The 72,089-nt window shown below is 33.4% G+C and overlaps 3 protein-coding genes and 2 pseudogenes across 3 annotated transcripts; 2 read left to right on the top strand and 3 right to left on the bottom strand.

The window, feature by feature from the left end:
* The first annotated feature begins 490 nt into the window (after positions 1–490).
* Positions 491–9,848, top strand: LOC120203411 (V-type proton ATPase subunit a3-like). Its single transcript, XM_039203712.1, has 18 exons — positions 491–759; positions 1,094–1,138; positions 1,610–1,732; positions 1,812–1,919; positions 4,283–4,393; positions 4,481–4,654; positions 5,181–5,318; positions 5,647–5,754; positions 5,917–6,021; positions 6,106–6,257; positions 6,971–7,124; positions 7,812–7,972; positions 8,065–8,271; positions 8,372–8,555; positions 8,646–8,729; positions 8,820–9,007; positions 9,181–9,240; positions 9,417–9,848. The coding sequence occupies exons 1-18, from the start codon at positions 616–618 to the stop codon at positions 9,619–9,621; spliced, it is 2,451 nt and encodes an 816-aa protein (XP_039059643.1). The 5' UTR covers positions 491–615; the 3' UTR covers positions 9,622–9,848.
* Positions 9,849–11,220: 1,372 nt separating this feature from the next.
* On the bottom strand, positions 11,221–12,715 carry LOC120203412 (annotated as a pseudogene).
* A 37,502-nt stretch (positions 12,716–50,217) lies between these two features.
* On the bottom strand, positions 50,218–56,158 carry LOC120203410 (annotated as a pseudogene).
* Positions 56,159–61,093: 4,935 nt separating this feature from the next.
* LOC120203408 (BEL1-like homeodomain protein 6) lies at positions 61,094–63,838 on the top strand. Its single transcript, XM_039203710.1, has 4 exons — positions 61,094–62,022; positions 62,154–62,533; positions 62,610–62,670; positions 62,953–63,838. The coding sequence occupies exons 1-4, from the start codon at positions 61,249–61,251 to the stop codon at positions 63,643–63,645; spliced, it is 1,908 nt and encodes a 635-aa protein (XP_039059641.1). The 5' UTR covers positions 61,094–61,248; the 3' UTR covers positions 63,646–63,838.
* Positions 63,839–64,281: 443 nt separating this feature from the next.
* LOC120203409 (protein CHROMATIN REMODELING 35-like) lies at positions 64,282–69,444 on the bottom strand. The gene is made up of 6 exons (XM_039203711.1): positions 69,282–69,444; positions 68,252–68,407; positions 67,178–67,366; positions 66,514–66,665; positions 64,656–66,421; positions 64,282–64,575 (listed from the first exon to the last, which is right to left on the bottom strand). The coding sequence occupies exons 4-6, from the start codon at positions 66,634–66,636 to the stop codon at positions 64,572–64,574; spliced, it is 1,893 nt and encodes a 630-aa protein (XP_039059642.1). The 5' UTR covers positions 66,637–66,665; positions 67,178–67,366; positions 68,252–68,407; positions 69,282–69,444; the 3' UTR covers positions 64,282–64,571.
* Positions 69,445–72,089: the final 2,645 nt, after the last annotated feature.

The raw sequence follows: 72,089 nt of genomic DNA, 5'->3' as shown, positions 1-72,089 counted from the left end.
TTTAAAATGATATTTCATCTAAATTTTAAGGATTATACAAATATTTTTATAAAGTTTAAGGGTTTATATTTTTCATTAATGTGTCACATGGTCAAACTAATAATAATTAATGATTTAATGATTAAAATATAACAATCGATAACTTGATCAGAATTTAAAAAAATCAATAATATAAATGATTAAAATGTGTTTTTTTCGAAATCAATGATATAAATAAAACTGGAACGAAAATGATTATTCTTGCAATTAATCCTATGAACTATTTAGTCATATATCTCAAAAGTAAGAAAGGTAAAAAAATACAAGACAAGGATTATTAGTATTAACTTTAAAGAAAAAAAATCTTTAAGATAACTCGAACGGTGAAAAAAGGAAAAAAAGGCTTACGTGGAGGACTGTGGTAGCGAGGGAAATCTTACACTATACAACTCTCCCCCGGTTTCCTTACTCTCTTCGCTCATGACCGTGTTTTTTGTTTTCTACTACGCTCTCAATTATCTGAACCCCACAAAACCAAATCCCAAAAAAAAAAAAAATACTCCAAGAAAGAGATCCATCTCGCTCCGCTCTCTCGTGATCGGAAAAATCAACACAGTCGAAACGGTGTAGGACTCAATGGCAGACCGTGGAGGATGCTGCCCTCCGATCGATCTGTTCCGTTCGGAGGCGATGCAATTGGTCCAGCTTATTATCCCCATGGAGTCCGCTCACCTCACCGCCTCTTATCTCGGCGACCTCGGTCTCCTTCAATTCAAAGACGTGCGTACTCTTTCTCTTTTACTTGTTAATTATATTTCTTTTATATGCTCAGGTCTATCGGAATCTTTAGTGTCTATTTTCGGTGCTTTAGTCTTTGATCGAAGTTCATAGAAACCGTAGACTTGAAATATGTGCTTGAAATTCACCAGAGTAGGTATCGGCCTATCGATTATTTGACGATTACTAATGCTAGGGTTTTTGTTTTGTCCATTGATTCTTTATTTTTGTACTGTTCTTAAATTAAAGTTCATAAACGCTATTTTTATTTTAAATTTTTTAAGATTTGACGATCAGTATTTAAGACTGATTTTCTTTTTCTGATGACATCTTACAGCTCAATTCGGAGAAGAGTCCATTTCAGCGAACTTATGCTGCTCAGGTATTTTTTTTTACTTCCTTTTAATTGGTGATTGGTGAGTGAACTGTGAACTTTGACGCATGCTGTTGCTGCTCATTCTTTCTTTTTCTTCTGCTTTGAAAAACTTCAGTGTCGAGGATTATATACTAGTAGCATTTTTCACTGGCTGAAGAATGTTGATAATAAATAATATTACCTCTCTTGAACCAAAACTACTACAACACCTGACCAAAATGTCGGTTTCTGATTTGTTGCATGCACTTTATGGCATATGCTGGTGTTTAAGGTAGTCCTACTCCTAGAAGAGTTCAACTGGTTTTATAGGATCTTAAATGATAGATGTTTGTCTGAAACAGCTAACCCTACTGCCTTTCTATTGGATTTGAAATATTATAGTTGTGATGTTAGATTTGTTCATAATTTGCTCCTTTCCTTATTTGCTTATATATTGTGTTTTCGGTCATTGTTTGCTAACATCTCTTTCTCATGAAGATTAAAAGATGTGGAGAGATGGCACGAAAGTTACGGTTTTTTAATGAGCAAATGCTAAAAGCAGGCTTCTCCACTTCAACAAAACCTACGACAGTAACTGACATCAATTTGGATGATTTAGAGGTACAACAACTATTGCCTAGAAATGTTTCTTTTTCTCTTCTTTTTTCTTTAATTCAGTTCTTTATTTGTTATATTTTAGGTGAAACTTGGAGAACTTGAGGCTGAGCTGGTTGAAATGAATGCAAATGGTGAAAAGTTGCAACGCGGTTATAATGAGCTGCTTGAGTATAAGCTTGTTTTGCAAAAGGTATGCTTTGTTTGCTGCCCTAATCAAGTGATTTTGTGATGCCTCATTTTCTAGTTCCTACTAATATTTTTATATCATGAGAAACACCAACACATGGCTGTTGAAAAGTTGCCAACTTTGGCAGCAAGGCTATATATGTTTGGATGAGTAAAACAATTCAAAGTTGAGACACTGGACTACTAATTGGATAGAGTCAACGATACTATCCTTGTTAAAAGTTGACATAATACTGTAGTTTTCCCCATAATATGTTCTTGTTTTAATGGAATCTGAAGGATTTGAATTTGAACCTTACTCTCATTTGTAATCAAGTATTTTCTAAAAATATTTTTAACGCTCTCCACAATCAAGTAAATATCTCTTCTCAAAGGTCCGTTTGCTTTCAGCTTATAATGTTTTTTTTTTTTTATAGAAGTTGGAGGTCTCATTAAAAACTCCCTTCGTATTCGTTCACATACTAAGAAGTATGTTAACGAACATTGGAAGAAAGAAAAGAGTACCTCATATTTCATTGAATAAAACACCCATTACATACGATACCACGAAATACCCTCAAACGAGGATAAATGCCCTTACAAGAAACATAATCACCTAAAACTCTCGCCTTCTCGACCACAAAAATCTAGAGGCAACCACCCTATACCTAAAAAAACCTCCATCAAAAGGAAAACATCCCAACAGTTAATGATATAACATACAAGAAAACAACACCTGAAACCATTAAACCAAAAACATCCGTCTCTGAAGGGAACTCCACAAAATACCAACATGATTCAAAATCACCAAAAAATCAGCTCGATAAGATGTCTTCAATGAACCAAAACCACACTTCCTTCCCTTCAATCAAAGTATCATTGCCACTTAATTCAAAACTCTTTTCTTTTTCTTGCGTTTCTTCACCACACATTAGTTCTAAATTTCCCAGGGATAGGGGGTACCACTGGGGTGTCTTCCATTAATTGAATTGCGTCACTAGATGAACCATGAGAAGTAAAGAGACCCATCTTAAGAACATCTTCCGAGGCCCTGAGGCTAACTCCATAAGAATCCACAACCTCCATTGTGTGTGACCCCAATTTAATACTCGAATTCTCATCGCTTTTGACACTCTTTATGAGTGGAACCTCTTCTAATTGGGTACCTTCAATTGCAACATCTTCGACGGGGCAATTTAAACCTGAGGATGACACTGACGGTCCTGACAAAGAATTCTCCGATGTATCCTAGAGAGAACAAGTCAGATCTGGAGAATCATCGACTTCCTCAGGGGTCCAAGAAGTTGGTTTGAAAGAAGGCTCAACTTCATGCACCATGATTTCATATAAATTAGAGCCGACCTTCAAACTCAACGACTCATCAATTCTCACTTTAGACTCTGTGAGGATTTGAAGTTTTGCACGATCAAAAGATAAAGGAAATTGAGAGCTTTCATCAATTGATTTTAGTTCGCCCCACCTAGCTGCAATGTTCTTGAACGTACCCCAATTCCACTCGTGAAACGGAATCCCTTCGCAAACAACCCATACTCGACGACATTGAACCGCTAGACTCTCCGACCAAGGTTCAACTCTGGAAAACCACTTTGCAAGATTCTCTGATTGTTCATTCTTAACCCTTCTCAACAAAGCAGAGTCCTCGAATATCATGAGAACTACATTCCCAGCAGCTCTAATTAACGAGAAACCATTGAGATCTTTGTCTTGCATTTGGCTAGCAAGATCACCTATTTTGGTATAGTTCTTGCACCACCCCATTAGGCAGTTATCCAAAACTTGAAGTTTAGCTTCGTCGACCACACCGATTACTGTATGGAGATTGTTACTTGTAACATCTTCCCTCTCATGCTTTTGGTGAACCACAGGCAAAGACTTTCTCCAAAAAGAATGTCTTGGGTTGTATATGGCAAAAGAGACTCCAATTTTACTACCATCAATGCGAGCGCCATTCATCTTTGAGATCGCTCTCCTGGCTTCTCCAATCTTTGCAAAGCGAATGAACCGAACCGAAACCCCTTTGAATTCCTTTTTGTTGGAATGAAGGCGTCAATAACCTGACCGTATGGGCAAAATAACGATCCAAACCGCTTCCAATGGATCTTCTCTGGTAAATTAACAATGTATAACGTAAAGCAGCCAGTTCTATACCCATTGTTGATTCTTGGATAATCTTTCTTCCACCAGTGATTAAGACCATGGGAATCCTGTGGTAGGATTTCCGCCTCAGAAATCTGCGCAATGGCCTCTTCCACGCTCCTTGCTTCAACCAACGAATCATCCCTATTCTTGTTTGTCACCAACACCATCCTCTCATATTCATCTGCTTTATAATTTTTGCATAAATTTCTAACTTCTTTTTCTGTTTAGGCTGGTGAGTTTTTTGCTTCTGCTCGACGCAGTGCTACTTCTCAGCAGAGAGAAATGGTGTCACGGCAAATGGGTGACGAATCCATAGAAACTCCTTTACTGCAAGAGCAAGTATAGAACCATCTTTCTTTGAGCGTGATGTACTGTCTAATCTATATAATGTCATGACTCTTATAAAAATCTCCCTGTTGTTTGTAGGAAGCATCCACAGATTTATCGAAGCAAGTCAAATTGGGCTTTATTACTGGCCTTGTTCCTAGGGAGAAGTCTATGGCATTTGAGAGGATTTTATTTCGTGCAACTAGGGGCAATGTGTTCCTCAAGCAGGCTCCTGCTGAGGATCCCGTCACTGATCCTGTTTCTGGAGAGAAGGTGAAAATTATTTTAATGTCAAGAATGAGATATATGAAGTATTTTCATCACAAAATGCAGACGTGTATCACATACATGCACATGAAGGAATGCTTCTTATGTTTTTATGTTAATCAGACATGCAAAGTCTTCACCATGTTGATGCTGACAATTCATCATTTATTTGAAGATCATAGGTTTTATGTTCTGAAAGAGTGTTTAACAAAGTTATTGTGCAGACAATGTGGCATTTCTTTGAAGATTAGATTTTATGTTCTGGAAGACTGTTGAACATAGATTACTTTGCATGCATTCATGACTACCCATGTACAATCTCAATGCTAAGTTAAAATTGATTTAATTTTCTAGTTTATGGGAACAGTAATGATCTTTGTGTAGGATTTATGGTGCAATCCACTCAAATCATGCTTATATGTGCTGTTCAGGCTACCTTAGTTTTCTGAATTTTGGCCTTGTGAAGAGAAGATCATTTGTCTAATCTTGTACCTTGTTTTCTGTTAACTTTGATTTGAATGTTAATCTGCAGATGGAGAAAAATGTATTTGTGGTATCTTACTCTGGAGAAAGGGCAAAAAACAAAATTCTGAAGATATGTGAAGCTTTTGGTGCTAATCGTTATCCTTTTGATGAGGACCTTGGCAAACAAGGTCTAATGATCAATGAGGTATGGATATTTTATTTAAACTGTCACTTCTTTGTACTTCCCTGGCCTGCTGCTTGCATGTTTCACATTATCTGTTTGTTCCTCCAGAACATCCCTGGCCTTCCAGTTATCTATCAAGTAAATTGTCTGAATATGCGTGTATGCTAGATCTTTCCTTGCACAAACCGCTTTCAACTTTACTCTTGATGTGGAACACCGCTCCTCTTCCTTTTCTTTCTTGTACCAATTCTTTCAATGCATCAAGGACACTTGAATTTTTATGCATTTCAATTGTGACTGCTAGGAATGTTGTTACCTGACTGATTTATGTGATCACTGTAAATTTTAGGTTTCTGGAAGAATTTCAGAGCTAAAAACCACCATAGATGCTGGATTGCTTCTCCGGGACAATCTGTTGCGGAGTATTGGGGATCAGTTTGAACAATGGATCATTAAGGTCTGTTTAAACTATAAATCATGCTACATGATGATTATCTTTTCTCAGTTTTTCATTGATTACACTTATATTTCCTGTTGCACATGAGATGATATTGCACTTTTGAAGTCAAACTGATGTTCTAACTTCTGTGAGTAAACTCTATTTTCTTTAATCCTTAAGGTGAAAAGGGAGAAATCAATTTATCACACTCTTAATATGCTCAGCCTTGATGTAACAAAGAAATGTCTTGTTGCTGAGGGATGGAGTCCTGTTTTTGCCACAAAAACAGGTACTAGTTTTCTGCTTCTTGTGCTTTACATTTATGCATATATATTGATTACTTATGCATAGGATTGAGCTTTCTTGGTGCAGATTCAGGAGGCACTGCAGCGGGCTGCATTTGACTCCAGCTCTCAAGTTGGAGCCATTTTTCAGGTCTTGCATACAAGAGAATCACCACCTACCTACTTCCGCACAAATAAATTTACTTCTGCTTTTCAGGAAATTGTTGATGCATATGGGTAAGTTCAAAGTAAGATTGTTTGAAACCGTTCCTGTGTTTCACAACAGAAAGAAAACCATATATCCATCATAAATGATGATACATAATAGTTCTGAGTTTTTGAGTGTATCTTGATTGATATACATGCACACACTTTTTAGGCATTTTGTGCATATTGATGTGGCCGTGATTATCTGCTTATATATGCATTTTTATCTGCTTATATAAACACGACTACTGATGCCGTTTAGACTAGGGCATTAGGTGCTTACAAGTTATCTGTTGTTTTCCACTTAATTCGGTGCCATGATTTTTGAAAGGGTTAAGATTCAAAATACAGCTTGTTGATATTAAGGAGATACTAGGGATGTCTTGATTAATAAAATTATTGATTTTCAATCTGCATACACCAGAAAATAGAGATCATAGTAGAAGTGCTCCTCTTAATTCATTTATGAAGATCCTGCAGAGTTGTTTAAGGTTACTATTGATCTCAAAGATGAGATTATTCAGTATCAATTTCTGTGTTATTTGACCTATATCTATTGGTGTTACATTCTTGTTGCGTATTTAGTTTTTGTTTCCCAGCAGTAAATACACCTTACTATTGAGTTCCAGCCCTGGTTTCCTGTTGGGGAGTATGTATTGTCTGTATGTTATGCATTAATGTTCATGTGCTAATTTTTTGGTAAAGAACATAAATACAATTCTTTTCGTTGCATTTTATTGCAGGGTGGCTAAGTATCAAGAAGCAAATCCTGGTGTTTACACAATTGTTACATTCCCTTTTCTTTTTGCTGTCATGTTTGGTGATTGGGGGCATGGAATATGCTTATTCCTTGCAACATTATTTTTTATTGTCCGGGAAAAGAAACTTTCTAGTCAGGTAAACCTCATGATGCTTTAATCAAGAGTTCAATTTGCACAACCCTATGGCTTATATGCTGATATGAAAAAAATATTTTGGGACATGTTTATTCCTGCATTTTATTTTTTCTTTTAAGTTATAAAAGAAAGAAATATATCTTTATTCATACCTCTCAAGGATAGTGATTACTTGGAACCCTTTGTCCCATTTAATTTGGACAAAATTATTTCCAAGTTTAATCATCTTCGAGATTTATATAATGTTTTGTTTGTGTAAGAGTTCCGTATGTTAGTTTCCTTTTCACTTGCCAGGTAATTGCTACTTCTCATCAAAATGATTAAATACTGAAGCGGTAAGATCCGGTTATGTTTTAGTTGGGCTACTAAAGTTGTTGATGTCTCCTAATTTCATATTGTTTTTGCTAACATGGTAAATAAAAACGACATGGGATAATATTGCATGGACTTTTTTGCTTTATTTTGTTAACATCAGAGATTGGTAAGGTTCATATTGATGTGTACTGTGAACATCCCATCATAGATTTTGTTTGTAACGTGACCTTGCCTTGTCTGAGATTTTGGTTTGACGAGTTACATTCCAAGATAGAAGGGACTGTCAGTTTTACTTATTTGTGATTGTTATGTTTATTGATCTATTGTGTTTATGTTTGTTACCCAAGTAAATTATAATTATTGGAAACTGCAGAAGCTTGGAGATATAACAGAGATGACTTTTGGTGGTCGTTATGTTATTTTGATGATGTCACTCTTCTCAATTTATACTGGCTTGGTCTATAATGAGTTCTTCTCAGTGCCCTTTGAATTATTTGGCCGCTCAGCCTATGCTTGCCGTGATCTCTCTTGCCGGTATTTCACTTACACATAATGATATCAATTTTATAGAATCCACCTATTATGGTACAAGTCCCTCATGACCAGTTTTTACTTTTTTTTTACAGGGATGCTACTAGTGTCGGTTTGATTAAGGTTCGTGATGCTTACCCCTTTGGGGTGGATCCAGCGTGGCATGGTAGCCGTAGTGAGCTGCCTTTCCTGAACTCACTAAAGATGAAAATGTCAATCCTTCTTGGGGTGGCTCAGATGAACCTTGGAATTATTTTGAGTTATTTCAATGCTACATTCTTCAGTAATATTCTGAACATCTGGTAAGTCTGATATGCCAATCCAGATCTTAGCTTTTGCATATTCCGGAGATGTTGAGGCCATAGCTAACTGAAAGGTTGTCTTTCCTCATATGTTGCTCAGGTTCCAATTTATTCCTCAGATAATATTTCTTAACAGTCTATTTGGCTATCTTTCTCTCCTTATCATTGTGAAATGGTGCACTGGTTCACAAGCTGATTTGTACCACATAATGATATACATGTTCCTCAGTCCTACTGATGAATTGGGTGAAAATCAGCTTTTTCCTGGCCAAAAAACAGCTCAGGTTATTTTTCGTTCTTTTTTTAATTAATTAATATCATTTGTTGGATTAATCTACGTCTATAACTGAATATTCTTGTTCATTTCTTTCCAGCTTGTGCTGTTATTTCTTGCCCTGGTTTCTGTGCCATGGATGCTATTACCAAAGCCTTTTCTTCTGAAGAAGCAACATGAAAATGTATTACACTCTCTCAATTTCTTGTTGAACCTATTTTTAAGTTTTATTTTCACCATGATTCCCCTCACTTATTATACGCACCTTTTTTAGAGGCACCAAGGCCAATCCTATGCACCACTCGAAAGCACAGATGAAACTCTCCTTTCTGAGGCAAATCATGATTCTCATGAGGAATTTGAGTTTGGTGAAGTCTTTGTGCATCAACTCATACATACCATTGAGTTTGTGCTTGGTGCAGTTTCGAATACAGCCTCATACCTTCGATTATGGGCCCTCAGGTATGTATGTCATTAGTAATTTTAGTTTGATGGTTTTGATTGATTGCACAGTGTCATGTAGAAATGTGTAAACGAAGTTGACACGTTTCCTCAAATGTTCTTTTGTATGAACATTGTCCAATTTAAGTTAAGCCTGACTGCAAACTGCACTTTGTTTCTTCCCTGTTTTGCAGTCTTGCTCACTCGGAGTTGTCAGTTGTGTTCTATGAGAAGGTTCTTCTTCTTGCTTGGGGGTACGTCTTGAATATATTCCGTGCTTATACAAATTCAACCTAAATATATAGGCACTTTATCTTATGATGTTTCTTACTCTCTCATGACTACATCCATATCTTCTTTTTATTCAATGCTTTATAGATGTAGAAGCATATGGAATGCACGATGATAACTTGCTTTTTGCTTCCTACAGGTTTAACAATGTAATCATCCTCATCATCGGCATAATCGTCTTTATTTTCGCAACCGTTGGTGTGTTGCTAGTTATGGAAACCCTTAGTGCTTTCCTACATGCTTTGAGACTTCACTGGGTAGAATTCCAGAACAAATTCTACGAGGGCGACGGTTACAAGTTCCATCCATTTTCATTTGCATTGCTCGACGACGAAGATGATTGATGCTCTTGAACCGAATAAAAAGTCATGTTGGACTTTAAAGTCGATTCAGATTTACCCTATAGAGGGAGCTGAGGAGGTGTTCTTAAGCCGCCTAAGAACGTTGCTTTTTCACCCTCCGGTTGATAATAGTTTGTTCTTGGAAGCAATAAGTGGCCTACTAGTTGGGCTGATATGTTTTTGTGGTATTGAGCTATGTCATAATACTTTATTTAATTTTTTTTCTATTTTCAGTAAATTTAAAAAAAATAGATTCTGTAATTTTGTCCATAAGGTAATTAATTTATTTCAAACTTTTATAATTACCCTGGAATAGGTGAATAAATGGAAGAATTCACGGTTGAATTGGTTCATGTAAATTGTTTGGGGTTTAAATTTTAGGTAAAGTTTTGGCTTTGGTCTTGGTCTCTTTATTATGCTCAGATTTAAGATATAATCCCTATTTAATTTTTACCTATTTTTTCATGTCTTTAGTTAGTCTAAATAACTTGGTATCGATGATTATTTTATTAAATAATACATAGATTATATATATCACCTCCTGCCTCTATCATGCTCTTAAAAACCGTAAAAATGTGTAGCATTTTAATTTTAACTGAAATAAACAACGGTTGTGAACTATTTAAATAATATATTTATAATCAGTAAGGGTTACGAATATTTTCAAAATAAATCTACGACTTAACCAACAACCAGTTGTCTAGTGGAATAAGTCTTTTGTAGTATTCGATTCGGATTAGTCGATCAATAGATCGAGTACTAGTGGTTATACTCAACAAATAAATTTACAACTTAAATTAGTAAACCATATTTGATTCAATTATTTTTTTTGAATAATTGATTCAATTATTTTTAGTTATTGAATATTGAAAAATAAAATCATTTATATTATTTAGTTAACCTACTGAAAATTGTTTAAGATACAATTTTTTTTTCAAATTGTCATTTGAACTTTTTCAAAATAAAACTAATATTTAATATTATACTAAAATTATCAATACAAAAGTTTATATTTTTTATTATACTCATATTAAATTTTATTTAACATAATATTATTATAATTAACATATTAAATAATATCTAAAAATGACATATATATATTATATACAGTTACTATATAATATAATTGTACTTGAAATAGACCTATTACTGACAATCTTACACAATATCATTATCTTTGTATTCTCAAATAATATTTTATTATTGGAAATCTTATATAATGAAACGAGGTAATATAACATTATTTGATCCAAACACATTAATTTAGTCTAAAATTTTAATATCGGTAAAGAAAACATTCTTGTAGAATGTGACTTGTTACTAAGTATTTAACTTTGAGTGTTAGTCAGAGTTTTAGACTAATTAACGGCAGCCATAGTCAACTTCTATCATCTATGAGCGTTGAAACAGTTCGAGTTCAATTTCAGGGAGAAGCAATAGCTAAAAATTTCAGGAAAAAAGATTAATTAAAACTAGCAGTAATAAACATTTCAATTGTTTTAACCCAAATTTAGAAACATGAGAGCTTTATAAAACCCGAATTAAATTGTAAAACAACATATACGGGGAAGCAAGTTTTGTAAAATGAAGAGAGGTTTGAAGCCACCCTATTGGGAGTCGGTATTAACGGCAGCAACGGTTGAAACCATGGAATCCACCCCACAGATATTGCGACCCCTGCAGATCTTGTAGAACCCATTCTCGCCCCAGTTTTGTCCCCACGAGTTCTTAATGATCCAGTATGGTTTCTCCTTCATCCGAACCGGTGCATACCCAGCTGAACCGTACCCCACCAACAACACTCCGTGATCAAGGCGTTTGGAGCATATGTAGGGACATGAAATCCCCCCAATGTAGGTCTGCATGTACACCGCATTGATTGCCACTGCATAATCAATAATTAAAAAAAAAATACTGTTAGGAATTTGTAAGCGGAAAACGAACCGATACGAGATCAACACGAAATGAGATAATATTTACCTGCAAGAGGACCATTCTTGACGAGATTAGCAGCGATTTGATCCTCATCTAAAGAAACAACACTGAAGTTAGCCACCTTGGCAGCGATCTTGGTCTTGTCGAATTTGCAGGTCCCTCGATCGGTGCCGGTGTAAGGGTAGTCCTCTTCCCGCAAAAGTCCACCAGCTTTGAGGGTATACTCAAAAGCACTGTTCATTAGCCCACCATTGCATCCAGAATCACATGAACCTTTCTCTTCGGGATCACACTGCAAACCAAACCAAAACAATTGAAATTATATTTGATTTTTTTCTTATCATGTTCATCGATTCTTTCGTTTTCGGCAGCTTAAGCAGTTATGTGACATGCATTAAAATATAAAAAATTGGGGTTGAAAATCGAACCTCATGATCGCAGTCGACTAGCTGTTGTTCGCTGAGGCTCACAAGTTTTCCGGTTGCCAAAAAGTTAGCACCTTCCAAGGCTCCTGTTGTACTAAAAGACCAGCATGATCCGCATGAACCCTAATCACAAAACCCCGTATAAATTTCATAAATAAATTATATGAAACCAGAACTTAAAATTTTGAAATTCTTTTGGGGAAAAAAAGAGAGAGAGGAAGGACCTGGTTTTTGACGGGTGAAACAGCTCCTTTTTCTCTCCAGTCGAAATCTTCAGGCAAATTATCGATAGGCAAAATCGGTGCCTCGGTCGCATCTTTAGGCAATCTCAATCTCCTTAATCCCAAATACGCCTTCCTGAACTCTCCCGGAGTCAAATCGGAGAACTGAGTCACCCCGTGAGTCGCAGATGGGTCAAGCTTCTGATGACGCGCCGCTCGTCTCAGGTTATACTGGAAAACCTTGAACCTATAACCGTGCTCCTCCTGTGACACGTACGATTTCTTGAACCGCTTCTTGAACAGTGAGAAGCGATGCTCCGCCGTCAGCAGCGGTGGCTCGGCTCCATCGTGACCGTCCGTTACTTGCTCGATCAACGGATCAACTTGGAATCCCCCCGCTGAGAAATCTCCGTACAAATCACGCCAACTGAGAAACAAGAGAAAATAACAAACATCGAAAGAACAACGCCATATTCCATTCTTTTCTTTTTTCCTCAAACCAAAAGTTTTTTTTTTCTTTTTGAAGGAAACGAGGAACGAAGGCGCGTTATTTAAAGGCAACCCAACGCACCAACAGTCGCACTATAGGAAATGATAAATTTAATATAAAATCTAAGTTCTAAGTAATTACACCGTTCTTTACTTTTTTTTTATTTTGTTCATTATACTTTTAATTTTTTTATTTTGCTCACTAAATTTTATAGATTAAATCATTTTACTTATTTTGTCGTTAACTCTCTAACGATATAATGACATGATATAAACATCAAAACGACATCGTTTTGAAAAACTCAAATATACACGTGTAATCACCATTTTTATCCTAGTAAATTATTATTACAAAAAAGGAAAGCAAAAGTTAAAAGAAATGCAAAAAGGGTACAAATTCCCTTAATATTCAGGAAATTCAATGACCCGATTGAACCGGTTGCTGCCACCATCTCCCTGCCATCTTTACTGTTTCTGTCAACGCTCAGCATCTAAACCGTTGACACCAACCCTCATCAAACATGCGCCATGCCTACAAACAGAGAATAGATGTAAAAAATAAAACTTTTTATTTTTTATTTTCATTTTTTTGTAATATGAGGAGGTTATATAAAACCCTCTTTGGAAAATGTAATGGGGACTCTTCCTATTAAAAAAGGGTAAAGTATAGTAATGGTCACTGAACATTTCTGAAGCTTGCATTTAGGTCCCCTAACATTTAAAACTTGCAATACAGTCCCCCAACATTTATTCCGTTTGCAATATAGTCCCCCAACTTAAACCACAGTTAGAAAATTAGGATAAATTATATAAATGGTCATTGAACTTTTCAGCCACTTGAATTTAGGTCCCCCAACTTTTAAAACTTGCAAAACAATCATCAATTTAATTCTAAACCCCAATTTCCAAGTAATTCAATTTTATTCTAAACCCTAAATTCCAAAATACTTAAATTAAATTCAATTATGTCAAATTTATTATTATTTAATTTCATCTTATTTCATGTGATACGTATTTTTATATAAATATAATAGTATAATTCTTATCTGTTGAAGAAATTTTTTAATAAAAAAAGTAGTTAGGATATAGAAGAGGTTGAAAATAATTCGAATTTTAAATTTATAAAATGTTATTTGAGTATAATAAAAGTGTAAACTACTCGGTTGACAACTTAACTATCTAGTTTTTACTTTTGTCATCGATCTTTTAAATTATCAATCATACCACATAATTATTTAACTGTTTCAACTAAGCCACTAGTCGTTACCAATTGATAAAAATGATGATGTGGCAGTTAAAAGGAATTGGATTATTATACATTCAGTCTTTATTATTTATATAATCAATTTGGTCCTAAATTAAATAAAAATTAATAAATTAATCATTTAATTAGGATCTGACATGTGTTAGCACATGATCATGACACGTGTCATTGGTGACACATGTTACCACCTAATTATTTATATATGCTATCAATTGGTCCTAAATTAAAAAAATTTAATAAATTAATCATTTAATTAGGATCTGACATGTGTTAACACATGATCATGATGTTATTGGTGACACATGTCACCTCCTAATTAGAAGAAAATTAAGTTACAAGAAGTAAAATTTGGGTATTGGGCAAACTCAACTGAGTCACGCAAATGAAAGATACAAGGTGGAGCCACTAAGCTAACACCATCGTTTGTGTTAAGAGATATACAATAATACATATACTAATAGTATGATCAATGCCAGAAAAAAAAGAATATATGTAAAATGGAAATAATGAGATTTGAACTTCGGCAAAAAATTTGAAAGCAATAAATGATGGGAAAATATATTTTACAATAAAAAATATATATTTGATAAATTGTTTGATAGATTTATATATTTTTTAATATTAGTTGATACAATATTTTAAAAGAATAAATTTAAGATTTATATATTTTTAAACTAAATTTAATAATTATATTTTTCATTTATAATTCTGATTATATATATAATCTTAAGTTGAGTATTTCTAATATAATTAATAATTTTAATTTCTTATTAAAAATAAAATATTCAAAAAATATAATGATTCATACATAATATATGAATATTTTTATTTATACATCTAAATATAAATATACATATATAAATATATTTTTATTCGTTGTGTCTGTGCCTTGAACTCTTTCTTCAAGCCTATTACCTTAAATTGAAGTATTTAGAATTTAATTGAAGTATTTTAGAATTTAGGGTTTAGAATAAAATTGAATTACTTTGGAAATTGGGGTTTAGAATGAAATTGATGACTGTTTTGCAAGTTTTAAAAGTTAGGGGACCTAAATTCAAGTGACTGAAAAGTTCAATGACCGTTTATATAATTTATCCTAATTTTCTAACTGTGGTTTAAGTTGGGGGACCATATTGCAACGGAATAAATGTTGGGGGACTGTATTGCAAGTTTTAAATGTTGGGAGACCTAAATGCAAGCTTCAGAAATGTTCAGTGACCATTACTATACTTTATCCTAAAAAAAATTGTAAAGGGCTCCACCCCATTCAAAAGCAATAGAAACCAGAAGCATTGGAAGGTAGTCTGGTCTTGTCTCATTTTCCAGCAACTCATTTCTAATTTTCAAAGCATACAAAAAACAGAGAAAGAGAAGGAGAACTTACCACCTTCGTTATAATCTTTTCCGGTCTTGTTCACCGTCGTTGAGAAGGTAACTTCTCGTTTGTGGGCTTGCATGTGGCTTGCTTCTCTTGAATCTTCGTTTATGGTTCAAAAAGAGAGAGAAGGATATGGGTTTTGGTTTGGGAAGAAGATGAAGGGGTTTAACTTTCTTATGGTTTTAATAAAAAAATCAAATATTGAGGAGGGTAGTGTGATGAGAATAAAAAATGGGTTCATTTTTTGGGTTTAAATCTGAAAATAGATTTTGCTTTAAAGATTGAAGTGTAAGAAAAAAAAAAATGGAAAAGAAGGGAGGAGCACGGTTGAAAAAAAAAAACACTGAAGGGGAGAATGAAGTTTAATGCGTGAACAATAGAGTTGTGCTTTGGGGAATTGTTTTGGTCAAATCAGTGTATGGATCCTTGAAGTTTTACATATTTGTCATTCTAGTCCACTCTTTTGCTTTCTTCCAATTTGGTCATCAGATTTTTCTTTAGCTATTTTACATTTTTTATTTTCAATAACTAGTTAGAAATAATTTATGAGTTATTTTAGTTTAGACCCTACATTTGTCATGTTTTTCTGTTTTGGTCATTGGACCTTATTTTTTTTGTTTGTTTTTATTTTAATATGTTTGTTTATGTTTACTCCATTTTAATCACTATTATTCTTTGTTTATATTAATTTGAACATGTTTTTTTTATATTTCATAAATTGGACATTGTTTATTTATTTTTATACATTTTAATTTCTTGTAATTTATAATTTAGTGCTTTATTTCTTTAATTTAGTCCCTATTAAATATATTTAGATTTTAGGTTTAATATTTAAACTTAGTTCAGATATAGATCTTTCACACTTTAGTCCCTGAACATTTAAACTAGGTATTCATTTGACATAATTAGTTAGTTTAATTAGAGCTTCCATTTTAGATAGAATTACACTTAGTCTTTAAATTAGGGAATAATCTGAATTATCTTCCACAATTAATATTCCCGGGGGACCATTTCGATTATTCGAATAAATAATTGATAAAAAATCAATTAGGATTAATATTAGAGCCTACGTTTTTAGGCTTAGACCTTTAGGTTCTTTAAATGACATAATCTGACACTTTAGGTTAGAGGAAAGCCTTAATTAATTACCTAGTATAATTAGGTTTAAATAATTGGTTGTTTGGTTGCATCATGTCTTCAAAACAATGCAATGTTCATTTTCCAATGAGATAATAGTGTATCCTCCGTATTATGCTTGGGGGTGACCACTGGTAATTCCTGAAATAAATTGATATCCTTTTCAAAACCATGCATACATAATGAATTTTAAAATAAATAAAATCTCGAATTCAAAATTTCCAACTTTTAAATATAGGGTAATCAACTAGATAACAATTTTTTGGGCGCTATGGGGATGCTAATCCTTCCCCATGCGTAACTGACTCCTGAACCCGATTTCTGGTTTTCGTAGACATAATTTGGTATTTTTGATAAAATAAAATGTTTTATTAAAATTACCCAATTTTAGGTATTCCAATCACACCTTAAAACGATTGGTGGCGACTCCAAACATCTCAAAAATATTTTCAAAGAAAAACACCAAGTCATACTAGTTTTTCCCAAAAACAGTGTCGACAGTTTGGCCACTCTGCTGGGGATATTTTGTTTTCTAAAACAAAAAGAGAGTCAAACCACGAGCTCATTACCTTATATTTGAGATTTGAAAATTCTGAGTTCGAATTTATTTAATTTGTGATTCATTATTTTTTTTCAAAAATTCAAAAAAATATTCTTTCTGTTTAATTTTTCACTTGATTGAAAATAAATAAGAATATTGCATCACATATCCAAGCTCTATACCCGAGCTTCGTCTCGTTTCACCTAAGTAAGGGGAAACATCACACCTCATAGGGGCATTGGGCTTCTTCGTCCGGGTCTGACAAACTATCTTTGGAAAGCATTTTAGGTGCATGTATGGATATCAATTTCGTGATGTGCATTTAGTGGTGTGATACCCTAAACTGATTTTGATTCGCAAGTCTATAATGGGCTAGAGTCGAAATCTTTATTAACCTTAGCATGTTGTAAGGACAGTTTGGGAACCCTTCTTTAGAACCAAACCTCATATAGAGAATCTAGTAAGCCTACCCCACTAGAGCTATGTGGATAACCTAAGAGAATTAGAATACATGCGGTTAGGATTTTTAAAAATCCTTTGTGTGTTTTATTCACAACACTTATTTGATGTCTCATCTATGAGTTGTATTCATTATTCTTTTATTTTTGCTAACTCACATTTCTTTAATTATCATTTCTACTAACTTGATTTCCTTTTACCTTGTTACGTGTTTTTTTCGTTCTTTATTTTTTGCATAAACATGTCATCTCATCAAGGGTATTGATCTTTGAAACAACTGGTCATTTAGAATGTTCTCGAAATGACAATGTCTTTTTTTGGGTTAGATAGAATTTTAAAGATTCCACCGTGGACAAAGCAAAAAGCAACAAATAGCCTACTGCTAGGGCAAAAAGTTGGATTCAAGAAGATTTAATTTTGAAGCCAATAGCTAATGGTCATGAACTAGCCCGATGAATTTCCGCCATAGGAGAAGAAGTAGAAGATTTGAAGGTTTTCAATGAACTTAAAACTGACGAAAGATGATACATCATCTAACCACTCGCATGAGTTGAACAATTAAGAGATAAAGTTAGATAATCTTTGATTTGCGCTTTCCCATAGTATCGAGACATTTTTTCTTCGAGAGTTGTTCTAGGAACAATTATTTTGGGATCAATACCTTTGTTTCATTCACATTTTGTATTCGCATCTTTGCATATGTGCATTTGTATCTCTACATCGTACATTTCATGATATTTAAGCATTTCCACATGCATCAATCATAGAGTATGGGAATAATTTGTGAAGGATTCCCTAAAAAAATCTTGAAAGTAAATTGAAACCATCCCATTTATACCTATAAAAGAATTTAGAGCCATGGATATGAAGCTCAAGGCATACCATTGAAAATTTTGGGGCACCGAAGAGTCATGCCCATAATTTAATTAATCCAGGGGCATGAACCTTAATAAGTGATAGAGCATTCTAATACGAATAAAGAAGAAGTCAGGAAGCATTGTTGTATTTGCATTATTTTGTTTGAACTTGTTTTTGTTCTCTTTATTATTGGCTTAAACATTTTTGTAAGTTGTTCGATGATTGAACGAATGTCACCTTCCAAGGTTATGAGAAATGAATCAAATTTTTAATCTTGTATTTCTTTGAGTATTAAATGGGTTAAAGATTCTTTCAACTCTTCAAGAATTATAGATCTTTGGTAAGTGGTAAGATTAGACCTCTCGTATCTCATCCAAATCCAAACGTACGATTACTCAATTCTTTAACTAAAATAATTTGTGACCCCTACCCAAAAGGTTGAATCTTGACGTTACCTCTCTCTGAGACCTCAAAACCATGCCCTTATCTTTTCTAAGACATCAGATTCATACTCTTACATTGTCATGCAATGTCGATCTTTTCCTAACACTACCTTTCTATAAAGATATGATTTTAAAGTCACACCCTCACCTTCTTAGACGTAAAACCAACTTTTTACAACCACAATAAAACATGAAGGCATCGAGAACAACAATTGTACGTGAACCATTCCTACAAGAGAAGCGGATAACACATCATGGATCAACTTTTGAAGATAAGCTTGAATAATTAGGGCATGATCAAAGCAAGAAAAAGAAGAAATAAAGGTAATAATTTTAAATAATTATAGCATGCATTAATTACATTATTTTCATATGAATAAAAATTAATCATGAATATCTATCCCCATGGGGAGACATTTTTTGCAAGGACTTTTGTGTATGAAATGATGAATTACCTTTTATTGTCATTTCACAAAAAAAAAAAAAAAAATATATCCCTTGTTGTCCCACTTTGAGCCTTGAATATTTTTCTGATTCAACCCTAACCGAGGATCACCCTCCACATTAGGGGGCATAGATGAAGAAATAAGTCTGCTCACATGAAAAGTAGATTATGGTTGAAGTATGAGGATGAAGCCCTATAAACTACAAGCAAAGAATGAGAATACATGTTTCAATCATAGGAGGTGACTTTTGCTCACATGACATTGAAGTTTTGAGTTCATTAAAGAAAAAGAAAAAAGAAAAAGAAAAAGAAAAAGAAAAGAAAAAAAGAAAAAATAGGAAAAAATAGAGAAAGAGATATAAACATGAGATGAATAGAATGAGAATCATGTGTGTGAAGTCTCTTATTAATGATAACTCTCTAGAGTTTGGTGGTCTTTAACTAAACATTCAACTTTTTCAGAGTTTCGAATACGATAATTGTAGAAAGAAAGTGAACTCTAGGATGAAAATCCATGAATGAGAGTCTAGAGTGATCAGAGAAAATAAAGAAGACATATACAAGTAGATTCAAATCGGGTAAGGCAAGATTGAAGGCATCAGAATGAATTGATCATTGGTTCAATACCCTTAAACACTTGTTGAGCCTATTTATCCATTTCTTTCATATCTATGAGCCCTAACCTACATTACATGTCTGAAAAATACTTTCTAATCATACATGTATTTCTAAGTGGAAGAGATTATTTCCAGATTTCATTATGCCTCTCAGGATTAATTTTCATTTTACAAAAAATGTTTTCTAAAATCTTTAATGCATGATAGAGAAAAACCAAAGAAGGATTCTAGTTGAAAACCTGAAAATGTGACTCAAATATGAGGATTATATAGCTGTGACATAATAGGTGGTCTTACACATCTCTTGATAAAGCATCGTACCACCTGAAAGTACTCGAGAGCTCAAAACTAGTTAACATTTTCAACAGATGAACATAGTGACTAATTCATCATATCAATGAACACTGGAATCAAGAAAGTCAGATCTTAACCAAAGAAGCCAACTTGAAACACTCCACCTTCCTAAAGCAACCTAATCCTCAAAATTAGCATCAATCTTGACACTTGTCAAAGGGCTATAATTCTTGAAGGATTAAAAGAGTAGTTTACTCATTTGATATTTAATGAACTATTGTTTTAAAATTTGCTTTAATTGTGAGCCCGAAATAAGTGGCACTATTTTGCAAAGTTTCTTTATCAAACTTTCTCACATTTTAGAAAATGAATAAAAAAATTCAAACAAGATGATCTCTTGGGAATATATCTTGAAAGTTGGTAGAGATCACCTAGATTTAGAAACTTAGAATCATATACTGGGGGAAAAGGAATTGAATGCTAGAGGGTAATATTGTTTAGGGCAAGAGGAACAATTTGTCACAAGATGGAAGTTCATCAAAGATGAAGACTCGTCAAAGAGGACAAAACAAAGACAATATATTATTATTACAAAAAAAGGCATTCAATTCCTTGACTATTAAACCAGTTGCTGCCACTATCCCCCTTCCATCTCTACTGTTGTTGTCAACGCTCAACATCTGAACCGCTGACACCCACCTTCATCAAACATGCACCCATCCCTGCAAATAGATAAGAGATGTAAAAAATAATTTTTCATTTTTATTTTCATTTTTTTGTAATATGAGGGGTTCTATAAAAACCTATATGGAAAATGTAAAGGGGGCTCTTTCTATTCAAAAAAGAGAGAGAAATTTGTAAAGGGCTATACCTGTTGAGTTTATCGATCGATGAAATTGACCAAGAGGGGATGAATTGGCAATAAAAATATCGGTGGAAGCTTTTGCAGAAAATTAAAATATTTGCACAACAATTTAGAGTGGTTTGACTTTCTCAACCAAAGTCTACGTCCACTACCTTAGCTATCCACACTAAGGATTTTCCCAAATTCACTAATTTGTCTTTCTTTTGAGGACAAAGAGTAACCTTACAAATCCCTCAAGAATTGTACCCCAAATTCTTGAGAACACTCTCTCCAAAAGAGAACAATACAAATTTTGCAAACTTACAAGAAATTCCTCATAAGGAAATATGTTTGCACAATTCTAGAACAAAGAAAGAATATCAAGAATAATAGAATTGAGCACAATAAGTGTTCTTGAAAGCAAAAATGAATATTGAATGAAATAGGCTTGAAAATGCTCAAACTTGAGGTTTGATGTTTTCTCTTTGATTCTTGATAATTGTTGTTGATTAATGGCTTCTAAGCTTGTTTAAATACTCCTTGGATCACTTGTGAACGTTGGGGATCATTAGTGGAGTCAATAGAGCCCTTAGTATGTGAAAATAATTAATAAAACAGTTGGGAGTGTATGGTGCATCGATGCATAGGCTTTGTGCATCGGTACACTATGTGTAAAATTCAAATATTTCGACCGTTGAAAGACTTAGTGCATTGGTACACTAGGGTGTACATCGGTGCACAAATTTGCTTCGATGTTTCAAAAATAGTAGGGGTGTATCGATGCATGGCTTGTGCATCGGTGCACAAAATCAATTTGATGTTTTAATAAAATCCAGAGTGCATCGAGGCATGGTTGTGCATCGGTGCATAAATTGTATTCGAAATGGGTGTGCATCGATGCATTAAATGAGTGCATCGGTACATCCCTTCATCAAATTGATTTTTGGCTTGTTTTTTGTTCGAAATACTTTGTGAAAAATTGTTTAAAAAATATTTTAAGTATAAAACACAATTTTACACTTTAGTAATGATTGAATTTGAACTTTGAAAGTCTTGGAGTAATAATTTTGATATTCGAATAATTGTATCGAATATACTTAGAAAATTATTTGTAAAATCTTAAAATTCATTTATCGTAATTTGTTATATCGAAACATCAAAATGTTTTCAACAATCTTCCTCTTTTTGATATAACAAAACATTTGAGTAATTTTAAGATTTTCTATGAAAATAATTTTTGAAATCAATTTTGAAATTACTCCCCCTTACTATATAATATATCTTCTCCCCCCTTTTTGTTAAATAAAAAAGACTCTAAAACGATTTTAAACATGTTTGTAAAAAATATTCAATTGATTTTTATAGATATAGCTTAAGATGTTAAGATCACAATCAAGAGAAAGATTAGCCATTAGTTTCATAATTCAATATTCATAATGTGAAATGGTAAAAATTGGTCATAATGCAACTAATATGTAGATGATGCAAAAATAAACATTAGGCTCAAAGAGAAAATTTAAACAAACCAAATATATAAAATAAGTTCAAACATCCAATCATCCAACAAATTTAAACATCCAAAATAAAAAACAAAAAAAATGTTTCATAATTCAAAGTTTTGAGTTTGGGGTTTAATTTTAAGCAAACTAAGGCAAGATAGGTCTAGTCGTACATAGGAGGATCGGGAGGATGAGGATAATGTGCTCGCACTTCGAGTGTGAGAGCATTCATACGTTCACGCATCTCCCGTTGAAACTCAATCAGCTGGGGCTCCATGGAAGCAAACCTTAGATCAAATGACTCCATAAATGTTCGAAAATATAGAGGCATTTGTTCCTCTTGTTGTGCCGGTTCCGGTGCCGGAGAATCATCGTCGGGTACGACCTTGTCAATATCTTGCATAAGTTGTTGAAGCTTTGGATCGTCATCAGCTGCGGTGCCGTAGGAGGTGGAGCTCGTGAAGAGCTATCTCTCGGAGTTTGCTCAATGGGATGATAAACCCATTGGCCAGTTTTCTTATCCTGTTTCCATCCCGCTTTCTTTAAGGAATTGAAAATTATTTGGTTTTCAAGAGGGATAGGAATATCAAGATTGACCCTAAGACCGAGTTTGATAAACAAGTTACTGAGAAGACAACCGTAAACTAAGGTTTCTATATTCTTAGAAGGGATATTGTTTACGGTATCTATTAACTCACTAAAAATAATCTGTGGCAAATTGATTTTCTTGTTATGTTGGATATAATGTATCCACTATATGTCTATTTTCCTAAGGGAGGAGTACCTACCTCCAAATGGTCGAAACCACCAAGAGATTAAGAAATGTAGGAATCGATCGCGGTGAGATGGTAAGGTACTAACGTTATCCTTAGACTTATAAGGTGATACCACAGTTTTCTTTTCATTATATAAACCTATGTTATCTAGTCCAAAAAGAGTAGCGAATGTGTCAGAGTCAATAAAAATGAATTGTCCTAAAAGAAATGATCAAATTCCTATGGTTGCGGATCGACGCTCATTTTGGACACATACCGCATTGGAATAGAAGATGCAAACTAATTGTTGATAAACAATATGTTTGAGTTTAAAGAGGTTATCAAACTTCCAGGATTTAAGAGTAGGAAGATATTGGAAATCCATATCTTCCATAGCTTGGATCGAAGGGATACACTATTCTCGAATTTTGTATGACTCAAAACAAGTGTGGTATCTATGATAGAGATCCTGTCTACGACCAAGTACGTTGAAACATGAGTTCAGAATGGTCAAATTTGGGTCATTTGGAATTGGATTTGGATTAGGTGGAGGAATAGGAGGTCGGTTTTGGTTTGAGCGACTAGACGATGTCCTAGGTCGTTTGGGATTAGACATGGTTTAAGATCGGAATGGAATAAGTAACCTGCAAATTTAAGAACATGTATGCAATATAATCAATCCCAAAACTCAGTTGAGTCCGCAATATTTCAAGGTTCTTTAAACCGAATCCTAATGGGCAAAGTTTTGAAAAATATTTGGAAAGTAATGTTTGAAGATTATAATATGTATAGGTTTTATGAAAGCAACACAATTGAATTAAAAAAATATTAATGAAAATAAAGATTTTCGATTTTTTTATTTCGAAAAATTTAGAAAATGTTTGAAAATTGTGTGTTTTAGATAAAACTGATTGTAAAAATCAATTTCTAAACACTAAACAATCAATGTCGATAATTTGTTCAACCTAGAACTAATCAAGACTTGTCCTAAGTTCAAAAATTAATAAAACAGGGGTTTTTGAAATATTACCTTGAAAATTTTGGATTTTGTGAGAATGAGATGTTATTTGCACTTGATTGATGATAGAAGCATGATTAGGAATTGAAGAGCAGTTGGATTTCAAATTTAAAGCATTGTTTTTGAAGTAAATATGAGATTAGGGTGAAAGAGGGACGAACGGCGCACGGTTGAGAGTGTTTGGGGTGAAAGAATAAAGAAAATGGGGTTTTAAACCTAAAAACACGACGGGTGTATCGATGCACAGGAGAGTGCATCGATGCACATTCAAGGCGTGCATCGGTGCACCTTTATGGTAAATCGATGCACATTCAAGGGATGCATCGATGTACTAGGTAGTGTATCGATGCATTAAGCATAAAAATGTCAAAAATCTGTTTTAAACACTTAAAAATGCTAAATTAATTAGCTCTAGTGGTATTGATAACTCATATATTGAAAATTAACTATGTTCAATCAATCAAGTCAAATCCTTAAACTACATTTGAACATATAATTAATTCTCACTAAGAATCATAAACTCCCCCTAACTAATAGCAAAGAATGCAATCAAAGAGTTATTTTTATAAGCATTTTCCAAAAACTAATTAAAAGTGCTAAACTTATTTTAAACACTAAGTCAAGGTAGGTTGGTCAAACCTAATTCTCTCCTAAGTGTCCAAAATCTTTCTTTATCTAAAGGTTTTGTAAAGATATCCGCTAATTGGTGGAAAGTATCAACATATTCTAGAACTATATCTTCTTTAGTGACATGATCTCTAATGAAATGATGTGTAATTTCAATGTGCTTATTTCTAGAGTGTTGGATGGGATTTTTAGTGAGACAAATAGCACTAGTATTGTCACAGTTGATAGGTATGGTATCAGTTCAATTCCATAATAAAAAAGTTGTTGTTTCATCCATCAAACTTGTTTATTTGAAAACTTGTGCACAACAACTACCGGCTGAAATGTATTTCGCTTCAGTGGTAGATAATGCAACACAATTTTGTTTATTTGAAAACCAAGAAATCGACATATTTCTAGGAATTGGCAAGTACCGGAGGTGCTTTTCCTATCTGTTTTTCATCCCCCATAATCCGCATTGGAGAAAGCATGCAAGCTAAAGCTAGAGTGTCCTTAAGGTATCTAAAGATCCTCTTAACAGCTAGTAAATGAGATTCCTTAGGGCATGATTGAAATCTAGCACATAAGCAAACACTAAACATAATGTCCAGTCTACTTGCAGTTAGATAGAGCAAAGAACCAATCATTGACCTATACAATTTAACATCCACACATTTACCTCCTTCATCTTTGTCAAGCTTTGTAGAAGAACTCATTGGAGTGGCATGAGGTTTCCCATTTTTCAGTCCAAACTTCTTGATCATATCCTTGACTTATTTAGGTTGATTGATGAAGATGCCATCTTTTCTTTGCTTGATTTGGAGTCCCAAGAAAAATGAGAGCTTCCCCACCATGCTCATCTCAAATTCACTTTGCATTAGCTTAGAAAATTCTTGGCAAAGAACATCATTAGTAGAACCAAATATTATATCATCAAAAAAAATTGAATTACTAATAAATCTTTACCTTTATGCTTTAAAAACAATGTAGTGTCAACCTTCCCTTTTGAAAAACTTTTTTCAATTAAATAGTTTGACAATCTTTCATACCAAGCTCTAGGAGCTTGTTTTAAACCATAAAGCGCTTTTGTCAATTTAAAAACATGATTTGGAAATTTTAAATCTTCAAAACCATGAGGTTGTTCCACATACACTTCTTTTATAAAACCATTTAAAATGCACTTTTAACATCCATTTGATATAATTTAAATTCATTGAAACATGCAAATGCTAATAACATTCTAATTGCTTCCATCCTAGCTACGGGAGCGTATGTTTCATCATAGTCTATTACTTCTTCTTGAGTATACCCTTGAGCAACAAGTCTAGCCTTGTTTCTCACTATATTATCACTTTCATCAAGCTTATTCCTAAATACCCACCTAGTACCTACAGTAGATTTATTACTAATCCTTTCAACTAATGTCCATACTCTACTTCTCTCAAATTGATTTAACTCTTCTTCCATAGCCATAATCCAATGTTCATCATTTAATGCTTCTTTAATATTCTTAGGCTCTATGCATGAAATAAATGCAACATAATTACATATATTTCTAAGAGAAGATCGAGTTGTTACCCCTTTTGATAGATCACTTATTATCTCACCATCCTTGACATAGTTGTATTCCTTTGGGTAAGAGACTTCCCTTTCTTCAATGGTTGGATTCTCGAGAGGATCTTGAGTTTCTTCATCTTTCGTTTCTTCCTTTGATGATGGTTCTCCAACGTCATGTCTAACATCTTTTGTGTTTATAATACCTACATCATCATTCACACAAGAATCCTTCATTGGAAGGGGATTATCATAAAAAACAACATGTATAGACTCTTCTACAACTAAAGTTATTTTATTAAATACTCGATAAGCTTTAGAATTTAAGGAATAACCCAGAAAAATTCCTTCATCACTTTTAGCATCAAATTTGCCAAGATTTTCTTTACTGTTGTTTAAAACAAAACATTTACATCCAAAAGGATGAAAATAACTAATGTTAGGCTTTTTATTTTTGAAAAGTTCATATGGAGTTTTCTTTAAAATAGGCCTAATTATTACTCGATTAATAACATAACAAGTGGTATTTATGGCTTCAGCCTCAAAATATTTTGGTAAATTGTTTTTACAAAGCATGGTTCTAGCCATTTCTTCTGAAGTTTGATTTTTCCTCTCAACAAATCCATTTTGTTGAGGGGTTCTAGGTGATGAAAAATTATGGCTAATATCATTAGAATTACAAAATTCAGTAAATCCAAGATTTTCAAATTCAGTTCCATGATCACTCCTAACACTATTTTATAGAGTAACCTTTTTCATTTTGGATTACTTTTGTAAACGTGATGAATTTTTCTAATGCTTCATCTTTAGTACTTAAGAATAGAACCCAAGTATATCTAGAATAGTCATATACCAATACGAATGCATATTGTTTTCCACCCAAGCTAGTGGTTCTAGATGGCCCAAAAAGATCTAAATGGATTAATTGTAATATTCTACTAGTGGATACGTCATTAATGGGTTTAAAAGAAATTCGCTTTTGTTTTCCTTTAGCACGAGCATAACAGATTTTATCATTATTAAATTTTAGCTTAGGCAACCCTCAAACTAAATCTCCTTGAATTAACCGTTGCAAAACACTCATACTAGCATGTCCTAGTCTCCTATGCCATAACCAACTATCATGCTCATCCTTAGCAACTAGGCATAAATTAGTCATATCTATAGAATCTAAATGCACCATGTATATGTTTCCTACTCTATGACCAACAAGGATAATCCAATTAGATGCAATGTCAATGACTTTACAACCATTAGTTTCAAACATGACATAGAATCCATTATCGTACAATTGACTAAAACTCAATAGATTATGCTTTAATCCATTCACATATAAAACATTCTTAATTTGTATGGAAGAGGTATTACATATAGTGCCTATACCTTCAATGTGACCTTTTGAGTTATCACCAAAAGTCACCTCTCCTCCATTTTTGACGTTAAGCTCTATGAACCGACTTTTGTCTCTGGTCATGTGTCTTTAGCATACACTATCAAGGTACCATGAGTTTGAATTTATTTCTTGTGCCTTGTAGCAATGCTCCTTTTCCTACAAACATAGATTAATTTTTGGTACCCAAATTTTTTGGGTCCATATTCATTAGTATTCAAAATCTTAGTCTCCTTGGGTATTCATTTATGTAGGATATCCTTATCTTTAGTAGTAATGAGTCATATAGAAACCCTTATGCTTCTAATGATTTTTCCATTTGATGTTATTTGGAGACTTCTATGATTGTAGTTTTTAAAACATTTTCTAACAAAGTTGGATTTTGAACTTTCTCCATTTTCAAAACGTTTTGTTCCAACTTTATCAAAAGAAGCTTTAAGATCATCAATTTTCTTTTGATAATCGTCATTTACTCTTAAAAGTAAGTTATGCAAATTGGTATTTTTATTTTCAAATTCATCTAATTTGATTTGCAATTCTTTGATCTTACTTTCAATATCATTGTTGGTTTTGGACATAAGACTATTTTCATTTTTCAATTTTGAAATATCGTTTTATATTTTGAAAATAAAGTCTTATAATCCGAAGCCAACCCATTATAATCCTCTATTAACTCATCATAAGATAAATCATCTAAATCAAATGAGTTAGAGGTTACCTGAGAGTTTTCCCCGATGGCCATCAAGCACAAGTTTGACACTTCTTGTTCCTCTTCATCGGAACCTTCTTCATCGCTCCATGTAGCCACATGAGCATTGTTCTTCTTCTTTGATTGACCCCTTTTCTTCAATAGAGGGTAATCATATTTGACATGCCCGGCATTTTGCACTCATAGCAAATGATAGGGTCTTTCTCATTCGGTTCATTTTTAAAGCCTTCATTGCGTTTGAATTTTCTTCCTCGGTTGGGCCTCATCAATTTTCTGAACCGTTTGGCAAATAATGTCATCTCCTCGTCATCATCATCTTCATCCGAATAACTCTCATCTTTTGTGGATTTAAGAGCAACTTCAACGTTCTTCTTCTTCTCCGTCTCTTTCTTTGTCTCATCCGTCTTTTCGAGGTCTACTTCATCTTGAAGCATCATTTCATGAGTGAGGGAGAGAACGAATTAGGTCATCGAGAGTTAAGGATTTTAAATTCTTAGCCTCGATGATCGCCGTCTTATTTGATTGCCAAGATTTTGGAAGAGAGTAAATTAACTTCCTCACAAGCTTCTCATTTGGAATGATCTCTCCAAATGAGTTGAGACCATTGACAATCGTGGAAAATCTATCTGTCATAGCTTTGATATCTTCATCCGGTTTCATCCTGAAATTTTTATAGCTATGAGTTAGAAGACTAATTTTAGATTCTTTTACCTCGTTTGTTCCTTCATGAGTGACTTGTAGTTTATCCCATATCTCCTTGGTGGTTGTACAAGATGAAACTCTCCCGTATTCATCTGGTCCAAGAGCACAAAAAATAATATAGATAACTTTGGAGTTGAGCTGGAACATTCTTGTCTCTCCTTCACTCCACAATCTTGGATGAGTGGAATTTTTGATGTATATGTCTTCTATAATATTCCATGATCTCATGTCACTTGCTTGAATGAATTACATCATCCTATTCTTCCAATAAGCATAATTAGCTCCATTGAAAAAATGAGGCTTGTTGACGGGCAATGAATCAAGACCGAAGTCGGAGTTCGAAGTGGAGGCCATTGATGACTTGATTATTGATGTAACTCTTCCCGAATCAACTCAAGAGGTGATTAAACCTTCAAACGAGTCAAGCTCTAATACCAATTATTGAGTTAATCGATTGATGGAATCGACCAAGAGGGGGTGAATTGGCAATAAAAATATCGGTGGAAGCTTTTGCAGAAAATTAAAAATATTTGCACAGCAATTTAGAGTGGTTCGACTTTCTCAACCAAAGTCTACGTCCACTACCTTAGCTATCCACACTAAGAATTTTCCACAAATTCACTAATTTGTCTTTCTTTTGAGGAAAAAGAGTAACCTTAGAAATCCCTTAAGAATTATACCCCAAATTCTTGAGAACACTCTCTCCAAAAGAGAACAATACAAATTTTACAAACTTACAATAAAATCCTCACAAGGAAAGATGTTTGCACAATTCTAGAACAAAGAAAGAACACTCAAGAATAATAGAATTGAGCACAATAAGTTTTCTTGAAAGCAAAAATGAATATTGAATAAAATAGGTTTGAAAATGCTCAAACTTGAGGTTTGATGCTTTCTCTTTGATTCTCTTTTGATTCTTGATAATTGTTGTTCATTAATAGCTTCTAAGCTTGTTTAAATACTCCTTGGATCACTTCTGAACATTGAGGATCATTAGTGGAGTCAATAAAGCCGTTAGTATGTGAAAATAATTAATAAAATAGTTGGGAGCGTATGGTGCATTGATGCATAGGCTTTGTGCATCACTACACTATGTGTAAAATTCAAATATTTCGACCGTTGGAAGACTTAGTGCATCAGTACACTAGGGTGTGCATCGGTGCACAAATTTGATTCGATGTTTAAAAAATAGTTGGGGTGCATCGATGCATGGCTTGTGCATCGGTGCACAAAATCAATTCGATGTTTTAATAAAATCCATAGTGCATCGATGCATGGTTGTGCATCGGTGCATAAATTGTATTCGAAATGGGTGTGCATCGATGCATTAAATGAGTGCATCGGTACATCCCTTCATCAAATTGATTTTTGGCTCATTTTTGGTTCGAACTATTTTGTGAAAAAATGTTTCAAAAATATTTTTATAAAACACAATTTTACACTTTAGTAAGGATTAAATTTGAACTTTGAAAGTCTTGGAGTAATAATTTTAATATTCGAATAATTGTATCGAATATACTTAGAAAATCATTTGTAAAATCTTAAAATTCATTTATCGTAATTTGTTATATCGAAACATCAAAATGTTTTCAACAATACCCCATTTAGAAAGCAATAGAAATCAGAAGAATTTGAAGGTATTATGGCCTTGTTTCATTTTCTAGCAACTCATTTCTAATTTTTCAAAGCATACAAAAAAATATAGAAAAAGAATGAGAATTTACCACCGTCGTTACCATTATTTCTGGTCTTGTTCACAGCCGTTGAGAATGTAACTTCTCGTTTTTGGGCTTGCATGTGGTTTGCTTCTCTTGAATCTTCGTTTATGGTTTAAAAAAAAGAATGATATGGGTTTTGGTTTAGGAAGAAGATGAAGGGGTCTTATGATTTTAATTAAAAAAATCAAATATTGAGGAGGACAGTGTGATGAGAATAAAAAATGGGTTCTTTTTTTGGGTTTAAATCTGAAAATGGATTTTGCTTTAAAGATCGAAGTGTAAGAGAAAAATGGAAAAGAAATAGAGAGAAGAAGGGAGGAACACGGTTGAAAAAAACACATAATGAGAGAATAAAGTTTCACGCGTGAACCTATAGAGTCTTTGTGCTTTGGGGGTTTTTTGGTCAAATCAGTGCACAGATCCTTGAAGTTTCACGTATTTGCCTATCTAGTCCCTTATTTTTCTTTTTTCCAATTTGTTCATCATATTTGTCTTTATTTTAGCTTTAATTCGAAATACATGTCTTTGTGTTGCTATTTTATATATTTTTATTTTCATTAACAAATTAGAAATGAATTTATGAGTTTTTTTCGTTTAGGCCTCCTAAAGTTATCGTGTTTTTCTATTTTGGTCACTGAACCTTTCTTTTTTTGTTTGTTTTTATTTTAATATGTTTTTATGTTTACTCCATTTTAGTCATTGTTTATTCTTTGTTTATTTTAATTTGAACATGTTTTTTTATATTTTATAAATTGTACATTTTTTGTTTATTTTTATACATTTTAATTTCTTGTAATTTATAATGTAGTGCTTTGCTTCTTTAATTTAGTCCCTATTAAATATATTTAGATTTTAGGTTTAATCTTTAAACTTAGTTTTTTAGAGTTAGTCCTCAAATTTTGATATTTCACACTTTAGTCCCTGAACTTTTAAAATAGGTATTCATTTGTCATAATTAATTAGGTTAATTAGAACCTCAATTTTAGATAGAATTACACTTAGTGTTTAAATTAGGAAATAATCTGAATTGGCTTCTGCATTTAATATACCCGGGGGACCATTTCGATTATTCGACTAAATAATTGATAAAATCAATTATGATTAATATTAGAGCCTATGTTTTTAGGCTAGACCTCTAGGTTCTTTAAATTACATAATCTGACACTTTAGGTTAGAGGAAAACCTTAATTAATTACATAATATAATTAGGTTTAAATAATTGGTTGTTTGGTTGCATCATGTTTTCAAAACAAGGCAATGTTCATTTTCCAATGAGTTAATTGTAATATCCCAAACACCTGGTTAGTGGTCAAATTGCAAAATTTTAAAAGTTAGTGGTCAAATTTGATAAATTGAAAAGTTTAGAGACTTAATTGTAATATCTTTGTATAGGACTGAATAGCAAAGAATAATGATTGGAAGGGCATGATGGTCATTTGACAAATAAATGAATTAAAAAATTCATGGGTATTTTATATAACCACGTGGAGCAAAGAAAAGGAAGAGAAAAATATTTTCTAGAATAATATTCATATTTCTTCTTCCTTCAGCCATGAACCCTATTTAAAAGGTGAGTTTCATATCAGTTGATTATTTATTAAAATTAAGCTTGGTTTATGTTCTTTAGGTAACACTTAAGCTTAAGGAAAGCTTATGATTTCTTAAAACCAAAAGATGAGAAAGTTATGGAGGATTTAATATAAAAGGTTTTAAATGAAATTTTGGAAAGGAGTTAGTAAATGAGTTCTGAAATGAAATTTGACTTGTCATATGCTGGAATGAGAAATATAAAGTGTTAGAAGTGGATGTAGAATATGTTGAATAATTGGTATGATTTTTGGTTCTAAGTGTTCAATAAGAATTTTGGATGTCAAAGTGTATTAAAGTGTTATAAGTAGTTATAGATAAGTACAATTAAGTTATGTGTTGAAAAGGAGTTCAAAATGAAAGATTTCGGTAGATATTGGTAAATTTTTGGGCTAAAATAAATATGTTATGGGCATGGGGTATCAGTACTGGATTAATAGTGTCGATACTTCAAAGCAAAATGAGTAGAAATTGAGTTTGGGGTATCGATACTAGAGGAACATATCAATACCATAAGATAAAATCTGATGGAACCTTTAAAGAATATCGATACTTAAAGGGGTAGTATCGATACTAAGGGTACCGATACCATTATGCAAGTACCGATACCATTTTAGAAATGAAATTCCAAAATCAAGAAATGGTGTCGATACTAGGATATAGTATTGATACCATAGTAAAGAAGTATCGGTACTGTACCTAAGGTACCGATACTAATCATATAAAAATCTTAAAATTAAGTGTTTTGTTTAGCATATGTTCTTAAGGAATTGTTTATAGTAATTGAACTCCGATATTCATATAAGTTGTATATTCGTGTAGATATCGAACATAAGCAAGTTCCGGAACAATCGACGAGTTAAGATCGATCAAGAGAGAGATAAAGAGTTATATGAGTTGATTGGACTAAGTGAGGCAAGGTGAGTGCATACTATTAGAATATATGTATTTCTATATGGAAATTAGACTTGCGATAAGTTTGTTTCCAATATTTTTAATATATGATTACATGAGTAGAAGCATGATTATGATTGTGTATTATGTGAATATACCTTGCCTGTATCACATGTTATGTGGTATGAACCTATGTGATATGTGTTATATGACAATGATCTATGTGACCATACAAGAATATTACATGAGCTACGTGATAATAAGCTATGAGATTACATGCCTATGTGATATAAGTTACGTGAATTGTGATAAATGTTAAAGCCCATGTTATGTGATATGAGAGATGAGGGTATAATTAGCATGCCAAGAGTCGAGGGTTCTATGCGGTCCTTCGGGACAACTCTACGTGGTCCTTCGAGACATTTTCACGCGGTCTTTCGGGACATATATGTGGTCCTTCGGGACATTCTATGTGGCACTTCGGTGCAATTTCTACGCGGTACTTTGGTGCATTTTATATGAGCTGTGGTGACAGCATTTGTACACAACCTCAATGCACTCACATACCTTAAGTTCTCAATAATATACCATGGGCTAAAAAAATATAACATGAAATAACATTAAATAATTTGATAGGTTATTATCTGTTAAATGCATGTCCACGTATATTCTTGTTAAGTAGATATATAATGATTTTATTACACTATGATATTATAGAATTGCATGTTTCATGATTTCATTATTGTATTATATGCCTCACTAAGTCTGTGACTTAGCGTGTGAGTGTTTTCACACGTATGTTCAAAGAAATCAGAAGATTCAAGCTAGGACCAATCGACAGGACATCATAAATTAGTTGAAGATCAAATCAGAATTAATTTAAACCACATGTATTTTGTTATATGTGATTTTGTTTGCATGAAAGGAAAGTTCAAATCAAACATGCTCTTATCAGTTTTGTAAACCTTTTTGATTATATTTATGTAAATTATTTAGTTTTATTGTAATGAAATTTTGAAATTTTAATCTACATTGTAAAAGCAAACCTTTTGAAAAGTCAACGTGACATCTCTAATTCGTATCTGGGTCAGATACGGGTTAGAGTATTACATTTAAGAACTAAAGTTTAGCCGATTCTAGGCATAAACAGAAGTCAAAAGTGTCTTAAAAAGTATACATGCCAACAAAATAATGAGAGTTTCTGATATGATAAATAATGATTATGATGTTTTGCTAATAGAATAAATTGATTATATATTATTAAATGTCTGATCACAAGTGTAACACCCCAACCCGTATCCGACCCGGATCCTAGTCCGAGGTGTCACATTGACTTTTCAAGACTTTGTTCTTTACAAATCCACTAAAATCTTAATTTTATCATTTAAGGAAATGGGTACTTTACATTAATAATTACAATCAAATTGTTTCTTTAAAACGATCAGAGCATATTTAATTTAAAATCTTGTAACTACATGCGAGCTAGCTCCATAAACAAAATTACATATGTTCAATATGTTTCTGATCTGATCCTCGTAAGGAAAATACTGACCTGTCTTGCTCCTCGCTACATCCATTCTCGCTTCTCATACCTACGTGTGAAACATTCACACGCTAAGTCTATGACTTAGTGAGGCATTAACATTTAAATATGAAATCTCAACTCTAATTACTACTATGCACACTTCATAGAATTATAGTAATTTAATTAAACTCATAATACCTGCAAAACATAAATACATACATATACATATCATACCAAATTATATACTCTTTGATGTACTAGTTATACCTAGGCACACATATAATCATTTACATTCATAACCCTTTTATATGTTATCATTGTTTCTCTCCTTTTATATTATCATGTTCTTCTTATCTTTAATACATATACACATCATATAATATCACATCACCAAACAAACATGTAACATCAAATAATTTTTGCATATTATATTTTTAATGGCCCATGTACACATGTGAGAACTATAGATATGTGAGTCTATAGAGGTTGTGCACTAATGTTGTCACCACAACTCGTATAAATGCACCGGAGTGCCACGTAGAATTGCACTGAATTGTCGCGTAGAAATACACCATAGTGCCATTTAACATGTCCATAAGGACCACATAGAAAATTCCTTAAGAATCATATACGTATGCCAAGGACCAAATATGTGTCTCAAAAGACCTCATACATGTTCCAAAGAATACATATATGTCCCGAAGGACCACGTAGACCCTCGACTTTTGGCATGCCAATTATACCTCTAGCTCTCATTAAAATAACATGGGCATTATTCTCTATATCATTTTATTTGTTCACATAAATACACAGTTCACTTCCACATATCACATAGCTTATCACATATATCTTTTCTCATGATATGTCATCACGTATCTTATGTCACATAACATTGTATAACATATACATATGATCACATATATCACTTTTCCATAATTTCTATCAACTTTTCATGTTATTTCACATTTCTTGTATCTTATTCTTATGACTTCTCATAGATATATATATTATTTATAAACTTTCGTTCTCATGATTTATAATCTTCTCATAATCAAATATATCATATTTAGTAATATATATATCATATAGGTATATACTAACTTATATCATTTCCTATAGCTTATGCTTTCTTTTCTTGTATTCACCTAAATCATGTGACCTATGTCATACTTATAAGCACATATCACTTCTATTATTCCTTTTATATTAATTTAATTTATTTACTTAGTTCAGTTCCACATAGCTCCTATAATTTTTCTCATATGCCTTCATAGATATTTACCATCTACATCCTACCGTAGTTTCATTTAAGCCCATGAAATATTTACCATATAACTTATTTTACTTATTCACATAATCACTTATGTCTATGCCTCCTAACTTAATTATTATTCTCATAGAGTTTTATAACCTTTCTCGTGTACTCACTTATACCATATAGTATAATTTGTACTTGGTCATCTTATGCTCACATGTTCATTTCATTTCTTATGTCTTTCTCGCATAACTTATCACTTATGCAAGTCTTTTAATAAATTATCATCAAAAGATCCTAATATATATATATATATATATATATTATTCTTGTATTGTTTTATAGGTCAATGCTATTTAACTTATCTCACTTTTCCTTTAATTTCCTTAAGTTGATTATACCAATTCTCTTATATCTAAATCGAGTAATTTATATCTTGTTTCATGTCTTATGTCACATTCTCTTGTTATCACATAAGTCATTGGTATTTTACATAGTTCATGATCCTATAACTTAAATCCCAGTTTCATATAGCTCGTATAACGTTTTTCCTATAATACATAAATCATTGCCATATAACACAAATCATATAAATTCACACCACATAACATGTAATATAAACAAAACATATTCACGAAATATCAAGCATCATTATACTTCTAATCATACAATCATATATTCAACATATTGGAAATAGACTTATCGCAAGTCCAATTTCCATATACAATACACATATTCTAATAATACGCACTCACTTGGTCTCAATGAACACTCTTAATCTCTTGTTTTCTTTTCGTATCTTACCCTGCCGACCTATCCGAACTTTGTTTTCGATCAATGTCTACAAAATCATATATTGATACTTATCAGTATCCAATTGATATATTATAATCTATAATTTCATAAACTAAAATAACGATTTATCTCATTTCCTATTGAAGTTCATTGGTACATTCTACAGTGCATCGATGCATTCTTTAACATGTGCATCGATGCAATACTCATGCATCGGTACAAAAATCACCTTCGATGTTTTAATCTTAAGGGGGTGCATCAATACACTAATTGCATTCGATGTTCATTTATTTGAGAGTGCATCGATACACATTGGAGATGCATCGATGCACACTACCCAGAATTACATTTTAAGTACAAAAATGTCTTGTTTTGACCCCAAATTCTACTTATTAATCCCTTCTTATACCTTAAAACTTATCTATACATATTTAAACCTTCTTATAATACTATAATACTTTACTATATCTCATAATTCTTGAATCAAAAAATTTCATCAAATTTTCCATGTGTTCTAAATTTAATTCTATCACCTCTAACTTCTTAATTAACCCTTTGACAAGTCAAATGTATCTTTAGAACTTCAAAAACCTTTCTATAACAAAAGTTCATTTCTAAACTCTTAACAGAAATTCCTTTCTAATTCTCTCTTCTTGGTGTTTTAAACTTATATAAGCTTTCCTGAAGCTTATATAACACCCCAAAGACTCAAATCCAACTTAAGAATTCAAGAAATCAACAACTAAATTAAACTTACCTTTAAAGATGAAAGCCAACGTGAAGAAGGAAAAAGAAGAGATAAGCTTTCCAGATAACTCTCCTCATCCCCACGTGTTATCTTCCTAAATAAGGGAGATAAAAATATCATCCAAGCCAAATTACCATAATACCCTTATAATCCTTTCATATTTACCCTTTTATCCAATAATGAAATATTCCTATTAAAATCCTTGAACTTTTAATTTTTCCTAAATTGATCCCCAAATTTCAAAAATTCTCATTTTAGTCACTGACCCGAATTTCGGGATGTTACAAATCTCCCCTCCTTTAAAGAAAATTCATCCCCGAATTTTCACTGAACATAACAATAAGAACATATCTTCTAATGTTCTCATGCTATCTCCTTTACTTAATCTTTCCTTCCTTTATTTCTTCAACTATCTTTTTCCTTTATACATTTATCTACTGTCACTTATCATATACACAGTAACCCATAACTTCAATCCATTTATGTATTTTCTCTCATTCGATTCTGCATTTTCCTTTGACCTTTCTAAAATCCATATAATATCACTCATCACATAGACAATAGCATCCATTTTCATCATTCAACATCATAAATCCATCTCTAACTACCTTATAATAATAACCAAAGTCGTTTACCATCATCATTTAACCAAGAACACGACCTTAAATCTTCTTTAAATATGATTAAACATACACTTTAAAGAATCCTTTCACATCACCTTGCACACTTTTCTTACTTCTATATCAAAATTATCATCTACACTTCCATATAACATTTATCGTATCTGATCCTTTAACTCAATCCCTTTCATTTCTTTATTCCCTTATTCCTTTATTTATTTCTTATACACAAATCATATCTTTCCTTTTATGTTCACATACTCTTGTCCTATCACCTATACTCATCTCTGTGTACCAATCTTCATTGCATCCTCATAACTTTGATATCCCCATTTACTTATACATAACTTTATTCTTGATCCTCTCTTGTATTTGTATTTTCTTCTTTAAAGTCACTTTTTAAAACATACCAATGCTTATCTCCTTGCCTACATCATATCTGTATGATCAAAATACATAACCACATCCAGATTCATATCATACTTGATTAACTTCACTTTATCTTTTCTTCCAATCTTATAACTCTATCACCTTTACTCTGACAGCTAGTTAATAGAAAATGTTCAATCTAGGGCACAAGCCCTAATCGACCAATCATATACATCCTTTCCAATTGAAATTATCTCAAAATTAGTTTACTTAACTTATCAAATTCACCTTTATTCTCATACATCCTGCAATTTTCGTTGTTCAAACTTAACATTCTGACTTCCTTTGTCTTATAAACTGATCACTGATGTATTTGTTCTTAAATTCTTCTTATCAATCTTTAGCTTTACTCAAATATACAAATCCTCACTTCCTTCACTATATCACATTACTAGGATCCAAATATACAACTGTATCCAGATCCATTTCATATTTGGTTATCATATCCTGATAATATCTTATAATTCCGGTATATTTTTATCACGTACTCTGGTTAGCCAACGCTAACTCTTTCCGTCTTAACTGCAAACCCTTATCATATTCACACTCTTGCTTATACACAATATTATTCCTTTGTTTTAAATTCATAAACTCTATCTCCATATATCTAATACACTTGTCAATGATGCATTTATTCTTGAGCTCTTCTATAAGTACTCACCACGTCATTTGATCTTTTTAACGTTCTTATGGTGACACTTATTCACTATATTCTATCTTATCCACGCACTAACAAAACTAATCCATATCGTTTTTCCGATTCAAAACAATGAAGATCTTCTATCACTATTCTAATATGATTTCAATCTTCTGAAATCAACATTTAATCTTATAGACACTTTATGAGGTTTCCTCTCTTCATCCTGCCTGGCCAGGGCAGGTGAATTGCTATCACCATCAGATTTGTCAACTATCGATTCACTTCGACAATTTCTATAATAATTTCTACTATATCATACAAATCTTATTATATCAGCAAGACAGAATACTCCTTACACTATCAGATCATAAATTTTCACTTTGAGTTGACAGGTACACATTTTTAAACCTTATTTAACTTCGGTTTAAGCCTAGAATCGCTAAACCTTAGCTCTGATACCATTAAATATAACACCCCAGCCTATATCCGACCCGGATCCAAATCCGAGGTGTCACATTGACTTTTTAAAACTTGTTCTTTACAAATCCACTAAAATCATAATTTCATCATTTAAGGAAATTGGTACTTTTCATTAATAATTACAATTAAATTGTTTCTTTAAAACGATCAGAGCATATTTAATTTAAAATCTTGTAACTACATGCCAACTAACTCCATAAACAAAATACATATGTTCAATATGTTTCTGATCTGATCCTCGTAAGGAAAATATTGACTTGTCTTTCTCCTCGTTACATCCATTCTCGCTTCTCATACCTACGTGTGAAACATTCACACGCTAAGTCTATGACTTAGTGAGGCATTAACATTTAAATATGAAATCTCAACTCTAATTACTACTATGCACACTTCATAAAATTATAGTAATTTAATTAAACTCATAATACATGCAAAACATAAATACATATATACACATATCATACCAAATTATATATTCTTTGATGTACTAGTTATACCTAGGCACACATATCATCATTTACATTCATAACCCTTTTATATGTTATCATCGTTTCTCCCCTTTTATATTATCATGTTCTTCTTATCTTTAATACATATACACATCATATAATATCACATCACCAAACAAACATGTAACATCACATAGAATTTTCGCATATTATATTTTTAATGGCCCATGTACACATGTGAGAACTATAGATATGTGAGTCTATAGAGGTTGTGCACTAAGTTGTCACCACAACTCGTATAAATGCACCGGAGTGCCACGTAGAATTGCACTGAAGTGTCGCGTAGAAATGCACCGTAGTGCCATTTAACATGTCCATAAGGACCACGTAGAAAATTCCTTAAGAATCATATACGTATGCCAAGGACCAAATATGTGTCAAATACCTCATACATGTTCCAAAGAATACATATATATCCCGAAGGACCGCGTAGACCCTCGACTCTTGGCATGCCAATTATACCTCTAGCTCTCATGACAATAACATGGGCATTATTCTCTATATCATTTTATTTGTTCACATAAATACACAGTTCACTTCCACATATCACATATCTTATCACATATATCTTTTCTCATGAGATGTCATCACGTATCTTATGTCACATAACATTGTATCACATATACATATGATCACATAGATCACTTTTCCATAATTTCTATCAACTTTTCATGTTATTTCACATTTCTTGTATCTTATTCTTATGACTTCTCATAGATATATATATTATTTATAAACTTTCGTTCTCATGATTTATAATCTTCTCATAATCAAATATATCATATTTAGTAATATATATATCATATAGGTATATACTAACTTATATCATTTCCTATAGCTTATGCTTTCTTTTCTTGTATTCACCTAAATCATTTAATCTATGTCATACTTATAAACACATATCACTTCTATTATTCCTTTTATATATTAATATAATCTATTTACTTAGTTCAGTTCCACATAGCTACTATATTTTTTCTCATATGCCTTCATAGATATTTACCATCTACCTCCTACCGTAGTTTCATTTAAGCCCATGAAATATTTACCATATAACTTATTTTACTTATTCAATAATCACTTATGTCTATGCGTCCTAACTTAATTATTATTCTAATAGATTTTTATAACCTTTCTCGTGTACTCACTTATACCATATAGTATAATTTGTACTTGGTCATCTTATGCTCGCATGTTCATTTCATTCCTTATGTCTTTCTCGCATAACTTATCACTTATGCAAGTCTTTTAATAAATTATCATGAAAAGCTCCTAATATATATATATACTATTCTCGTATTGTTCTATAGGTCAATGCTATTTAACTTATCTCACTTTTCCTTTAATTTCCTTAAGTTGATTTTACCAATTCTCTTATATCTAAATCGAGTAATTTATATCTTGTTTCATGTCTTATGTCACCTTCTCTTGTTATCACATAATTCATTGGTATTTTACATAGTTCATGATCCTATAACTTATATCCCAGTTTCATATAGCTCGTATAACGTTTTTCCTATAATACATAAATCATTGCCATATAACACAGATCATATAAATTCATACCACATAACATGTAATACAAACAAAACATATTCACGAAATATCAAGCATCATTATACTTCTAATCATACAATCATATATTCAACATATTGGAAACAACTTATCGCAGTCCAATTTCCATATACAATGCACATATTCTAATAATACGCACTCACTGGTCTCAATGAACACTCTTAATCTCTTGTTTTCTTTTCGTATCTTACTTTACCGACCTATCCGAACTTTATTTTCGATCAATGTCTACAAAATCATATATTGATACTTATCAGTATCCAATGGATATACTATAATCTATAATTTCGTAAACTAAAATAATGATTTATCACATTTCCCCATTGAAGTGCATCGGTACATTCTATAGTGCATCGATGCATTCTTTAACATGTGCATCGATGCACTACTCATGCATCGGTCACAAATCACCTTCGATGTTTTTATCTTAAGGGGGTGCATCAATGTACTAATTGCATTCGATGTTTATTTATTTGAGAGTGCATTGATACACATTGAAGATGTATTGATGCACACTACCAAATTCTACTTATTTATCCCTCCTTATACCTTAAAACTTATCTATACATATTTAAACCTTCTTATAATACTATAACACTTCACCATATCTCATAATTCACCATAATTCTTGAATCAAAGAATTTCATCAAATTTTCCATGTGTTCTAAATTCAATTCTATCACCTCTAACTTCTTAATTAACCCTTTGACAAGTCAAATCCATCTTTAGAACTTCAAAAACCTTTCTATAACAAAAGTTCATTTCTAAACTCTTAATAGAAATTCCTTTCTAATTCTCTCTTATTGGTGTTTTAAACTTATATAAGCTTTCCTGAAGCTTATATAACTCCCAAAAGACTCAAATCCAACTTAAGAATTCAAGAAATCAACAATTAAATCAAACTTACCTTTAAAGATGAAAGCCAACGTGAAGAAGGAAGAAGAAGAGATAAGCTTTCCAGATAAGTCTCCCCATTTCCACGTGTCATCTTCCTAAATAAGAGAGATAAAAATATCATCCAAGCCAAATTACCATAATACCCTTATAATCCTTTCATATTTACCCTTTTATTCAATAATGAAAATTCATATTAAAATCCTTAAACTTTCAATTTTCCTAAATTAATCCTCAAATTTCAAAAATTCTCATTTTAGTCACTGACCTGAATTTCGGGATGTCATAACGAGAGCTCCCGAAGTGAAGCAAGGGAGGATATACCTGAGGGAAGTAGTAATTCACTTGCCCTAGCCAGGCAAAGTGAAGAACAGGCACCCCAGGGAGTGTATCTACAAGATCAAGGAGTTTTCTTCAGGATGTTGGACGCTATCTTGACGCGTTTCCAACCTCCTACTCCTTCAACCATCAGAATAAATGTAGCTAAAGAATTGAAATGATTTGGAGCTACTGAATTCAAAGTTGAAGCAGAGGAAGGTTCTGTTATTGCGGACCTTTGGTTGAATGATGTGAAGATTATGTTGGAGTGTCTCCACTGTTCTAAAGTGGAGAAGCTAGATGGAGTGATTTCACTACTGCGTGGAAAAGCTAGAGTATGGTGGACGAATGTCACCATAAGAATGACAAATGATCAATAACATGGTCCTTGTTCTTAGAAGAGTTTAAATGCAAGTATATTAGAGATCAGTTTGTGAAACAAATAAAACAAGAGTTTATGATCATGAAGAAAGAGAATAACACTGTATATGAATATGTATGCTAGTTCAATAAGTTAAGTCATTTTGCTGTTGAATTTGTTCCGACCTAGAAGGATGCATGCGAATGGTTTGTTGAGGGCTTGCGTCCGAGATTGAAAGAAATATTAATCGTTTGAATCTGTCTTCTTTCCAGAAAGTGGTTAAACGTACTAAAGCTCTAGAGAGAGCTCAGAATGAGAGGTTTGGGGAGAAGAATGATCATATGTCTAAGAGAGTTGGTGCTTCATCGAGTTCTGCACCATCAAAAAGGGGCAGAGATTCTGGTTTTCGATCTCAGGCGAGGTCAGAGTCAGCTACATCTTCTACTGGAGGATCAAATTCGATGAGAACTAGACAGACTCAATCTGTAGGGTCTGGAACTAGAAGATCTAACCAGGGTCAAGGCAAACAGTGTCAGCATTGTGGAAGGAACCATACTGGAGTGTGTCGAGTAATCTCTGGAGCTTGTTTTAGATACGGGGACACCATATATTTTATCCGAGATTATCCATTGATGGCTGGAGAGTCTGCACAGTCGGAGCGATCTGCTTTAGTATCTCAGAGAGAAAGAGGAAGAAATCAGCCTGAGTCCTCTACTCAACTACCCAGGTGTACAACATAAAGACCAATGAAGATCGCGATGATCTGAAGATTATTGTAGGTATTTTCCAGTTACTGGATAAGTTTATTTTAGTATTGATTGATCCGGGTTCCACTTATTCATATGTTAGTAGCGAATTGGTGAAAAAGTTGAGAATCCAACTAGAAGCAACAAGTAGCGATGTAATAGTGACTAAAACATTAGGCCACAGTTCTCGGGTAAATCAGGTGTATCGAGGGTGTCCCATAATGATTCAGGGAATTGAATTCCCTGCTAATCTGATGGAATACCCTTTGATGAATTTGAAGTGATTTTGGGAATTGATTGATTGTATCATTATCATACCAATGTTGATTGTAGACTGAAGAGTGTAACTTTAATAAGTTCAGAAGAGTTAGAAGTTATAGTGTTTAGCGAAAGATTTAATCCGTTAACAAATGTAATATCAGTAATGTCGGCAAAGAAGCTATTGTTGCAAGGATGTCAAGGTTTTAACGTAAATGTGAGTGATATTTGGGTTAAGGAAAGTGGAATAGATGATATTCCAACGGTCATATATTTTTTAGATGTTTTTCTAGTGTAATTGTCGGGATTACCTCCAGACAGAGAAGTTGAGTTTCAAATTGAGGTAATGCCGGAACAGCTCCGATTACAATGACACCTTATCGAATTGCTCCGAAAGAATTGCATGAGTTAAAGATCGAGTTGCTAGAATTATTAGATAAGGGATTTATAAGACCAAGTATGTGACGTTGGGGAGCTCTAGTGTCGTTTGTTAAGAAGAATGATAGTTCAATGTCTCTCTGCATTGATTATAGACAGCTCAACAATGTGATTATCAATAACAAGTATCATCTACCAAGAATTGATAATTTGTTTGATCAGTTAAAGGGAGTTTTAATCTTTTCTAAAATCGATTTGTGATCCGGGTATCATCAATCGAAGATCTAAGAAAGAGACATTCTAAAGACGACTTTCAGGAAAAGATATGGTCAGTACGAGTTTTAGATGCAAGATTTTCATTGAATGGAGATGGTACTTTATATGCAGAATTGAAGCTTAGGCCAACATTGTTGATCGAATCAAATAATTGTAGGGTAATGATGAAAAGTGTTTGAGAATAATGGAGCAATTAAAGACAAAAGAAATTAAAGATTTTAAATTTAAGCCTTATGGGAATCTGTATTATCGATGGAGGCTAGTGATTCTGAATGATGAGGAATTGAAGATTGATATATTGACAAAACTCACTATAGTCCGTTGATAATGCACCCGGGTGGAAATAAAATGTATATGGATCTCAAGAGTCGTTATTGGTGGCCAGGAATAAAAATAAGCATTACGGAATTTATGTCCAAATGTTTGGCATGTCAACAAGTCAAAGCTGAGCATCAAGTCCCTTCAGGTTTGTTGTAACCCATCTCCATTCCTCAGTGGAAATAGGAGAGTGTGACGATGGATTTTGTGACAGGTTTACCTTTGACTCCGAATAAAAGAGATTCGATTTGGGTGATAGTGGATCGATTAACTAAGTTAGCACATTTTATTCCGGTTAGAACTGATTTCTCCATGGAAAAGTATGTTGAATTTTATATTAAAGAGATAATTAGACTGCATGGTGTGCTTGTTACAATTGTTTCTGACCGAGATTTCGATTGACATCGAGATTTTGGAAGACTTTGCATGGAGCATTAGACTTGACTAAACTTTAGTACATCTTTTCATCCTCAGACGGATGGACAATCTGAGAGAACCATTCAAATTTTAGAAGATATGTTAAGAGCTTGTGTAATCGAGTTTAAAGGATCTTGGGATAAGTATTTCCACTTGCCAAATTTACTTACAATAATAACTACCAGTAAGCATTAAGATGGCTCCCTATGAGACTTTATATGGGAGAAATTGTCGTACGCCCTTGAATTGGTAGTAGCTTAAAGATCGAGAAGTTCTTGGTCCTGATTTGATTAAGAAAGTGGAGGAGAAAGTCCAAGTGATTCAATATAATCTCAAAGTGGCATCAGACAGACATAAGTCATATACTGATCTTAAAAGAAAAGAAATTGAGTTCGATGTGGGAGATAAAGTTTTCCTAAAGGTATCTCCTTGAAAGAAAGTGTTACAGTTTGGTTGAAAAGGAAAACTGAGTCCTAGATTCATTGAACCATATGAGATTTTTAAGAGAATAGGACCAGTAGCATATCAATTAGCTTTGCCAGCAGAAATGGAGAAGATTCATAATGTTTTCCATATTTCCATGCTTTGAAGATATAGATCTGATCCCTCTCATATCGTTGACCTGACCTATGAGGAGGAACCAGTGCAAATTTTGGCACAAAAAGTAAAGCAGTTAAGAAATAAAACGATTACGTTGGTCAATGTGTTATGGAGAAATCATAAAGTAGAGGAAGCAACTTGGGAGCGTGAAGAGGATATGGGTAATCAGTACTCCCATCTCTTTGAGCAGAGAAAATTCGAGGACGAATTTTCTAAAGGGAAGATTTGTAACATCCCAAACACCTGGTTAGTGACCAAATTATAAAATTTTAAAAGTTAGTGGTTAAATTATATAAATTAAAAAGTTCAGGGACTTAATTGGAATATCTTTGTGTAGGACTGAATAGAAAAGAAGGATGATTGGAATGTTGTTGAACTATAATTTGATATAACAATTAAGGAAAAAATATTTTTGGACTTGAATTAAATTTATTCAAAGTTTTCAAAAATATTTCAAAGTCCTTAATACTTGGAATTGAGCATAAAATAATTTTCTGGACAAGCAGTACCGATACTGTTACTACAATATCAATACCAATTGAACAAGTACCGATATTGTTCATATGGTACAGATACCAAAGTAAGGGAAGTATTGATATTCACTAGGTAGTATTGATACTACCAGCATTGCTCAAATTCCATAATGTAAAAATGGTACCGATACCCAAAGGGATACCGATAGTACTTTGTATAGTAGTATCGATACTATAAGCATATTATCAATACCATGAGGCCCCAAAGGCTATTAACTGGTAGTATATTTAAATATTAACAAAGGTAATACCGATACTCCCTTTAGGAGTATTGATACCCCTTGGTCTGGGTAACTTTATTTTGCACGAAAATTGATCCCCAACTGATCCAAACCACCTTCAACGGCTAAAAACGACCACAACAACATTCCAACACATAAATATAAGTTGAAGAACTTGAAGAAGGGTTAGAACACCTATCCAAACAAACAAACACAAGAGAAGAATTTTATTCTTATTTTTATTGTGTTTTAATGAGCTTAATTTTTGTAAACACCTTCCTTTTTAGAGGTTTTCTTGTTTACATTCTTTTTCCTTGTAAAAGGGTTTTTGGTTCTATCTTAGCCAATTGAAAAGTTAGGGAGTTGTAAAGGTTATCTCTTTGTCCTTGAAAAAGAAAGAACAAATTAGTTAATTTGTTAGAAAATCCTTAGTGAGGAGCTAAGGTAGTGAATGTAGACTTGGTTGATAAGTCCAACCACTTTAAATCATTGTGTCATATATTTATATCTTTTGCTCTCCTTACTCCCTTATCAAAATTATTGCCAATTACCCCTTTGCACTTTTTCGGTTGTCAATTTGAGCCTCTTCATAATCCTAACAATTGGTATCAGAGTTTAACTCATTAGAAGGTTTAACCACCTTGAGACGATCCTCGAAGAAACTCTCCCGATTCTCGACTCAACTGACAAAGAAATGGCTTCAACCTCCGGTGTATACTATATTGAAGATTCACAACCGGTCAACAAGCCACCTTTCTTCAATGGAGCAAATTATGCCTATTGGAAGAATAGGATGAAGCTCCTCATTCTCTTTTGTGCATTGGGCCCGATGAATATGGAAGAGTTTCCTCTTGTTCCAATACCAAGGAGATATGGGATAAGCTCCAAGTCACTCATGAAGGAACCGATGAAGTGAGGGAAACCAAGATAAGTCTTCTCAACCATAGCTACGAGAATTTCAAGATGAAACCCAATGAAGACATCAAAGTTATGACGGATAGATTTCCCGTGATTGTCAATGGTCTCAAAGGATTTGGAGAAGTAATCTCCAATGAAAAGCTTGTGAGGAAGATGATCTACTCTCTTCCAAAGTCTTGGCAATCGAAGAAGATAGCGATTATCGAAGCCAGAGATCTAAAGTCTCTCACTATCGACGAGCTAATTGATTCTCTTCTCACTCATGAGTTGATGGTGAAGGAAGAGGAAGAAGATGAAGAGAAGCAAAACAAGAAGAAGAATGAGGTAGGCATTGCCTTTAAGTCCACCAATGAGAGCTATCAAGATTCAAGTGAAGATGTGGATGAAGACGATGATAAAGAAGAAGAGATGTCCAAGCTCTTCAAAAAGTTCAAGAGGTTCATGTCTTCCAAGAAAGTGAAGTATGAATCAACCAAGAAGAAGGGTCCCTCGGTGTGCTTCAATTGTCAAAGAACGGGGCATGTCAAGTATGAATGCATCTCCTAAAGAAAAATGGATCAAGCAAGAAAAAGACGTTTATGGCGGCTTAAAGTGATGAAGATGACTCTAATGATGAAGATGAAGTAGCCAACCTATGCCTCATGGCCATCGAATGAGATTTAATGGTATCTTCTAACTCAAACGATTTAAATTCACATTCTTTTGATGAGTTGCAAGATGTTTATAATGAGTTGTATTTGGAATTTGTGACCATGAATTCCAAATATAAGAAATTAATTTCAAAATTTAAATTTGAAAATGATTTGATTTTGAAAGCCAAAGTTGATTTTGAAAATCAAAATGAAATTTTGAAAAATGATTTAGAAATTTTGAAAAATGATTTAGAGCTTTCAAAAGTTAAAATTAATGATTTATAAAAGAAAATTTTGATTTGAAAGTTAAGCTTGAGAGCTTAACAAAAGAAAAATAATTAATTTCTCAAAACAACTCATTATGTTTAAAATGGAAAAATGCTCACATTCATTTTATGGTCATTTGGAACATACTTGTCCCATAAAGAAAAGAAAATCTTTTAAAATTAGACAAGTATGGGTTCCTAAGGGAACAATGGGCATTAAAACTAATGTTCAAGGATTCAAAGCAATTTTGATACCGAAATCTACTTAAATGTCTCTTGTAGGTGTGTGGGAGTAATGGTGATGAAAGTGAAGATATTCAAATGCTCTAGCCACACTTCAAAAAGGAATGAGTAACATTTAAGCTTAATGCTTTTGATTTTGATTATTTGGTTGCTCATTTAGTTTTAAGCATGCATGAGTTTTGATCTTAAAGGGATATGTTTTGTTTTTAATCTCATGTATGTTGAAAATAAAAAGTTTTATGATGAACATTTTAATTTTTTTTATGATTTTTCATAATTTTTTGTTCATCATAATGAATTTTGGTCAAAATTAGTTTTAAATGAAAATTATATCTCTCTAACAATTGATATCAACTTTTCAAATGTTTTGATTTTACAAATTTTAAATTTTTGACCTAAATTTAAATGTTTATGCATGTGTTTTAAATGTTAAAGATATCTCTCTAACAATTGATATCAAATTCTTCAAATGCATAATATTTTTTTAAAAGCTTTATGCACATGTACTTATTTTCAATTATTGGTATTGCATAAAGTATTTTAGACTTAGATATATTGAATTTAATATTTTACTAACATTTTTGTTGCTCTTTGTTAAAATTCAATTTTGATTAAGTGTTAAGTTTTTAAAGTCAAATTTTGCTTGAAATGCGGAAGTTTTGATTTTTCAAATAGTTTTTAATATAAAAATTACTACTTACTCTCTAAAGTTATTTTCTAACTTTAAAGTTGAATTTTTTTTTTTTAACAAAAAGGGAGAAGTATGGCAATGTCTCATCAAATGTAGAGTACATGCCATTGATATCAATAGAGATCCAAACTCAAAACTTGTTTTCACCATACAGATATTCAACAGTATATCATGTTACAAAGTGCACAAAATTGTTAACAAAGTACAAAACTTGAATGGCAATTGCATTAACATCAAAATGTTCATCTAATATTCTCATTTTACCCTAAAAGATGGATACGATTAAGATATGCTAATGGTATTAAGCTTGAAACCACCTTCTAAGCTTCTTAGAACCTTGTTTTTTGGCCTCGGGTGTTGATTTCGGCTGTGAGAACTTACATCTGTATTGTTCAATTAGCATATCGAGTTTATCCACCACATCTCTCCCTGATGGATCTTTATTCCTTCTTGGCCTTTTTCTTTTTGAATTTGCCACTCCCTCCTCCCACTTCGCCTGCACTTGTCGCGTCCTCTCTTTTGGCTGAGGAATTGCTTCCACCTCTTTCGACTTTAATTTGCGGGTTTCGTTAACATTTGTTTCAACCTTCACAGAACTTCCAACAGCAGACTTTTGGCCGGCTTTGCGATCGTCGGGTTTATGATTTGATCCTTTCACCTTCTGATTGGAGCCTTCCAAATTTTCCTTCCAGGATGGTTTTGTCTTTTCACCGGTCAGTTTATGCTTTGGCTTCTTACTAGCTTGGCCTTCTCCAGTTGCAACTCTGTTTTCCATCTCAGCCTTGTTCAACTCTGAATGCTCCGTTGCCCTTTTCTCATCTCTAGATTTCCGTTTCCGGGATTTGTTAGACTGATCCTCAAACGGATGTGATTTTTCTTTTTGCTGTGCATTGTTCAAATTATCATTAGCATCTTGATGCTGAGCTTGTATCTTGACTTTCCTCAGCTTCAATGTCTGCACATTATCGATGGCAAACTCCACTATTGGGCGATGCTCTGGACCAAATGTTTCTGCAAACAACCAATGACAATTTTAGATTATAAATAGAAAAGAAACAATATAATTAACCTTTATCCCCAGTTCGTAAGATATTGAGAAAAAAATGACAAATCTAGCATCAAAATTACAGCCATTATACCAATGAGATGTAACGATAGGGGCTTACCTGGATTATTGTTGAGAACCCTCAAAGCAACAAGTGCATGCTGATGTTCCGTAAACTCGACAAAGGCAACCCCACGTGACTGATTTTTAACAACAATCTTCCCTTCTTCACAGTTTTTAAGAACTTGATCTGCATGCCAGCACGGGTAATATCAAAGTTAAGACTTAAGGCAGCACTCTATACATGCAGAAAACCATGTAACGAATTAAAAGATAAAAAAACACTTCAATAACAGATTAACAATTTTATCTAACCTGTCGTATTACAGGTTTTTGCTTTGTAGCTCGTGAGGTAACTGCATCAATACAAAGTTGTTTCAATTCATTTTCAGTCACGGACTTCGGTAAATTATATATAACAAGTCTCGTCCTCGAAACATGGAAATTCGGGGATTGAAGCTTGGTCATCTTTTTTTCATGTAACCTGGACGGAATCCAAAACGCCTAGGATTAAATATAAATAATATAAGAAAGTTTCACAAGAGAATCAGCAGGACCATCAAGAACTATCATTATCGAGTTGCTTTCAAAAGTTAAAGCTAATTCAAGGATTTTGTAACATACTTGAATATTCTTTTTCATATAAAAAGATTAAATGCGTAACATTCAGAAAACAGCATCTACCTAACCTTGTCCTTAACTACTATTCTGTTTTTACTATCCATTTAATCATTCCTGGCGGAAGAAACTTGTGTCAGTATCGGACTTATAATATCAGGGGAAACAAATAAAACTAATCCTTACATTTTGCGTTTTTCCATGTCACTGGATGAAACATCTTTAGATGCTGGTGTCCCCTCAACTATAAGTCCTTCCTATTAAGTCATACAAACAACAATGTCAAAACTATACTATGAACACACTAAATTAATGGGCATTCGATTATTTGTAAAGTGAAGCAACCTTTGCCAAGTACAGGTTACGCTGGTCATGTTCCTCAGCTTTGGCCCTCTCCAATTCTTTATTATGTGCTGATTTCCGATCCAATGCCTTCAACACTTTGAGCTGCCTACCTTTGAGAAAAATACCCAAGCCAGATGCAGCATTTGCTGCTAAAACTGCTGCAACAGCAGAATCTATAGTTTTAAACTTGAGAAAACCAGTTCCTCTAGGTCGCCTGCCAGGGGAGTGAAAGACCAATAAGTATTACCGATTTAAAGGAGTAAAACAAAAAACATTTCAAACTATTTAGAGTCAATACTTGGTAACAGGATGGACGACTGGAATAAAGATTGCACTTGCCCAAATGCAGAAAACCTTTCTTTCACTTCTTTATTGTCAATGTCAAACGGAAGGTTGCTTATGAAAATTGTTCTCTGCAACTCATCTTCGCCGTCAGTTTCTTTGATTTTGCCAGACTTTTCAGGTTTAATCACATCTGGTTCAATTACAGATTCAACAGGTAACTTATCTTGCACATCGATGGTTTCATCTACATTCATCTTGTCTTCCTTGTTGGGCAGAATGGCATCATCTTGGAGAGGAAGAGAATCCTTAGACGAGGATGTCACCAAGCTATTTAGCACTTTCCTCGCAATGTCTACTTCCTTATCAAATCCAGTGCTATTGGTTTCCTTTCCATCTTTGATATATTCGAGTCATTTGAAGCAATACCACCATCACTATCATTATCCCCACCTTCATCTTCCATATCGATACTACTACTATCAGTATCACTTTCCTTGTCAATTTTATTCAGCTGCCCTGTAAAGCCATAGCGATGATATACATATAGCCAAGTACAGATGAGAAGATGAAAATTTTACTAAAGAATTTATCAAGAAAACGGCATGACATAAAGCCAAGTACAGATGAGAAGAGGTGAAAAGAAACATATCAATTACTACGAAGCAAAGGCATAACATATATATGTGGAACATGACTACATACTAAGCATAAATATATAATCTATCCCTACTGTATATACCGTGCTTGTGTGTGTGCGCGCACACACTTGCATGTGATAAAAAAACAAACATATAAATTACCCGGATATGTTTCAAGAAATCTCTAATCATATGTGCTTATTTATTTGATAATTGATATGGATGATTGATCCATAAGGTTAAGGCCACTCATTCAGCTCTGGGTGAAACAGCCAAAGGCTCAGAAGAAACAAGATAATAAACATCTTTGATGAGTATACAACTTTTAGTTAAGGACACAAACCATCATCTGAAGCAACAGCAGCATTAGCACCGGCACTGTAAAGTTTCTTCGGAACAGCCCAATCAACAGCTATTGGTCTTTTACAAAAAAAATTCCCATTGAACTTTTGAATGGCCTGAAAATGACAAATAATAGTAAAAACAGGTAGCAGAAAAATTATCTATATAGGAAAAACGGATAAACCAGAAATAGTACATTTTCTGCATCCTGTTTAGATGTGAATTTGACAAAAGCAAAACCCTTGGATGACCTGGAGGAGGAGGGGGAAACCATTATGTGTATGAAATAAAAAAAATAAAGAAAATTAATTGACAAATTTAAATGATTTTCTGAGAAGAAAAGATACCCCGTTTCAGAATTATGTGGAATAAATACATCCCAGACAAACCCTGCTGCTGAAAACATATCCTTTATCTCATTTAACTTAGCCTGCAACAATGTTGAATAAGCTACTTTAGAAGTTAGGCTTCGAGTTGCAAGTAGCAAAATCAACTATAGGGATAATCAAAATACACCGTTAGCATCAGCAACCTTGAAAGGAAGATTTCTGATAATTAGCTTCCACTTTTGAGTCTTCGAGCCCTGGATCACAAGTACCAGTGAAAAATAATTAGATCTTAGATAAAAAAAGTAAATAGTAGGAAATCAAAAACAATCATCTTATAAAAATAAATAAAAGCACCACAGTTTTGTCATGGTTACTCTACCTCACCACCCAGCTGGCGTGCCCAAACGATGCCTCCATGTATCTCTTTCTGGTGTAATGTTGCCACAGCAGTACAAGCCAATTTGACGCTTGTGAAAAGCACTGCTGAAGCATCCACTTTGCATCCATCTTGTGCAAGACCTGGGAATTTTTTAATTTTATGGCTTGCCATTATTACACAACAATTAAAGTAATCCTCAAATAAAGACTTGGATTATCAATCAATTTCAATCCAGAAACCATATGTCATAGTTTTCAACAAAGTATAACTATTGACAAATTTGGAAGCATCATAATAATGCAATGTTACAGATTTTTTGAATGGATATAAAGTATTCACAGAGAGGCGTTACAGCAATGGTATATACACATGCAAATAACAAGCATGTAGAACAACAGATGTCACAACCAGCCTGCTTATATCATAAACCATTTCAACTGGTAATATTCTATAAAGAATATACTGTACACCACCAACGTCGAAAGTAGGAAATTTTCTTGTTCACTATCAAATTATCCAAGGCGCTCTTCATGAATAACATTACTCTACTTCTGAACTTTCACTATTTCAGGTTTCGCAGGGGGTAAAAGAACAATTTTATTAAATTTTAGCAAAGGACACCTTTTTGCTTACCATGTTGTTTAAGCTCCTCTATTGGAACAGGATAAGTTACAGCACAGACAGTGCCAATCTCTTTTGCACGTCGGTGGACATCTTCAGCCATCTCAGCATTATGAAGACCACCAAATATAACAGTCCTAGCAACCCTTCATAACATAGAGAGAAGAGAAGAAAAGTCATGCCTTGATGTGTCAGAAAGTGAAATAAAAAACTAACTAAACTAAATTAAACTAAACAAGCATAAAAATGAAAATAAAACGAAGTGTGTTTTTAATATTACCAGGAAAAAATAAAGCATTCTAAAGATTCATATCATGAGTGAAAATTAATTCAAAATTGACTGTGAATAACTACATGATGATTTTTAGAAGTCCATATATCATTCTAGTTTTCACTAAATTAGCAAGCAAATTTAGTACCTCTGCTTCTCTGAGCAATTCTCTTTATCAGCTAGATCAGAACAATGTGTTGCTGGCTTTCTAGGTTGCATAGGTTTCTCTATATTTTCATTCAAAATATCAACAACAAAACAAGCCACTAATGAGAAAAAAACAACAAACTATTGTAATTGAATAACAAAAAAGCTTTAGTTTCGGCAGGCTCAACCATGCTCTTCTTCAGTTGAGGTAAGACAGCCATTGTCATTCTTGGTCTTGGTCGCATCATCTGAGACAGCCAGTAGTTAACATCCAGATAACACATGCATACAATTTCACAGTTATTCTGAAATAGCCAAACCTTGGGTTGTCTTGGACCGACGTTGCTCCAATGGAGCACGGTGCATTGCATATTTAACTGCAATTTTTCGCCCTCCAACAGAAGAACCATTCTTCGACTCAATAGCACGGCTGGCATCTTCAGCAACAGCACTTCCAAAGAGACGAAAACACAGAGAAAAAGGTAATCAAGAAAGTTAAACCCCAAACGAAGCATGAAAATTCAGCCCAACCATCAGCCCTAAAACTCTGATACAAAACAAAATAATAGCGTTAAAAAAAGGATTCAAATGCGACTCAATTTTAACTTACAATTGAACAAAAGCGAAGCCTCGATGTTCAGTTGACCCTATGAACAAAGAACACATTAGTATGTTTATCAACAACTGATTAAAATCACGATGAAAAAATCAAATTAAAACCATACCTTTCTTTGTAACCATAAAACAACGCCTGATTGGACCGACATCGCTAAATGTTTCTTCAAGCTGGAAGGAAAAAAATTACTACTATTTTAAATTTCTATATATACAGAGAAAAATCTAAGACATAGTTCTCGAGCAAAATTTCCAGAAGGGGATGCCTGAGAATTGGTGAAAGAGTAAGGCAAGTTGGTGACGAAGACGGTGGAAGGTGAGTGTTCGGTTTCGGGTCTCTTCTCGGATCTCTTGTTTTTCCCCATCGATGGTGGTTTGGCTGCTGAGGAATTGGAATGAAAACTTTCCAACCTAAAACCCAAACCATCTTCTCTTTGTAACAAGCGTGTGGGGTTTAAAGTTTTATCCGGGCCGGGTCGGGTCGGGAATGAAAAATATATTAGGGCTCTGTACAAGTTTAAGGCCTGAAATACGTTACAATCCATGTATTATTTATGGGCCTATTTTTGGATCCACTGTGGTTCTTCTGTAAACTTGATCAAACCGACAACGTTTTGAAAGTACAAAGCGGAAGCTGGCTTTTATAGGACCCACTAATAAAACTAAATTATTAATCGTTGATTAATCACTAATCATATAATCAAACTTTAAACGTGTCGATTATGCGGTTTGCCTGCTTGTCAAAACACGACAAGTTTTGGTTTACCTTTGTTAAAAAACTTAATTTGAATTTAATCACGTCACCATATATTGTATATGCTAGCATTTTTCAACAATTTTTTATAATTTAATAGTGAAGTTTGAATCTTGATTAATTTAATGAATAATAATTTGTTAGTTTCTTGTTGATTCTGAAAATTAATTTATGATGATGTTGTAGAATTCATATCTTGAAAAAGAAAAGGAGATACTAAAATTTAGAAAATGAGAGAGAATATCGTGTCTTGAAGAAAATAAGAAACCTTGGAGATTAAAAGCAACAACATTGCACATTCTATCATATATGTCTTTTGGAGATTAAAATTGATCATAAACGTATTTTGTTAAATAATTGTAAGAAATAGTGTTTTTGAATTATCAAATGCATTAAACGACTGCACGATCAATTTATCTTAGTGGTTAAAAGAATCGTTGATGATTCTAGAGGTCATGGTTTCGAGCACCAACGGTAGCAACACGATGATACGATGATTGAGCGTTCATTGTAAAATGGTTGAGAGTATTTATATTGATGTATAATATATGTAGGGATGACATAGGTTAGGTTTTTGGTCCACCCGACCCGACCCGAAATAATAAAAAAATATTTTTATTCCATAAAAACAGTAAATTTATTGGAAAAAATAATATATAGAGATGTATTATTGTAATTATTTATAATTATATATTTTTTCGAGTCAGGTCGAGTCAGGTATTTTTCACCCCAAACTTGAACCCGACCAGACCCGAACATCACATTAAAAAAAACCGACCCGACCCGACCCGAACCTGAATTTTTTTTTAAAAATCCAACCTAATCGAATTAAGTCGAGTCAGAACCTGTCGAATTCGGATCTCATGCCATCCCAAATAAACGTCAAATGAGCATGAGCTTCGTGCATGAATATCACTTATAATTCAATATTTGTGGGTGAGGATCGAGCTGTCTTTTGCTTCTTTGTTCAGCTTCGTTCTATCTGAATTATAGTTTTATACTCAAATTGAGGATTTAACTCTTATACTTGTCTCTACTTTTAGAACATTAATAGGCTTTGTTGTTTTTTCTTTTTTAAATAAAGGTATTTGAGAATTATTTTGGGATTTAAAACATTTGTTATATTATATATGAAACTCTACGTGGAGGTGACAAGTTTAAAAAAATAAAAAATTAAAAAATAGAATTTGTTACGTAGATAATGAGTTTCATACAAATTTATTCTAACTCATTTGACCAGTTTAATTTTTTAAAAAACATTTTAAGGAACTCATTATACCCACATGCAGTGACGGAGAAATTTTATTTTTGCTCACTATTCAAAAATTTTGTTTTGCTAGCCCATGTGTGTTCACCCTCTAAAATATTTTTGGATCCGTCATTGTCCACATAACAAATTTTATATACACAGTAACAAATATTGTAAATCCCAAAATAATTTTTAAATACCCTCATTTTTAAAAAAATTCCGTCCACATTATTCTCAAAATATAAACTCATCAATGAATCAAATAAATCATATTATTAACTATTTTAATTAAAATGTTGATAGCTTTTTTCCTTAAAAAAGTTTCATTCAGTACACATGAAGATACAATGATAAAATTAACCCAAATATTTATTCAAATAATCACTTTGACCATTATTTTCTAAAACGATTAGTTGAAAACTTTTAATTAACTAACAATTAATGTGTCATTTTCATATGTGATTAATTAGTGATATGACACGTGACACATCACTTTAAGTAATATGATACATATTACATTATTACTTTAGTGACGTGGTATGTGATATGTCATTAATTAAACACTTTTAAATATAGCATATTAGCAATATGTATTAACTGTTAATCAACTAACGGTTTCTATTCAATATAAACAATTTTAACCAAAATTTGAAATATTATGGGTTAAAATTCTCCGATAAAGAATAAGGACCAAAATGACTGTTTAAATTAATGTTGGAGGACTAATTTTTTTCATTAGACCCAAAAGAGATCATGCTAGCAAGATGAATGAGAACTTAGAAGGGATGTTTCTAAGAGAGAGAAAAACACCATTCACTATTTGTATTAACAAATAACATTATAGAATTCAAGCGATCAACACATGTCAAATTAAAATACGGGAACATAATTTTAATATGAATATTATAGGAGGATCAAACCCAAATTTAACTAGAAAATGTTTTCCTAATCCCATACAAATGTTTTGGTTTGGTTTAATCCCATAATCATTGGCCTTTTGGTTTGTCTTGTATGCTAAACAATATGCCTAATTACGCCTTCTTTTGCAGTGAGGACGATGATGAAACACGTGGGAGTTGTTAATTGGATGATGCTTCCAACATTTGACAAATAAATAAATATCGAAAACAAATATAATATATTTTTTGTTCAATAATGTGACTCATCACACCCAAATCTTCTATAGGACAAAAAAATGAATAATTTAACACAAATATAATATATTTTTTGTCCATTCTTGTTAGAAAAACTATATAGTAAAAGTAATGATAATAATAATAAGGGTAAACTGCACATTTAATACCTCAACTATCATTTTTATTTTATTTTGGCCACTTAATTATTTTTTTTCAAAATCATACATAATGTTAAATTTTGGTTTCATTTTAGTCATCCATCATTAAAAAATTAACAAAACTATTGGCATGATCCCCCTAACTGTGACATGATATTACCTTATAATAACACATCAGTGTCACCGTTAATTTTTTAATGACGGGTGATCGAAATGAAACTAAAACTAAATATTAGATATACTTTTGAAAACAAAATTACAGTTGGATAGCCAAAATGGACCAAAAGCGATAATTAGATACTAAACGTACAGTTTTCCCTCTCCTGCGAGTTTATTTCTCGAATACTTCAATTATGTTTAAACTTTTCTTATAGTATAAATTTGAATATTAATCAAGTCATATTAAGTGAAAAAATCAAGTTGATTGAGTTTATGATTATTATTTTATTATTAAAAAATTACTTTTTGTGCTATTTTAATAATCAATAAACAATAAAATACGATTTTATCGTTTCGAAAGACTAAACAAACAATATTCTTTGTAATCAACGAGACCACTCAATATATTCTATTTAATTAGAACTTTGAACTCAAAGAAACATTAAGAATGGGAGTAAACCAGAATTCGATCCTACACTACTAAATCCCAGGACTAAAATTGTGTGAGTAATTTGCATATTTATAGATAAATGGGTATAACGATGAAATAAGGAAAAACAAAGGGGCAAAAGGATAAATAAAGAAAAGTATAGAACCATAAGAGTACCTAAACTAAACATTAGTTAGAGAAAAAAGACAAAGTACAGTGACACGAGTACCTACTGCATCGCCTTTCACGTTTGAAAATGTCAAACTCTTTTATTAGGCCCTATAGTATGTGAAAACTATCGTTTCTATATTTTAATTTCATCGTTTTTAGTCTACATTTTTAAAATTTGATCGTAACCCAAACGAAAACTATTAAATATGTTAATCCAAACACACTTTTACCCTTTCAGGCTGATCGATATGATAAGATACAATGAGACTCAATTAGTGCATTTTAAAAATTTTGAGACCATTTTAAAATGACATAATAGTACTCCTACTATTTAATTATAAACTAATTTAATTTAATTTTTTTAGAATGTTTAATCTTAGTGTTTCAACTTAGGACGAAAAGACCTTTAATATTTCACTAAATAATCATTTTTATTTTTATTTAATTAAAAAGTACTCCTAATATTTTAACATTTTATGACTAAAAAGTCATAATATTTTATTTTAAGATAAAAATGTCCCTATTTTAAAACATATATATTTTAAAATATTTAATTAAATGTTACAGATATTTTTTATCATTATGTATTTTAAAAAATACCTATAACTTGGGATTATCTTGCAATTAACCCAAAAAGTAATATAAAATGTGGAGAGAGAGAGAGAGAGAGAGAGTAGAATATGGGTATTATGGTGGATAGGATATAGATATTGCAGAAGCTAAAGAAAGTGGGGGAAAAAAGAAAAGTAAAACCAGAGGTTGCCATGCTGAAAGTTGAGAGAGACGGCAAAAGGAAATTGAGAAGGAGGGTTTAAGGGAGGGTTTTTATTTTTAGGTTCACCAACTGTTAGTTAAGAGATAGAACTCCTTAACCAAACATATCTTCAACAACACCCAAACCAGAGGAAGAAGAAGAAGAAATAGTAAGAATTTTCAAAGAGAGCAAAGTTTTACAATCTCTGGAAGCTATCATGGTATATAGGCCATAGGGTTCAAAGCTTTAAGTATGTATGTGTGAATCTCTCACGTGGGGTTTGAACTTTGAATGGAAATGATGGATGGATAACATATGATTGGTAAAAAAGGAGCAAAAAAAAAGGTGATATAATTCATCGAAGAATTTTTCTTTTTCTTTTTTTGAAATGAAGTGTTGGGTTTCTTAAGGATTTTGTTTCAGCGGATCGGGTGGTGTCTTTGAGATTTCTTTGTTCCCATACCTCAAGCAACTGTTACTGGTTTCCAGGTATTTTTTTTAATCATATGTTTATGATTTTTTGGGTTTTTTTTTGTTGCTAATCAGTTTATGCTTAGAGAATATCCAGTTTTTTTTCTTCTAAATTTGCTCAAGATTGTTCATGATGGAAGTTTCGATTGCTTGTTTCCAGTTCGTTTCGTGACTGTGTAATTTGACTTGTACGGGAGCAAGGAAATTTTCAAGACTGTGAGAAATATGGCTGCTTATTACTCTGGTTCAGATAATCATAGAGATACGGAAGCGCCGATGATCTGTTTAAGAGAATCGATGCCGGGTTCGTATGTTGAGGGACCAGTTCTTCCTGGTAATACGATGTTGTATATGAGTACCGGGTCCTATTCTGGTGCATTTACTGGGAATTCTCAGCAGCAAAACAACTGTATCGAGATTCCGGCTGTGGAAACTTCGGTTTCGGCTCCACAGCATCAAGGGATCTTGTCGAACATCGGTGGTTGTCCAGTCGGGGAGCACGGTTTTGGTGCTTGGAGGGATGGTAGAAATGAAATGCTGGCTATGCAGTCACTGGCTGGTACTTCCAGCATCATTCACAGTGGTCAAGGATTATCCTTGAGCCTTGGTACCCAAATCCCCTCTGGAATCCAAATCCCTTATCGGAATCCCGGTTCGGGTTTTTCCGTTGGTAATCAAGATTCGAATAAAGGGGTATTGCCTGCATATGGAGTGTCAAGTATGACAAGAGCCATTCCTGATTCCAAGTATTTCAAGGCTGCACAACAACTGCTTGATGAAGTTGTTAATGTTCGAAAGGCTCTAAAGCCACCTGATGGAGGGAAAAATCGGAACTCACAAGATAATCGGATGAAGAATTCTGAGGAAGATGATGGGGGATCAAAGAATGTGCTTGCAAACCAGCAAGAATCCTCCATGAACTCTCCAAAAGAGCTCTCACATGCTGAAAGACAAGAATTACAAGACAAGTTAACAAAGCTGCTGTCCATGTTGGACGAGGTAAACACATTTTTGTGTAAGCTTTTCCGAGAAACTCTTGCAGCCAGGTTCCTAGTTGAATCTTTTCCGTTACGGTTTAGGGTTTATTCGTGTTACTTATAGTGTCTAATGTCGAATGGTTGTTACTTCAGGTTGATCGCAGGTATAAACATTATTATCATCAGATGCAGATTGTTGTATCATCATTCGATGCGGTAGCAGGGTGTGGAGCTGCTAAGCCTTACACTACGCTTGCTTCACAGACTATATCACGCCATTTTCGGTGCCTGCAAGATGCAATCAATGAGAAAATTCAGGCAACACGTACAAGTCTTGGAGAACATGATACTTCGGAAAACAGTAAAGAAGTAAGGATTACTCGTCTGCGTTATGTGGACCAGCAGCTGAGGCAACAGAGAGCTCTTCAGCAGCTTGGTATGATGCAACAACATGCATGGAGGCCTCAGAGAGGGCTCCCCGAAAGCTCTGTTTCAATACTTCGTGCGTGGCTGTTTGAGCATTTTCTTAATCCGTAAGTTTCAACGTAACACTTCCCTCCTGTTTGATTTCTCAACGTTGTACTCATTGCTATTTCGGTTTCCCTCCAGCTACCCGAAGGATTCTGATAAGATCATGCTAGCAAGACAGACAGGCTTGACTAGAAGTCAGGTAATCTGCAAACAACTCATCATACTAACATATAAATGAAGCAAATTGTTTCCTTGTAAGGAGTTTTTGTTCGAAACTTGGACGGGAAAGTGTTGTTAAGTTCGAAATTAGCGGCGGAATTGGAAGAAGTGATATACAGTAGAAGTTGGTTTTAACGAGTGTATATATCAGTATGTGCTGTAATGTGTTCACACACATCCAATAAAATGATGTCATAGTTTCTCTTTATATCTTTCGTTGTTGATGACTTGATTCCTAAATGATATATTTGCATCTGTCCAGGTTTCGAATTGGTTCATAAATGCTCGGGTGCGCCTATGGAAGCCTATGGTCGAAGAGATGTACAAGGAAGAATTTGCTGCTGCAGAAATGGATTCTAATTCTTCATCTGATAATGCGGTCAAAGCAACAAAAGGCGATACAATGACCTCCGAGGACAGAGATGAAGATCTGCAACGAAGTGGGAGTTCATCAGCAATAGAGAGATTTAGCAACGGACAGCTCATGGATTTGAAATCCGACAATGTTCATGATGTAGATATCTCAGGATCAACCCCCGAAGCTGGTTTCCTGAATGTCACGTGTGGAGAATCTGAAACTGAGTATGTCTTACAGAAGCTAAGGGAGGAGCAGAGGCTTACTATGGGCATCTCTAACATCCCCGATTCAAGTGTTCATCTAGATGGCAGTGGCCACCGGTTTATGGCAGCCGCTGCTTACAATGTGTCTGAATTGGGGAGGTTTGACAGTGGAAACGGTGTATCCCTCACTTTGGGATTGCAGCATTATGAAGATGGTAGCATAGGTATGCCAGGTGGAAGGCGTCATCAAAATTTCTTTGCAATGAGAGGGGATGAAATGTACAATCCGATAATGACTTCAATGGGAGCCGAAACAGCGGATTTTGAATGCATAAACCCAGGTAATCAACAACAGGGTTTCAATTCCTCTCAGTTACATGATTTTGTTGCATGAAATGTACTCGAATGCGGTTTAAACTTTCTTTAATCGTTCTTATGGAGAGGAACCGTAATCACCGGAAGAAGAGACAGACTCTCAGCTCCGTTAGGAATTGATTGGTGATTCTGCATATTTGTAAAGATATATGATTTTTGTTAATACGGTGAAAGGGAAATTTTGTACATGTACAACTAGTTCAGGAATCAGAAAAATATATGATTTGAAATAAAAAATGTAGGAATTGGCTTGATGTAGGTGCAGGTGGACATGATTTTCAAGTTTTGTGCTCTGCATGCTTTATGGGCCACTTTCTCATCTGCATTTTGACATTGACAATTTCTCACTTCTGATTGGTGGTGTCAATAAGCCAAAAAGAATACACATTGTAGCACATATTTTTAGCAAATTCTGAGTTATGCTAGGAAACAGGGGTATAAAAGAATACCCCGAACATTTTTTTCAAACGCTCTGTTCATTTACGCTCCTAAGCATGCCGTCAAACAAGAAATTGCATGAAGATATCAGTATGGAACAAGAAAACTGGAATTTTCACAAGTTAAACATTAAAGCTTCTGTAGAAATTAGTCAACCAGAATTTACAAGTTCATTTAGTTCAAATTCCGAGTAACATTTCCGTATGCATAAATCATAAATGAGGGTTCTTAGAAGAGGACAATGCTTTTAAAGAAATTTCAGTTTAACCCAAATACAAAAGTAGAACAAAAAGGTTTCATGTACTGTAAGAAAGTGATTTCTATAGCAGATGGTATAAATCTTCCTGGGTGCTCCAAGTCACCTGGAAATGTCAACAAAGTTGATTTCTATAGCTGGTTCATATTTGCTTTCATATGAAACTTACCTACATTGCGGACTGAATGACTACAAAAAGAAGTGAGAAATTGCCTGTGTCGATGGTAGCCACCTGGCCACGGTCCCGGCATCTACCTGAAAATATGGAGAATAGAAGTTGGAATGCTGAAACCAGTAGAGTATAAATGAGACTTGATTTGAACAGAAGAATGAACCTTTTGTAAAGAGACCTAATATCTTCTCTTAACAATGGACTTTCCAAAAACAGGTCATTGCACTCGTTCATATTAACAGTTTCCATATCAAACACTTGGCCACCAGAATACTTGTTCCACTCAAACCACATCTTTGCGATTAATTCCTTCTTGAAACAAGTAGCATGATCCTCCTCTTCAGGAGAATCACCTGCCAACAGTCTATATGAATACACTTTCTTCTTTTGTCCAGGGCGAAATGCACGGCCTATGGCTTGTCGGGTAACGGATGGGTTAAGATGAACATCCAAGATTATAATTCGTGATGCCCCGACCAAAGAAATTCCCTCTCCACAAGCCTTGATAGATCCGAAAAAAACTCTAGCATCGGGAGAGTTGTTGAAGCGATCCATAGATAACTCCCTTTGCTCATTACTTGATTCACCAGTGATCGAGAAAATCTCAGTTCCTGGATGCCAACCCTTCATTTTCACAGATAATCTCTCTAAAAATTTCAGGGGGATGAGATACTGACTAAACACAAGGAGCTTCTCACAGGCCGACTCACATAAATTTAACATATTGAGAAAGAACTTTGCTTTGGCTCCTTCTTTGATATCTAACTTGTCTAGCAAGTCATCCATCTTGTCATCGATATTATCATCAGTTGTGTCAGACTTCTCCGAGAAAGAACCCAGTTTAGGATGTAAATAAAGAGCACTTCCAACAGATGAAATCTTGAACCTCCTTTGATACCTTTTTAACTTCTGAACTTCATCCATCTGTCTGGGACTAAGACCGAGTACAATGGTGAAATCAACAAGTCCAGGAAGCTCATCCAAAAAATCACCTTTGTAGTAATGAAGAACTTTGCTGGTCATCTCACGTAGATCATGTATGACGGAGACTTTCCTCTCAAAGTTTTCATCCTTCTGCAAAGTGTGCTCCACCGAATCGTAAAAGGCTGCATCTGCTCCAGCTTTGAACTGTTTCCTCCCACCAGGTATTTGTACCTTGCTCATTACCCTCCTCATTATTAATTTCGAAGAGTCTGACCTAAGAAATTTCGGCCGAACAAGGTTCAATATGTTAAACACCTCTTTGACATGATTTTGATAGAGAGTTCCTGAAAGTACAACTTTTCGAGGTGTTTGAACCTTTGCAAGGGATTGTAACACATCGGTGTTTTCGTTCCTTGGTGTATGGCCTTCATCCAAAATTAGAATTGAAGGTGCTTTGAGCAGTATCTGCTGGCAAGAAACGGAAGTCTGTCCGTTTCCACCATCACAAATTACGGTAGCGAACTGCTTGTACCCCAGAAAAAGGATACTCTTGTTCCCAACCCACTGCTTCAGCACCTCTAACTGCTGAGACCTATTTTCAGCTTTCACAGAATAAAAATCAAGCAGTTGAATATCCTCTACTTGCCACGTTAGGAGCTCCTTTTTCCATGTAGCCAAGATACCTTTCGGAAGAACAACTAGTGGTTTAGCTTGTGGATATTTGGCTAGGAAACTTTGCATGAAGCTGATTATCATAAACGTCTTTCCAGATCCAGGTGCATGGGCCAGGATGCAGCCCCCAGGGTTCTCTGTTACCAAATTGCTTAGCAGAAAATTAAAGCCCTCTAATTGATGAGGTTTCATTTGCTTCATATGTCTTGGATGAGCAGCTATGTTAGTTACTGTTAAATCACCTTCAGACAACTTAATTCCAACAGTTTCAGTCGGCCCTCTATATTTGGCATTCCGTCCTTCTACGGCATAAGTGCGTGTACTCTTTTTAACCTGAATAAACAAAAAGACAATGAAATTTTCAGCCAGGAACAGAGCGGATAAGGCCCAAAAGAATGAGATGAATGATCATAAGATTGATTTACCTTGTTAAACTGAACCTCAATTATGGTCTCAATTCCTCTATCAATAACTCCACAAATGCGACACACGTAACCAATATCATCCTTCAATACAAAAGAATGGTCACAATCCTCATCTTCTGACATCCGTTCACTTGAAAGATCCTCAAACCATCCTACCAAAACATTGCAAGTCATAATGAACATAGGAGATACTTGCTATGGATAATTAATTGCCTGAAGTTCAATAATTGTAACACGTTAATAATGATTCTAATATGTAAAAAAGAGGTTTCTTATTCTACATGGAGGGAAACATGAATTATGTGTTATGAACTCTTATGCTACCACAATCTTTCATGAACTCTATGCTAGTAAGTAATATCAAGCGCAAACGAAGTTAGACAAGGTACTAATTCCATCTAGCAAAATTATACGTTATGAACTCTGCTATTGTGTTTTGCTCAGTAATTGTTTTCCACTCACAATTGGAATGTGACCAAGCTAACAACAGATCAAAACAAAAAACAAATGTTTGGTTGTCTATACAGTTTCAAGAAATAAAAATTTCAAAATAACTGCATCAGGACGTCTGCACAAGTGTTGGCCCAAAACAGAGAAGCATAACATTTAACGGCATCTAGATACAATGGGCATCCACCAGTTACTTTCCATGAATCAGAAATACCTTGGAAATCTCCAATGCCATTGACATCTCCTGCCAAATATCTCCTAAACCATCATCCCCATTCTCATTTTGAGTATCTGAATCTTCTTCAACACCAAGATAAACACCTTCATCCTTCTTGAGGTCAGTTTCACTGGTTAGACTAACATTTTCTTTCGGATCAGTTTTGTTACTCCTACACTCCCCAACCTGAAACACATCAATTAGACTGATCACATTAAGATTGGATAAAAATAAAATAAAAAAACATGAAACATACGCAAAGAGCTTGAAGACAATAACCATTATACTCAAAATACACTCAATATGAGTATTTTATAAGCATTAACTTGAAGCACCTGTAATCAATCGTACATATAACAGTAACATTGAACATGTCCCCAGTATGATTGAGATGAAAATGGCAAAAAATTAAGAGAAAATTATGAATTAGACTATATTTGCACCACTTACTAGTGGATATGTACCTAATTTCCTCTCAAATTCTGTTTAAATATTTAGCCTCTTAGACCTTAATATGCATCCACAACTTTCTGAAGTAAAAATTTTCTCCCATGTCATCCCATTTGATCCTTTTAACATGCAGAACAAGTGAGGAAGAAACATTGGTCCGTAAGCTTCATTTCAATTTGCTTAATCCCATACCATACCGTTTCAATGAGGGACAGGAAAAGAACTTTATCTTTGCAAAAATGGAAAGACTAAAAACTTACTGGCTCTATCTTTTTAACAAACACAAATACAAACAGGAAGAGAGTAATATTTTATTCATGGGCACTGGTGTAAGATTCCATAGATATCCTTAATGGCTAATCATTAAACCTTGTAAAGGCCTGGAGATAAGCTAAAGATGAAATGCCGTATTTGCCCACTTTCTTTTTGGGTGAATGTGGCTTGAATTAAATCATTATCAGACATGAAAGAACTAAAACATAAAGGCATACAACTTTGAACATGTAAATTCAACTTTTCAAAAAATAGAAATATAAATTCAAAGTTCGTTGTGAGTTTTATATCCCTATTTCAACCTTCAAACGCAGAACTCAAAATATAAATATGTGTACAAGAACATACCGTTTTCTCCTTTGAGGAATGCTTACTCGATACAGTTCCCTGCGAAGGGTGCAGAGGCCTCGGATTTTTGTTGTCTTCATCCTTCTTGATATTATTTTCACTGGTTAGACTAACATTTTCTTCCAGGCAGCTTCTGTTACTCATAGACTTCCGGACCTCAAACAAATCACCAATCAATTTAAGATAGGATAAAAATAGAATAAAAAATACGAAACCATTTTACTTGAAAAATACTTGAGTATTATATTAGTATTAACTCAAAAGACCTATGCTACCATAAAAACAAAAGTGGCATTGAACATGTCCCCAATATGATTGAGAAGAAACGAGTAAATAAATAAAGAGAATTTTGAATTAGACAATCACAGATATTTGCATCGCTTAAAGTTTATTATATTGTTAATTTCCTCTTAACAAATTATATTCAAATGGATGGATTTAATCTCTTAGACTTTCATGTGCATCCACAACTTTCTAAACTTCAAATATCACCAGTGTCATTTCATTTTGCTCAATCTCAGACCATGCTATTCAACAAGGAACGGGTAAAAGCTTCATTTTTTGTCAAAAGTGGAAAGACTACAAACTTGAATCTCTCTCTATCTGAAAAACACATACAAAGAAGATGATCTATGTTCTTCACGGGCACTGGCGTAAGATTCCATGGTTGGCCTCAAAGGCTATTCAATAAAAATTGTAAAGACCAGAGAAAAACTAAAGATAACTAAGAGCTAATATAAATATTTGAATGCTGTATTTCCCCACTTCCTTGTTGGGTGGATGTGGGTTGAACTAGATTATTGTCAATCATAAAAGAACTAAAACATATTGGCTTATAACTATGAACCTCGAACTATGCAACGTAAACAAAAAAGTTTTCTTTTTTAAAAAAATATATAAAAAAACTAATATCTGTAAATTCAACTTTTCATAAAATATACATGTACATTCAACGTTCGTAGTGACTTTTATATCCCTATATCAATTCTCAAACGCACAACTCAGAATAGAAATGTGTACGAGAACATACTGTTTTCACCTTGGAGGGCAATACCACTGATGGCATCTTCAAAACAATTTCTTGAAAAGGGTGCAGAGGCCTTGGATTTTTGTTGTCTTGATCCTTCTTGAGATCACTTTTACTGGTTAGACTAACATTTTCTTTCAAGGAACTTCTGTTTCTCATAGACTCTCCTGCCTGAAACAAATCAATCACGCGAACAAAATTAAAATAAGATAAAAGTAGAATAAAAACATGAAACATACACTTTAGAGCTTGAAGATTATTGACATTGAGCTCGAAGTACCCTCACCTACAAGTATTTTATAAGTATTAACTCAAAAGACCTATAATCAAACATTAGTATAACAGTGATATTGAACATGTCCTTAATTGGATTGAGATGAAACAAGTAAATAAATTAAGAGAAAAAATCTGAATTAGACAATAAGGTGCATTTGCATCACTTAGTAGTGGATTATGTAATTAATTTTCTCTGAACAAAATAAAAATTTATGCGGGGTAAATTGAGGTCCTATGGCTTCACTCGACAATTGGTTTTCATTACAAAAAGTTTACTCGACATATAATTATATTCAAATGAATGATTTAGCCTCTTCCACCTACACGTGCATCCACAACTTTCTGAAGTTAAATTTCTCTCTCGTGTCATCTTGCTTGACCCTTTTAACATTCAGAACAAGAGATGAAGAGACATTAGTCCCTTTGCTTCTCATTTCATGTTGCTCCATCTCAAACCATGCCGTTGGGTGGGGAAGGGACACAACTTCATTTTTGTCAAAAAATGCAAAGACTCTATAAACTTAATCTCTCATTATTTCTCAGAAAATCAATTCAAACAGAAACATCATCTAATATTTGAATACCGCATTACCCCACTTTCATGTTGGATTGAATTAAATTATACGTAAAAAGAACCAAAACATGAAAAGCATAGAACTTTGAACCACGGAATATGCAAAGTAAACTAAAAAGCGTTTTTACATTAGAAAAATTAAAATTTATTTAATAACCCTAATATACTTAAACTATGTTCCTCTAACTCGTTATTTTTTTTTATAAAGAATTTGTTCTCAACCTTCGTGTTTGCATGTCAGTCACTTGAATATAAGGATATGACCTTCAAGGATCCTTCAAATATGTGAAAAAAGCTTTTTAAAAATTTTATCATACTCTGTGTCTGATACATATGTGTACTCGTATCTGACACTTATATAACATAGTGTTTAAATTCAATGTTCATAGTACCCTGAAACACACAACTCAAAATATAAATATGTGCAAAAGAACATACCATTTTCTCCACCTCGGAGTGTAGCACATCAGATGGCTTCTTCAATACAATTTCCTGAAAAGCGCACAGAGGCCTATGATTTCTGTTATCTTCATTATCCGAAACAAGAACCACTACAGGGGATGCAGTTGATGTGATACTACTTCCAACCGACTCATCCTCCAAATCAATGAAAAAGTTACGTGACAAATGAGCAAGCTGTCGACTTGGCACCTTTGAAGCCTCTTTCCTCTGGCATTTTCCCACATCCATCGACACTTTGGAAAGAGAAGGATGCAAAGCAAGTATTTTGCTCACCAGAAGTGAATTCCTAGAGAAAAGGGCTTCTATTTCTTTTGTTACACTACCATACTTGCCACCAGAATTATGGGTTTCAAGCATATTAGTGAATGCAAATGGGTCGGAAAAATCAACAACATTCGGAGAGATTTTAGGCTTCTTCTTTTCAGTTCCATCAAAAGGATCTATAGTGGCTGACGTTCTATCATAGTCTTTTGAACCACTCGACATTTTCTTCCTTTTAGGACTATTAGAACAAGACCCTGTAAACAAGCACGGAGAAGATAAACACGATTATCAAAAGCCAAACAGACTAAATATTAGGTAGATAATTCTCTATTTTTCTTCTCATTTTTATATTTTAGATGTTTATACAGTAGGAAAATAAATCAAGAGGCGCCTTGACTTCCAAGGCAAAGTAATAAACAGAACAATAATGTTCAAGTTAACGGAATGCGAAAAGGCGAAAAAACTAAAGCAAATAAAACAAACGAAGATCATCGTATACCGAAAGATTAAAATGCAGCATTAAAATAATTTAAAAGGAAGATGAATGCAAACACCATTGATATTTTCTAATACACTATTTAAACAATCCATCGTCTTCAAATCTAATTCCAAAACAATTATAAACACATGATTTTATATCATAGGAAAATGACTTTTTAAAATTTAAAAAAGAATAAATTTATAAAATTCTAAGGACTAAAATATATCATTAATATAAAATATAAAATAAATATTTAATATATATAACAATTTAAAATTTTCAGAATTAAATGCCTCACTATCATCCATCTCTATATCGAACTAAGACACCATCAACCAAAAATCATTAATTTTTGTTATGCAGTCTTCAAATCTAAATCCCAAATAATTATAAATGCCTTCGACTTGTAATCTCCATAAATATATTTAATCCGAGACGCACATGATTTTATATTAAGAGAAACGAACATATAAAATTATAATAGCAAAAATAAATTATTAACAAAAATATCTAAAATATATTAAAATTTTAAGAAGAAATGACTATCCCGACCGCCCCTCGTCGGTCCCTATATCAAACTATGACACTGTCAACCAAACAACATTAACTAAACATCGGCGATTAAATATGTAATACCGTTTGAGCTTCCGTAGTTTGTTAGCGTTGCCGGCAATGGAGGCTCCATCAGATCAGATCACTTTGAAACCCTAAATTTGAAGAAATATCAATACAAAACTCGAAATTGATTCGCTCT

The sequence above is a fragment of the Hibiscus syriacus genome, unplaced genomic scaffold (genome assembly GCF_006381635.1).
Source record: "Hibiscus syriacus cultivar Baekdansim isolate YM2019G1 unplaced genomic scaffold, ASM638163v2 tig00009942_pilon, whole genome shotgun sequence".
In the NCBI taxonomy this organism is placed as follows: domain Eukaryota; kingdom Viridiplantae; phylum Streptophyta; class Magnoliopsida; order Malvales; family Malvaceae; genus Hibiscus; species Hibiscus syriacus.
The sequence above is the reverse complement of the archived record's forward strand: the minus strand, read 5'-3'. Positions and strand labels throughout refer to the sequence as shown.

What these genes read in the sequence shown, in the direction of transcription:
- LOC120203411 (XM_039203712.1), top strand. Translation starts at nt 616, where the DNA reads ATGGCAGACCGTGGAGGATGCTGCCCTCCGATCGATCTGTTCCGTTCG. An exon ending in ATCCTGTTTCTGGAGAGAAG is followed by an intron (nt 4,655 to 5,180) that starts GTGAAAATTATT and finishes GTTAATCTGCAG; the next exon opens with ATGGAGAAAAATGTATTTGT. An exon ending in TGAAGAAGCAACATGAAAAT is followed by an intron (nt 8,730 to 8,819) that starts GTATTACACTCT and finishes CACCTTTTTTAG; the next exon opens with AGGCACCAAGGCCAATCCTA.
- LOC120203408 (XM_039203710.1), top strand. Translation starts at nt 61,249, where the DNA reads ATGGCTGCTTATTACTCTGGTTCAGATAATCATAGAGATACGGAAGCG. An exon ending in TGCTGTCCATGTTGGACGAG is followed by an intron (nt 62,023 to 62,153) that starts GTAAACACATTT and finishes TTGTTACTTCAG; the next exon opens with GTTGATCGCAGGTATAAACA. An exon ending in CAGGCTTGACTAGAAGTCAG is followed by an intron (nt 62,671 to 62,952) that starts GTAATCTGCAAA and finishes GCATCTGTCCAG; the next exon opens with GTTTCGAATTGGTTCATAAA.
- LOC120203409 (XM_039203711.1), bottom strand. Translation starts at nt 66,636, where the DNA reads ATGTCAGAAGATGAGGATTGTGACCATTCTTTTGTATTGAAGGATGAT. An exon ending in TTGAGGTTCAGTTTAACAAG is followed by an intron (nt 66,422 to 66,513) that starts GTAAATCAATCT and finishes TTGTTTATTCAG; the next exon opens with GTTAAAAAGAGTACACGCAC.